Raw genomic sequence first — 72,089 nt, forward strand, 5'->3', positions numbered from 1 at the left:
GTTTAACGGCCTGAACTCAGCGCATGTGAATACAACTGAAATGTTTCTGTGTGATGCTGCAATATGTGAACATTGGGGGTCCCACTTTAAACTTTTGCCCAGAGCCCACTTTGTCTAAAACCGGCCCTGTGCGCACCACACCACTGTACAGTGAGAGGAAGGACTTTTACCTGTGATTTACACTTGCATCTGAAAACACAAACAATAGTTTAGAATTAGATTTACTGAAGGATTTAATAAAAGTCACTCAGTTGGGCGACTTATTTTTAGGCCATATTCACACGTGATTTTTTTTCTCATCTGCACAAAACCAAACAATCTAATTTTCATTAGTGTGCGGCTTCCGATTTTCATCTTTTTTTTTTGGTCCATGTATCCATTTTTACCATCAGTATGTCATCCATTTATCTTTGTATGAAAAAATAAAAAAGCTGATGGAAGTTTCCCAAGTTTTTCCTAATAGTCAGTCAATGGGTGAGTGTGATCCACAATTCACCCCAAACCTGACAGGTTACTAGCTCCATAGAATATAAGGGCCAGTGAAAAAAACTTTTCTCTCTCCTGTGACGTTCTGCCTGTGGTTGGGCGTCATAGAAGACAGTGATTTTTACTATATACCGGAATACTGCTGTATGTGGCATAAGAGATCAGACAATCGCAGATTCAAGTCCCCTAAGAGGACTAACAAATAGAGAAAGAAGTGAAGAAAAACGTGTTTAAAAAAGTAAAAAAAAGTTCAAATCACACCCCCTCTTCTCCAGTTAACATTAAAGAAAGAAAAAAAAGAAAAAATACACATATTTGGTATCAACGTGTTCAGAAAAGTCCAATCTATGAAAATATAAAATTAATTGACCCAATCTGTAAAAACTGTAAAGCAAAGAAGAAATCAAAATGGCAAAATTGCAGGTTTTTGATTGCTACAATTCCACAAAAAATTCATTAAGAAGCGATCAAAGCGTTGAAACTACCCCAAAATAGTATCAATAAAACCATCAGGTCACCATGCAAAACACAAGTCCTCACACAGCTCCATCCACAACAAATTAAAATGTTACGGGTATTCAAAAATGCAGACTCAAGCTAATTTTTGCTATTTTTTTTTCACCACTTAAATGAAAAAATACAAGTTTGGTATCGTGGTAATCGTACTGGCCTGACTGGTCCGGGCATTTGCCGTGCGTAAAGAACGGACATCAGAAAACAGAAATTCATTATTATATATACTTATAGAGACAGCATTACAATCACTGTTCTGAATTACATGACTTTTCTTATTTAGGACTTACCGGTACATAAATTGAGCTTCGATTTTTGCTCGATATTTTTCAATATTTTTCAAATCTAAATAACTGCAAAATCCTGAATTGAAGAAATAGAGAGGTTTCCTTATGAATAGCCTGATCTGAAAAACCAATTGTATCAATAGTAAATATTGCCATAACGAGCTAATTAATAAATATAAGGCTTTCTCATTAAAAATGTATGGGAAATGAGAATTGGGGGGTAGATGAAGCTTGTCATAAGAAATCAGAAACGTATATAGACAGAAAATGGGAAATAATATGGACAGACCAGGAGTAGAAGAAACACTTACTCACTCTGAACGCCTACTATAAACTCTCAGAGGAGTTCCGGGTGAGCGGTTGCTTATATATTCCTCATGATGTCATAATATCCAGGCAGAGGTGACGATGGTGAAGATCTTGTGATGTCACAACATTCTAGAATGTGCTTAGGACAAGCCCTGCAGCCAATGCTATTCAATATAATCATGTATAATAAAGTCTATGGAGGGTTTATAATTGATTTTGCTAAATATCAATATTAACATATTAATTACAATTAATATTAATCTAAAATAATTAGAACACTTAATATTGAACAGAATTAAGTATGCTTATTTCCCTCTATATACCGTGTATATATAAATATTTCCCCTTCTATATAACATATGAGCCCCCTATATACCGTAAGAGGCCACACACAGCCCCTATAAACCTTAAGAGCCCCACATAGGCTCCCTATATATAGCATGAGCCCCACATAGCCTTCCTATATACACCATGAGCCCCACATAGCCTCCACATATACAGCATGAGCCCCACATAGCTTCCCCATATACAGCATGAGCTCCACATAACCTCTATATACAGCATGAGTCCCACATAGCTTCCCCATATACAGCTTGAGCTCCACATAGCCTCCTATTTACAGCATGAGGCCCACATAGCCTGTCTATATACAGTATAAGCCCCCACATAGCCTCCCCATGTCCAGCATGAGCCCCACATAGCCTCTCCATGTCCAGCATGATGCCCACATAGCCTCCACATATACAGCATGAGCCCCACATAACCTCTATATACAGCATGAGCCCCACATAGCCTCCACATATACAGCATGAGCCCCACATAGCCTCTCTATACAGCATGAGTCCCACATAGCTTCCCCATATACAGCATGAGCTCCACATAGCCTCCACATATACAGCATGAGCCCCACATAGCCTCCACATATACAGCATGAGCCCCACATATCCTCCACATATACAGCATGAGCCCCACATATCCTCCACATATACAGCATGAGCCCCACATATCCTCCACATATACAGCATGAGCCCCACATAGCCTCCACATATACAGCATGAGCCCCACATAGCCTCTCCATGTCCAGCATGAAAAATTGTTGTCTATTTCTTGCGACTGAACATATGGGCTTCTCATTACAGTAGGGGCATATTGTTGTCCTCTCCTTGCCCCGAATTATCAGCACTGCTGCACTTTATTTGTCTAGAACGGCTTTTTGAGCTAATACTTTTACATCCTATCAACGTAATCACTTATTGGTACATTTGACTTAGTTGTCCATATCAGTGCACTATATTTATTTTTGCATTTCCCTTGTTTTTGCTTTTTTGCTTGACTGATGTATTATATACTGCTTGGAGGAGGGAGCGTCAGCAGACGCATCCACCTCCATCATTCTGTGCATGTGGTCGGCCAGGCAGTACGGGTGCTGATGGACGGAGGTGGGCAGTAACACGACTGCCGGTATCCTTCAATCTTTGATGACTTTTTTATGTATGTGTATGTCTGTTTAAGGGTAAAAAGGTTTAAGGGAGAGCCGACGTGGAGAGGGGACACCAAATCCATTCGCTAGGGTGTCAACCTCCACTGCTAAGAAGGCCACGAGTCCAATAGGGAATTCTAGGAATAGCCTGGGTTGTGTCTTTATGTATATTGATAAGGGTACTTTTAGATTTATCTATTAGGGTATGTGCACACGATGCAGAAATGCTCAGGATTTTTTCCTGAGCGTTTCTGCATCTCTCTGGCAGGAAAAAACGCATGCGGATTGTACATGCGGATTGTACATGCGGTTTCCTGCCAGGGACATGCGGAAATGAAGCGGTCTTCACTTTCATTTCCGCATGCGGGTTGACAATCGCTTCCCAGGCGATTTTAGCATCACTTGGAAAGTGCTTGTCAACTTCACACTATATAAATCCATGCAATCGGCATGGATTTATATAGTGTGTGAATGTCAAAAAATAAAAAATAAATCTATACTTTACCCTCTGATGGCCCCCGGTGTCCTGCTTCATCGGTCCCGGCTGCCGGCAGTGAAGACTGTAGGACCTTCCGACGTCAGCGTCACGTGACCCGTCACATGACTCTGACGTCAGCGAAGGTCCTTCATTCAACCGCGAAGTGCGCGGGAAGCCGGCAGGACACAGCGCGGGCCGTCAGAAGGTGAGAATATATATATTTTTTATTTTATTCTTTTTTTTTTTAATGGTACCTGGGTCTGGATGAGAGTCCTCTCATCCACACCCGGGTACCATCCGCACATTAGACCGCATGAAAAGCGCATCAACATATACAGTGATGCGGATTCCATGCGGTCTAATGCAAGTCAATGGCGGCAAAAGAGCAGCGTTTCCGCAAAATTAATTGACATGCTGCGGATTTTTGACCGCAGCGTTTACGCTGCGGAAAAATCCGCATCATGGGCACAGCACATGCGGATTTCCATTGGGGAACATTGCTGCCCTTCTACCATGCGTTTTTCATGCGTTTCCGTGGCGTTTACGCAACTGCAAAAACGCCGCAGAAACGCATGAAAAACGCATCGTGTGAACTCAGCCTTAAAAGTTATTTTAAGTTTGTTTGTTTTTTTGGCTTTGGTTACTGTTTGACTTTACACCCCACCTTCTTTATCTTTCTTTTGGCATATAGTTTTGTCCAACATGAAGCTCCAATAGCCTCCCCATGTCCAGCATGAGACCCCCATAGCCTCCCCATGTCCAGCACGAGAGCCCCATAGCCTTTTCATCTCAAGCCAAACATCCCATACACACACAGTGGCGTACCGCCAATGGAGGCAGGCCATCACTGGTATGGGGACGTGAACCGGGGAGGGGGGCGCACCACACTGGGCCTTCCCCGCACCGGGCCCCACCTCCGCCCATCAGCACCCGTACTTCCTGGCCGACCACCCACACAGAATGATGGGGGTGGAAGCGTCAACTGACACTCCCTCCTCCATCATCATTGCTCGCGCTGATGGCTGGAGGGGGGGGCCCAGTGCAAGCAATGATGATGGAGGAGGGAGGGTCAGCAGTCACTTCCACCCCATAATTCTTCCTCGTCGTCTGACGTCTTAGAGCAGCGGTTGCGATGACGCCAACACATTGCGCCCGTTGCTCTGAGATGCCCGGCGCTTCACAATGCACGCTGAGGAGACTGGAGCACTGGGTGGAACCAGGAGAGGTGAGTACTGTATTAATTTTTTTAAAATCAGGGACCAGTGGCCATAATACAGTATGGGGGGTGCATTATATTGTGTGGAGGACCATGGGGAGTGCATTATACTGTGTGGAGGACCATGGGGGTGCATTATACTGTATGCAGGATCATGGTGGGCGCATTATATTGTGTGGGGGACCATGGGGGTGCATTAAACTATATGGAGGTCTATGGGGGTACATTATTCTTGTATAGAGGACCATGGGGGGTGCATTATATTGTGTGGAGGACCATGGGGAGTGCATTATACTGTGTGGAGGACCATGGGGGTGCATTATACTGTATGCAGGATCATGGTGGGCGCATTATATTGTGTGGGGGACCATGGGGGTGCATTAAACTATATGGAGGTCTATGGGGGTACATTATTCTTGTATAGAGGACCATGGGGGGTGCATTATATTGTGTGGAGGACCATGGGGAGTGCATTATACTTGTATAGAGGACCATGGGGGGTGCATTATATTGTGTGGAGGACCATGGGGAGTGCATTATACTTGTATAGAGGACCATGGGGGGTGCATTATATTGTTTGGAGGACCATGGGGAGTGCATTATACTGGGTGGAGGATCATGGTGGGCGCATTATATTGTGTGGGGGACCATGGGGGTGCATTATACTGTATAGAGGATCTTGGGGGGCACATTATACTGGTATAGGGGACCATAAGGGGGTGCATTATATTGTGAGGAGGACCATGGAGAGGTAGGTTTTTTTGGGTGGGGCGGCTCAATTAGAACTTCTGTTATTGGGGCACATGATTTCTATTTACAGTTATATGAAAAAGTTTGGGCACCCCTATTAATCTTAAGCTTATTGTTTTATAAAAATTGGTGTTTTTGCAACAGCTATTTCAGTTTGATATATGTAATAACTGTTGGACACAGTAATGTTTCTGCCTTGAAATGAGGTTTATTGTACTAACAGAAAATGTTCAATCTGCATTCAAACAAAATTTGACAGGTGCATAAGTTTGGGCACCTCACCAGAAAAGTGACATTAATATTTAGTAGATCCTCCTTTTGCAAAAATAAGAGCCTCTAGTCGCTTCCTGTAGCTTTTAATGAGTTCCTGGATCCTGGATGAAGGTATTTTTGACCATTCCTCTTTACAAAACAATTCCAGTTCAGTTAAGTTTGATGGTCGTCGAGCATGGACAGCCCTCTTCAAATGATCCCACAGATGTTCAATGATATTCAGGTCTGGGGACTGGGATGGCCATTCCAGAACATTGTAATTGTTCCTCTGCATGAATACCTGAGTAGATTTGGAGCGGTGTTTTGGATCATTGTCTTGCTGAAAGATCCATCCCCTGCGTAACTTCAACTTTGTCACTGATTCTTGAACATTATTGTCAAGAATCTGCTGATTCTGAGTGGAATCCATGCGTCCCTCAACTTTAACAAGATTCCTGGTGCCGGCATTTGCCACACAGCCCCAAAGCATGATGGAACCTCCACCAAATTTTACTGTGGGTAGCAAGTGTTTTTCTTGAAATGCTGTGTTCTTTTGCCGCCATGCATAACGCCTTTTTGTATGACCAAACAACTCAATCTTGGTTTCATCAGTCCACAGGACCTTCTTCCAAAAAGAAATTGGCTTCTCCAAATGTGCTTTTGCATACCTCAGCCGACTCTGTTTGTGGCGTGCTTGCCGAAACGGCTTCTTTCGCATCACTCTCCCATACAGCTTCTCCTTGTGCAAAGTGCGTTGTATAGTTGACCGATGCACAGTGACACCATCTGCAGCAAGTTGATGCTGCAGCTCTCGGGAGGTGGTCTGAGGATCGTCCTTGACTGATCTCACCAGTAGTGTTGAGCGATACCTTCCGATATCAGGAAATATTGGATCGGATTGGATCGGGCCGATTCCCAAAAAGTATTGGACATCGCTGATTCCGATACCGGAAACCAATGCAAGTCAATGGGACACAAATATCGGAATGAAAATAAGCCCTTTCTTTCCTTGTAGGTTAATTCTACATGAAGGAAAACAACTAACAATAATGTAGAATGTATCGGGGGAGGTGGTTGCCCAAATCGATGGGAACAGTGCACAGTGAAACATGAAAAGCCGGCAATTCAGCAGCGGCATACACCGGTACCCGACAATTTATAACAGAAAGAATAGAGCTTCACACATAGATTAGATAGATAGAAACATGTCAGTCACATATATATGAAGTACAGTGACAGTGTTGCTTACTGTACTTGTCATTTAGTGTAAAGGATTTATTAAAAAAAATATTAGTGTTTTCATGCACCGTCTCTTTAAAAAAGCCGGCCGGCAATTCAGCAGCGGTACCCGACAATTTAGAATAGAAAGAATAGAGAATCACACATAGATTAGATAGATAGAAACATGTCAGTCACATATATATGAAGTACAGTGACAGTGTTGATTACTGTACTTGTCATTTAGTGTTAAAATAAAGGATTTATTAAAAAAAAAATTGGCGTGGGGTTCCTCCTAATTTTAGTCTCTAGCGGAGGTTAAGCAGACGGCTGGGGCAGATGTTTGAAGCCTGGGAAGGGGGTAATACCCACGGAGCTTCCCAGGCTACTAATATCAGCCCCCAGCTGAATACCTAGCCTTTACTAGCTATTAAAATGGGGGACCCCCCCAAAAAAATGGCGTGGGGTCCCCCCTATTTTAATAGCTAGCAAAGGCTAGGCAGACAGCTGGGGGCTGATATTAATAGCCCAGGAAGGGTGCCATGAATATTGGCCCCCTCCCAGGCTAGAAACACCAGCCGTCAGCCGCCCCAGAAATGGCGCATCCATAGGATGCGCCAATTCTGGCACTTAGCCTCGCTCTTCCCACTGCCCTGGTGCGGTGGCAGTGCGGTAATAGGGGGTTAGTAATGGGGGTGTCTTATAGACGCCTCTCCATTACAAACCTGGGCTTGATGTCAGCTGACATTATAAGCTGACATCAACCCCAGCCCTATTACCCCACTGCCACCGCTACAGGGCAAATACATACACTATAAAAAATCCATCGTAATGTAGGACCGACACGGTCCGTTCTGTGAGAATCACAATAGCTCAGTGGCCATGTGCACTATCATTAAGTGACCCACCTACCCATACTAGAGTCCAAGTAAATGTACGAGCATAGAAGTTAAAGTTGTCCAGGGAAATAATACTGGTCTATGGTAAACAGTTCATTGAATAGTCACCAAATAGTTAGGCATCAAACTATCCACAAGAGATAGATGTATGGACAATTAATTCATACCTGGACACAGGACCATATGGTGTGGGAGCACACAGAAGGGCCACACGTCCACCCCAACGCGCTGCCTTCTTCATGTGGCGTAAAGCATCTCAGGAGGTGTGTCTCTTTAAATGATAGGCCAGCCAATGGGTGAAGATGGGAGGACCATGGGTGACGCATGTAGCGTCGCGGTTGCCGGGTCGACCCGTGACGTCAGTGTCAAGCGGCGGATCACGCGGAAGTCACGTGGGCCCATGTGACTCCGCAGGTCCTTGCAGGTAGACGCCGAAGACCACGGGGCGCTGTGCCAGCCCGCGAAGTGCATGCGTACAGGTCCTATCAGCCCCAAACACTATCCCAGTGCTCAAAGAATGCAATGCATAACCACATAAACGGCATACCCCCCCAATGTTACATGTCACCTTTACCACAACTCATACAATGCGGTCTGAAGGTCAGTTTAGCAATACATTTAGATCTGGATAGTAATACATTATCATATACAACGCAATATATCAGATATGTTATAATTAATAGAAAAGTTTCATACATTAACCAACCCAATGACAACATGTACATACTTTATAATGTCTTCATTCACATAAATATAGATAGTTAACATATCAGTGTACAGACAATAGCTCACATATAATAAAATTGACATACATCACAACCACTACAGTCCTCACACCTAAACCATCCACACATGTAAAGCAGTCACTATGGGGTCCAAAATATATATATAGGCTTGCACTACATCCCACAAGAATGTAAGTGTCCCTATAGGGGAACGTGTGTGCACCCACCAATATAGACAAAATATCATGGACAGGAGGTGTCCACGCTGGGCACTGCAAAACCCCAAATGAGTCCGTACATGACCCGACCTGGACACCCCCTGCACTACATAAGACACATGGTCAAACTGCAATGGATAAGCTCTCATACAATGGGTACAAAAAAATCACAGTATCAACGGGTCCGGAAACCAATCGATGCACAGTAAGGCACTTGTCATTCCTGGATCAAGTGAATTTTCCTCTCCACCCATGGTCGAATATAAAGGGCATCAGAAGAGATGTAACTAGGCCACATCCATCCCAAGAAGATTTAGCAACAAATATAGATGGATACACGCTGTGAAAAATAAAATCAAAATTAAGAACAATTTAAAAACAATATAGATGTATGTTGCAGGCAAAGAGCGATCAGAGAAAAGGGAGAAAATTGAGGTTCTCGTTCAATCCATTTGGATGTACCGTACCTAAATTCCAAATCCATCGTGACTCTAATTGAGCTAAACGTTGACTAAGTTTTCCTCTACGAATTCTATACTTAAGTGAATCAATCCCTCTAATATTTAATAGGGAACTATCACAGCCATGACATAGCTTGAAGTGTCTTGGTATTGTCCTGAGTGTGGAAGTGTCCACACAGTCGGTGGCTGCCAAAATACCCAACACATTTTCCCTTATTCTCACTTTCAGTTGGTGCGTAGTTAGGCCAATATAAATTAGTCCACAAGGACAAGTGGCATAATAGATGACATAGCGTGAGGTACAGGTGATGCGGCTCCTGATTCCATATATCTTAGTGCCAGCTGCATTAGGGAAAGTATTCACTCTTTCCACATTAGGGCAGGCAACACATCGACCGCAAGGAAAACTTCCACACACAGGACTTGAGGCACCCAAAATTGTAGTCACGGATTCAGTCTGGTAATGACTATGTATTAATTGGTCCCGTAGATTTTTGGAGCGACGTACAGTGATAGATGGACGATCAGGAAGAATTTTTGACAGCGTGGGATCTGTCAATAAAATTGGCCACGACTTGGTCAAGCATTCCCTCATACGTCCAAACTGCCCATGGTAATTTGTTATAAATCTCACTTTGTCCTCCATCTTGGGGCTCTTTTTTTATATAATAATTCATGTCGACTAGAGTATTTGGCACGATGATATGCTCTTTTTACAATGCGTTTGCTGTAGCCCCTCTCGTAGAATCTATTTTTCAGGTCTTCTGACTGTCTAACAAATTCTATGTCATCAGAGCAAATCCTAAGCAAACGTAGGAATTGGCCTGCTGGTACAGCCTGAATCATATGAGGGGGATGAGAGGATGTCGCATGAAGTAGCATATTTGTGGAAGTGTCTTTCCTATAGATACTAGTCTGTAAGAAATTATTTCGATCCCTGGTAAGGGTCACATCTAAGAAATTAATTACATTTCTATCTCACGTATATGTGATAAAAATGTTCATATCATTCTTATTGAAGGATTCCATGAACTCAAATAAAGCTTCAACAGTGCCCTGCCAGATCAGCAGGATGTCATCAATGTACCGCGTCCACAGAGGGACGCAGTCCATTGATGCCCGCCGATCCAGCAGGGAGAGGTCCCTCTCCCACAGCCCCAGGAAAAGATTAGCATAAGCCGGGGAAAATGCTGCCCCGATGGCAGTACCCTGGAGCCCAGTATTGCTAAACTGACCTTCAGATCGCATTGTATGAGTTGTGGTAAAGGTGACAAGTAACATTGGGGGGTATGCCGTTTATGTGGTTATGCATTGCATTCTTTGAGCACTGGGATAGTGTTTGGGGCCGATAGGACCAGTACGCATGCGCTTCGCGGGCTGGCACAGCGCCCCGTGGTCTTTGGTGTCCACCTGCAAGGACCTGCGAAGTCACATGGGCCCACGTGACTTCCGCGTGATCCGCCGCATGACGCCGACGTCACAGGTCGACCCGGCAACCGCGACGCTACATGCGTCACCCATGGTCCTCCCATCGTCACCCATTGGCTGGGCTATCATTTAAAGAGACACACCTCCTGAGATGGTTTACGCCCCCTGAAGAACGCAGCGCCGAAACGCACGTTGGGGTGGACGCGTGGCCCTTCTGTGAGCTCTCACACCATAAGGTCCTGTGTCCAGGTATGAATTAATTGTCCATACATCTATCTCTTGTGGATAGTTTGATGCCTAACTATTTGGTGACTATTCAATGAACTGTTTACCATAGTCCAGTATTATTTTCCTGGACAACTTTAACTTCTATGCTCGTACATTTACTTGGACTCTAGTATGGCTAGGTGGGTCACTTAATGATAGTGCACATGGCCACTGAGCTGTTGTGATTCTCACAGAACGGACCGCGTCGGTCCTACATTACGATGGATTTTTTATAGTGTATGTATTTACACAATTTCTGTCAAGCATGTGTATTGCATTTTGCATTTTATATTTATACAATAAAATTTGTTTTTTATATTGAGAAACATTCTTTTGGGTGATCTTGATCGCTTTGTTCTTCTATGAGTCTACACGACCGATAAAGCAGCCACAGCCGGTGACTGGGAAGAATCTGTGACTTCTCTGTATTCAGTGGTTACTACTCACCTGGTCGGTTATATGTAGGAATCTCCTCTTTACACCGCTCATCACCCCTCACATATGTCTCTGTAGTATTAATATGGGTCAGATCTTCACCCTGAAACAAATATTGTATAAGTCACAGACAGATGGAGAAGTCCCATCTATGATCAGCTCTAATCCTGCCATCTCCACCGTTCTCATTACACAAGTATAAAACATATAATACTGGTGGATAAAACAAGACTGAGCACAAGACCTTCACAGCCGTCTACACTTCATAGGGGAGATCTCATGACTAGAGATGAGCGGTGTTCGACTAGAACTGTTCGCCAATCTCAAATTCGAGCTGTTTTGGGCGGTGTTCGAGTTGTTCGACGAACCCGAACGATTTGCAAAAAATTCGGCTGTTCGAGGTTATGTTCGATAACTGTTCGTGCACCAAAAGCGTGTCCTGCATGTCTGGCGCTATTTAGAGCACCAATCATGCAGGGATTGTCTGCCACTCACTGTAATGCCACAGCCATGGTGGTTGTGGCATTACAGTGATTGCCCAAATCGATGGGAACAGTGCCAACAGTGAAACATGAAAAGCCGGCAATTCAGCAGCGGCATACACCGGTACCCGACAATTTAGAACCGAAAGAATAGAGCTTCACACATAGATTAGATAGATATAAACATGTCAGCCACATATATACGAAGTACAGTGAAAGTGCTGCTTACTGTACTTGTCATTTAGCGTAAAGGATTTAGCAAAAAAAATAATAGTGTTTTCATGCACCGTCTCTTTAAAAAAGCCGGCCGGCAATTCAGCAGCGGTACCCGACAATTTATAACAGACAGAATAGAGCATCATACATAGATTAGATAGATAGAAACATGTCAGCCACATATATACGAAGTACAGTGACAGTGTTGCTTACTGTACTTGTCATTTAGCGTAAAGGATTTATCAAAAAAAATAATAGTGTTTTCATGCACTGTCTCTTTAAAAAAGCCGGCCGGCAATTCAGCATCTGTACCCGACAATTTATAACAGACAGAATAGAGCTTCACACATAGATTAGATAGATATAAACATGTCAGCCACATATATACGAAGTACAGTGATAGTGTTGCTTACTGTACTTGTCATTTAGCGTAAAGGATTTATCAAAAAAAATAATAGTGTTTTCATGCACCGTCTCTTTAAAAAAGCCGGCCGGCAATTCAGCATCTGTACCCGACAATTTATAACAGACAGAATAGAGCTTCACACATAGATTAGATAGATAGAAACATGTCAGTCACATATATATGAAGTACAGTGATAGTGTTGGTTACTGTACTTGTCATTTAGTATTAAAATAAAGGATTTATTATTAAAAAAATTGGCGTGGGGTTCCCCTTAATTTTAGGCTCTAGCGGAGGTTAAGCAGACGGCTGGGGCAGATGTTTGAAGCCTGGGAAGGGGGTAATACCCACGGAGCTTCCCAGGCTACTAATATCAGCCCCCAGCTGAATACATAGCCTTTACTAGCTATTAAAATGGGGGACCCCCCCAAAAAAATGACGTGGGGTCCCCCCTAATTTAATAGCTAGCAAAGGCTAGGCAGACAGCTGGGGGCTGATATTAATAGCCCAGGAAGGGAGCCATGAATATTGGCCCCCTCCCAGGCTAGAAACACCAGCCGTCAGCCGCCCCAGAAATGGCGCATTCATAGGATGCGCCAATTCTGGCACTTAGCCTCGCTCTTCCACGCTGCCCTGGTGCGGTGGCAGGGGGTAATAGGGTTGGGGTTGATGTCAGCTTATAATGCCAGCTGACATCAAGCCCAGGTTAGTAATGGAGAGGCGTCTATAAGACACCCCCATTACTAACCCCATAGTCAAAGTTAAAAAAAACACAAACACCCAGAATAAAGTCCTTTAATTGAAATAAAGACACAATCCTTTATTGTTCTAAATTAAACCATACTTACCGTCACGCCCATTCCAGCTGAAGCCAACGATCTCCTGCAATAAAAGAAAAATAATAAAGCAACCTCATCCTTACCTTTCCATGGTTCCCACGACAGCTTCAGCTCTGCTACATCGAGATGACAGGCTGGACCGCAGCAGAACGCTGCCATCCAGCCTCTCATCCCGCAGACACTGAGAAGCGCAGGCTTACTTGCGCTGCTCAGCGTCTCTCTGTGACGACATCCAGATGAGCCGAGTTCATGTCCAATGAACTCGGCTCACCTCATGCACGTCACTGACAGCGTGGGAAAATTCTCCTGCACTCAGCGCTTCAGCGTGAGAATTCTCCCGCTGAAGCGCTGAGTGCAGGAGAATTTTCCCACGCTGTCAGTGACGTGCATAAGGTGAGCTCATGTCCAATGAACTCAGCTCACCTCCTGCACGTCACTGACAGCGTGGGAGAATTCTCCTGCACTCAGCGCTTCAGTGTGAGAATTCTCCCACGCTGAAGCGGTGAGTGCAGGAGAATTTTCCCACGCTGTCAGTGACGTGCATGAGGTGAGCCGAGTTCATTGGACATTAACTCGGCTCATCTGGATGCCCTCACAGAGAGACACTGTGGAGCGCAAGCAAGCCTGCGCTTCTCAGTGTCTGCGGGATGACAGGCAGGATGGCAGCGTTCTGCTGCGGTCCAGCCTGTCATCTCGATGTAGCAGAGCTGAAGCTGTCATGGGAACCATGGAAAGGTAAGGATGATGTTGCTTTATTATTTTTCTTTTATTTCAGGAGATCGTTGGCTTCAGCTGGAATGGGCGTGATGGTAAGTATGGTTTAATTTAGAACAATAAAGAATTGTGTGTTTATTTCAATTAAAGGACTTTTTTCTGGGTGTTGTGTTTTTTTTAAATACTTTACTAGAAATTCATAGTGGTCATGTCTAATATTGGCGTGACCCCATGAATTTCGGGCTTAGGGCCAGCTGATAATGCCAAGCTGGCCCTAACCCCTTTATTACCCAGTGAGCCACCGCATCAGGGCCCTGGATGAGTTGGGTACAGCGCCAGAAGATGGCGCTTCTATGAACGCGCCATTTTCCGGGGTGGCTGCGGACTGCAATTTGCAGCGGGGGTGGCCCAGAAAGCTTGGGCCTCCCTGCGCTGCGGATTCCAGCCCCCAGCTGCCTAGTTGTACCTGGCTGGACACAAAAACAGGGCGAAGCCCCACGTCAATTTTCTTTAAATTATTTCATGAAATAATTAAGAAAAAAAGGGCTTCCCTATATTGTTGTGTCCGGCCAGGTACAAATAGGCAGCTGGTGGTTGGGGGCAGCCCGTTCCTGCCTGCTGTACCTGGCTGGACACAAATATAGTGCGAAGCCCCACGTCAATTTTTTTTAAATTATTTCATGAATTTCCTGAAATAATTTAAAAAAATTGAAGTGGGGCTTCGCACTATATTTGTGTCCAGCCAGGTACAGCAGGCAGGAACGGGCTGCCCCCATCCACCAGCTGCCTATTTGTACCTGGCCGGACACAACAATATAGGGAAGCCCTTTTTTTCTTAATTATTTCATGAATTTCATGAAATAATTAAAAAAAAAGTACGTGGGGCTTCGCCCTATTTTTGTGTCCAGCCAGGTACAACTAGGCAGCTGGGGGCTGGAATCTGCAGCGCAGGGAGGCCCAAGCTTTCTGGGCCCCCCCCCCCGCTACAAATTGCAGTCCGCAGCCACCCCGGAAAATGGCGCGTTCATAGAAGCGCCATCTTCTGGCGCTGTACCCAACTCATCCAGGGCCCTGGTGCGGTGGCTCACTGGGTAATAAAGGGGTTAGGGCCAGCTTGGTATTATCAGCTGGCCCCAAGCCCAAAATTCATGGGGTCACGCCAGTATTAGACATGACCGCCATGAATTTCTAGTAAAGTATTTAAAAAAAACACAACACCCAGAAAAAGTCCTTTAATTGAAATAAAGACACAATTCTTTATTGTTCTAAATTAAACCATACTTACCATCACACCCATTCCAGCTGAAGCCAACGATCTCCTGCAATAAAAGAAAAATAATAAACCAACCTCATCCTTACCTTTCCATGGTTCCCACGACAGCTTCAGCTCTGCTACATCGAGATGACTGGCTGGACCGCAGCAGAACGCTGCCATCCAGTCTGTCATCCCGCAGACACTGAGAAGCGCAGGCATGCTTGCGCTCCTCACTGTCTCGCTGTGACGGCATCCAGATGAGCCGAGGTCATGTCCAATGAACTCGGCTCACCTCATGCACGTCACTGACAGCGTGGGAAAATTCTCACGCTGAAGTGCTGAGTGCAGGAGAATACTCCCACGCTGTCAGTGATGTGCATGAGGTGAGCTCATGTCCAATGAACTCAGCTCACCTCCTGCACGTCACTGACAGCGTGGGAAAATTCTCCTGCAATCAGCGCTTCAGCGTGAGAATTTTCCCACGCTGTCAGTGACGTGCATGAGGTGAGCCGAGTTCATTGGACATGAACTCGGCTCATCTGGATGTCGTCACAGAGAGACGCTGAGCAGCGCAAGCAAGCCTGCGCTTCTCAGTGTCTGCGGGATGACAGGCTGGATGGCAGCGTTCTGCTGCGGTCCAGCCTGTCATCTCGATGTAGCAGAGCTGAAGCTGTCGTGGGAACCATGGAAAGGTAAGGATGAGGTTGCTTTATTATTTTTCTTTTATTGCAGGAGATCGTTGGCTTCAGCTGGAATGGGCGTGATGGTAAGTATGGTTTAATTTAGAACAATAAAGGATTGTGTCTTTATTTCAATTAAAGGACTTTATTCTGGGTGTTTGTGTTTTTTTTAACTTTGACTATGGGGTTAGTAATGGGGGTGTCTTATAGACGCCTCTCCATTACTAACCTGGGCTTGATGTCAGCTGGCATTATAAGCTGACATCAACCCCAACCCTATTACCCCCTGCCACCGCACCAGGGCAGCGTGCAAGAGCGAGGCTAAGTGCCAGAATTGGCGCATCCTATGAATGCGCCATTTCTGGGGCGGCTGACGGCTGGTGTTTCTAGCCTGGGAGGGGGCCAATATTCATGGCTCCCTTCCTGGGCTATTAATATCAGCCCCCAGCTGTCTGCCTAGCCTTTGCTAGCTATTAAATTAGGGGGGACCCCACGTCATTTTTTTGGGGGGGTCCCCCATTTTAATAGCTAGTAAAGGCTATGTATTCAGCTGGGGGCTGATATTAGTAGCCTGGGAAGCTCCGTGGGTATTACCCCCTTCCCAGGCTTCAAACATCTGCCCCAGCCGTCTGCTTAACCTCCGCTAGAGCCTAAAATTAAGGGGAACCCCACGCCAATTTTTTTAATAATAAATCCTTTATTTTAATACTAAATGACAAGTACAGTAACCAACACTATCACTGTACTTCATATATATGTGACTGACATGTTTCTATCTATCTAATCTATGTGTGATGCTCTATCTTTCTGTTCTAAATTGTCGGGTACCGCTGCTGAATTGCCGGCCGGCTTTTTTAAAGAGACAGTGCATGAAAACACTATTATTTTTTTAAATAAATCCTTTACACTAAATGACAAGTACAGTAAGCAACACTATCACTGTACTTATTATATATGTGACTGACATGTTTCTATCTATCTAATCTATGTGTGAAGCTCTATTCTTTCTGTTCTAAATTGTCGGGTACAGATGCTGAATTGCCGGCCGGCTTTTTTAAAGAGACGGTGCATGAAAACACTAATATTTTTTTTAATAAATCCTTTACACTAAATGACAAGTGCAGTAACCAACACTGTCACTGTGCTTCTTATATGTGTGACTGACATGTTTCTATCTATCTAATCTATGTGTGATGCTCTATTCCTTCTTGTCTAAATTGTCGGGTACCGGTGTATGCCGCTGCTGAATTTGCCGGCCGGCTTTTTTAAAGAGAGTGTCTTCTGAGCAGTTTGTCAGCTTTTGGACACCTTTGCAGGTGTTTTCTATGTGTTTCTATGTGTTTTTGTTTGCTTGCCATTGGTTTTAACGGTGTTCGACGGTGTTCTAAGGTGTTCGACGAACAGTTCGACGAACAGTTCCTCGAACATCCCGGTGTTCGACGAACCGAACCGAACCCGAACACTACGGGGGTGGCTCAACACTACTCATGACACCTTATCTCCATCTACCTGATGATCCTGAGGAACATTGAGATCTTCTTGTTTACAGTCCTGTGGAGGAAGAGGACGGGGACATCTCTCTGGTGTTGTCCTCTTACTGGATAGATCTGGAAGAAACACATACAGGAACTGAATTCATTCTTTACATACAGATAATTATAGGCCGTGTGTATTTAGTCCTGTCTATTACCTGATGATGTCAGGGGCTGGGGAACCTCCATGACGTCCTTGTACAGATCTTTGTGTCCTTCTAAATACTCCCACTCTTCCATGGAGAAATAGACAGCGACATCCTGACACCTTATAGGAACCTGACACATACAATGATACCGTCATCCCCCGATCCTTTCATAGCATTACTTTATAATGTCCCAGCAGTGTCACCTCTCCAGTCAGCAGCTCAATCATCTTGCAGGTAAGTTCTAGGATCTTCTGGTCATTGATGTCCTCATGTATCAGGGGGTGAGATGGAGGCCCCGTGATTGGGCTCAAAGGTCTCTCCCTTCCCTCAGACACAGGGTCCTGACAGCGCCCACTAGAGGTCTTCTTCACTACTGTGTAATCCTGGTTATGGAGAGACACATTGATAAATCGCACTACAGATATTTCCAGAGTCCTCACCTCTCCAGTTCTGTCCATCTGCTATTCCCATAGATAAGAATGATGTAATGTGACGTCATCAGAATCTCTCACCTCTCCAGCAAGCCGGAAGAGGATCTCTAGGGTGAGGTGTAATATCCTCTCCGCCATCTTGTCTCTGTCCATATCCATATTTGATGGGTAAATAAGGAAAATTCTCTTATATAGAAGATCTTCACTGAGAGGATCTGATATGGTAGAGACCTGAATGAGAAGATGATGAGCCAATGTAACATCATAAAAATCCTGTGTAATAATACAATTACTGGAGACAATGAGGGAAACATATGAAGAGATTTATTATTTTACAGTATTTAGTTTTCTTCTTTACATCTCGTCTCTTTTATGGACACTGGATTAGCAATACTGCAGGAGATATTCATTACACGACATGAGAAGTAATTACTTCATGATGAGGACGACATCTTCATCGTCTACTACGGCTCTAGAAACATAGTTAGCCAGAGTCCGTCACTGACTACATCACCACCGGTCGTCTATATGAATGTTTCCCGTCTTCACCGGACTGAAATCTTCTATCACTTTAGATCTGATGTCTGATTCACACACAGAAGTTTGAGGCATTTATAAAGCTTATTTGTTTGCACAAACACCGAGGGCAGAAATGATTTGATACTAAAGTCTCCATGTACAGTGTTTTATGGGGTTTATTTCTGGCCTTAGGCTTTCCTATATTACAAGAGAAACACCAGAAAAAAGTAGATATTATTGGCATCAACAATTCTTGTAAAAAGAAAAGAACATGCAAAAACCAAAGAACACATTTTGTTATTTTTTAACACGTTAAACATTTGTTGTAAAAAAAATGAACTCTTTTGGGCACCAGAACATAGATTTTCACTGCAGGGATGGCACAGGTGCGGCAGCAACAAAAACCCTGGTAGTTTAACCACTTGCTGCTGTCAAATGCAAACATGGCATCTAATAAGGTTTGACAGAATTCAACTAAATGCCCCTCCTCCCCCAAGTACTCGATTGTATGGGGCTACTTAGTTACTATGATACTTAAATGTCTAATAATGGTGTCTGGGCCTGCAATGTATGAAAGTCTACTATGCCGGACCAGAGACAGCTTCCAATAAGTTACCTTTTATCGCCCCCTATTCACATTAGACTAAAGTTGCATGAAAGCACTGATTTCGGGGGGGTTGGTCGACTATATCATTTATTTGGGGGCCTTCCGACCTATGATGTCAGGGCAGAGAAGGATTTGGCATCCTGAATTTCAGAGACTAATCCGTTTGCTCTTCCTGTAGAGGAGTCTGCAGCCGACTCTATTATACAGACCATAGGAAATTTGAACATTTGTGTGTATAGGGGAGTTATGAGAGATAGCCGTCTGCCAAATGACCATTCAGCAAACACTTATCTCATGTGTATGGGGTCGTTAATATTACACTGACAGGCAGTTGTTATAGCAGAAGATGAGGCGCCTCAAGTCAAAAGCCCCATCTATGCTATATAAGTCTGAAAGTTACTTTAGGTCAAAAGAAAAACACCAGCTATGAATGTTCCTTCTTGAATCAATAATGCGTCCTTGCCAGTCATCAGAATGTATCTGATTTAATGTGTCTAATTCAATGTGTCCGATTGAATGTTTCAACACAAGCACGAGAATAGAAGTTAGTCTTTGTGTGCTAAAATTATATAATCAAACCATATATGGTAAATCCGTTTCCTGCCTTCAGGGTGGATATAAAACCTATGCTTTGTAATAAAGTTTAGAGCTTGTTTGACACACATCCTGTCCTGTGTCTCACTCTCCGATATCGTAATCCAAAGGATAGAAGACTCAGAATGCAGTGACCACAGCTGGCGCCTCGAACAGGGACCTTGAATTAATCTACCCAAGGGTGCTCGACCGGTCCGAGACGTGGGACGAGTGAAGCTCTCTGTTGGGATATATACAGCGCTGAGGTAAGAATAACTGTTATATTCTACCTAATTATATCACTGCATAGAAGAGACTCCCTCACCCCCGAGCGGTCGGCTCCCAGGTAATTCAACAGATTGTTGTCTGGCTCAGGTCCCTTTGAACCAGTAGAATCTCCCTCAGATAAATTGACAGTCCTGCCTTCTATCCTTTGGAGAATTTAAGAATGAAAGTATGGATCCAATGATTGTGTTGTGGATGTGTCCCGGGATTGATGTTTTTGGTCTGTTTTTCTGGCTGGCGTATAAGTCCTAGAGAGGCTAGTAGTGGAATGGTTCAGAAACCTTTATGGCCCATTGTCTATAGACGGAGTGAGCCGTCTTTCTTTTTGACGAAGAAGAAGCCTGCTCCCGCCGGGGACGTAGATTTCCGGATAAATCCCTGGGCCAGATTCTCCTCAATATATTCAGACATGGACCGGGTCTCAGCAGCGGACAAAGGGTAAATACGCCCACGGGGAGGAGTAGCGCCGGGTATCAGGTCGATTGGGCAATCGTATGGTCTATGAGGGGGTAATGTCTCTGCTTCTCTTTTATTAAAGACATCCGCATAAGACCAATAGGGAACCTGTAGGCTGGGTAGATTGGCTGGGGTAGGAGAAGGATGGGCAGGAAGAACGGGAACTAAACAAGTCTTATGGCAGTCCTCTCCCCAGCGAAGGACTTCTCCGGTCTGCCAATCAAGCACGGGTGCATGTTTCTGGAGCCAAGGTAGGCCTTGCAAGAGGGCGTGAGAGAGTCCAGGCAGAACATGGAAGAAGATGCTCTCAGAGTGCAGCATTCCCACCTGCAGAGTTATGGATTCGGTGATGAGTTGAATGGGATGCGGTAAGAGACCCCCATCCACGGAGGCGACAGATAAGGGTACAGCCAGGGGTTTGGTGGGAATGTGGTATTTCTCTACCAGGGATAGAGAAATGAGATTTCCGGCAGCTCCAGAGTCAAGTTGAGCTAGTTCACAGAAACTGTTCTCCCCGCAGATGATAGAGACCGACAGCATCAGAGATGGAGAGGGTTTACTCTTGTCTAGGACGACCTCTCTGAGCGATCCTAGACACAGGCGTTTCCCGACCTCTCCGGGCAGGAACGGATCCGGTTCTCCTTACTGCCACAGTAGAAGCAGCTCCCCTCGGCACGGCGTAATTCTTGACGGGTTTTGACCATCTTGGCCTGGTCGACCTGCATAGGCTCGGGTGAGTGCGCCTGAGGAGTAACGGAGGAACGGAGGAAGTGACGGGTTTCTGAAAGGTAGGGGCAAGGCGTGGAAACCTCCTCTCACGGGTGACCTCTTTGGTGCGCTCCTGGAACCGGATGTCAATCCGGGTGGCGAGTGTTATTAAGTCGTCGAGAGTGGTAGGAATGTCCCAACCGGCGAGTTCATCTTTAATACGGCCGGACAGACCCTCCCAGAAGACGGACACCAGGGCGTCGTTATCCCAGGCAAGCTCCGAAGCAAGGGTACGGAACCGTATGGCATATTGGCCCACGGTGAGACTTCCTTGACGGAGGCGTAGCAGAGATGAGGCGGATGAGGTCTTCCGTCCTGGTTCGTCGAAGACTTTCCGGAAAGCCGTGAGAAAGGCTGGCAGGTTGGACACCAGGGAATCTCCTCTCTCCCATAGAGGATTTAGCCAAGCCAGCGCCTCCCCCGTGAGATGGGACATGATGAAGGCTACTTTGGCTCAGTCGGTGGAAAACTGGTGTGCCAAAAGTTCGAAGTGCAGAGTGCACTGGTTAGTGAAGCCCCGTGCCTGACCGGGATCTCCGCCAAAACGAGGCGGGGCGGAGAGACGGGGACCGGGAAGGGATGCTATGGTATTCATGGGCAGCGGCGGTGCCGGGGTGGTAAGTGTGCGAGTGGAAGCAGCTCACGATGAGACAGTCAGTGTGTCCAGGCGAGAGTTAACACTACGCAGGTGACTCAGGATGGACTCCTGTTGGGACCTCTGACGGGAAAGTTCATGACATAGGTCCGAGAGCGAGGGAGCTTGGGTGCCACCGGGTTCCATGGCCCGAGCAAACTGTAACGGGTCTGGGAGGTGGAACCTCTGAGCTACTATACAAAGGGCAGTCCTTGTAAGGAAGTGGGTGGCTCACAGGGAAGGCGGGTAGGTAGACACTGCAAGTGACAAGGACAGTCTCAGGGTAGAAGGGCAGGGCGGTCACAGCAAGTGACGGGGACAGTCTCTTGACAGGCGGGTGGTCACGGCAAGTGACGGGGACAGTCTCTTGACAGGCGGGTGGTCACGGCGAGTGACAACAGGGTAAGAGTCTCTGGGCAGGCAGGGGGTCACGGCAAGTGACGGCAGAGCCTCCAGGTAGGCTAGCAGGCAGGTAGCAGGTGAGCGCTCCCAGGTGAGCGAGTAAGAGTCTGTGGACAGGCAGGTGGTCACAGCAAGTGACGGATAAGCCTCCAGGTAGGCTAGCAGGCAGGTAGCAGGTGAGCGCTCCCAGGTGAGCGAGTAAGAGTCTCTGGACAGGCAGGTGGTCACAGCAAGTGACTGCTAAGCCTCCAGGTAGGCTAGCAGGCAGGTAGCAGGAGAGTGCTCCCAGGTGAGCGGGTGAGAGTCTCTGGACAGGCAGGTGGTCACAGCAAGTGACGGCTAAGCCTCCAGGTAGGCTAGCAGGCGGGTAGCAGGTGAGCGCTCCCAGGTGAGCGCTCCCAGGTGAGCGGGTAAGAGTCTCTGGACAGGCAGGCAGGTATCTGGCAGGTAGTTCCTGGTCCGCAGGCGGACTGATCCATAGACAGACTGGCAGGTGCTGGTAGGCAGACTGTCGGACCACAGGATTGCAAGCAGGTAGACAGAAATCAGGCAGATATCAGGCAGTTATCAGGCAACGGGACCTGAGGGCTGAAGCAGAGTTGAAAGGCTTTGCAACAACAGAGCTCGGGCACCTCCATTTTGGAGGAGGTGCCATATATATGGTGAGGTCCTCTGGCCATTGACCGGGGACTCCTTAGGACTGCGCGCGCGGCCCCTTTAAGAGAGAGGGAGCGCGCGCGCACCCTAAGCACGTTGACCAGGAAGCAGCGTGCGCTGCCAGCAGAGCGGGAGGAAGACGCCGGGCACGGAGCGGAGAGGTGAGGGGAACGGCGTCCCTGATATTTCTTTGGTCTTAGAAACATTGGCTATAAATAATTCGGGGGCTCTGCTGGGGAAAGGGCAAATTGGGAAATGTGTAGGATATTTACTGTTCTGTATCTGAGCTTCATTAAAGGGGAATTATCAGATGGAACAAGTCATCCCCTTATCCCTGGGCTCGGTGACGACTGATAGATCAGTGGGGTCCGACCGCGGGAAACTCCAGCAATCACCAAAAAAGGGCAGTGACCCCCATTAGAAGTGATCGCTGGATCCTTCCAGATGGGAGATGTGATGAGTGTGGCGCCCCCCACTGGTGTCTCAGCGTATCATGTGTTGGGGAATAATGACTTCTCCTCTGGTAAATGGGCTGATTCCTGTCAGTTGTGGTCGCTGAGTGCGTGTGATGGGATGTGGCTCCGTCCATTATATTATATCACGTCTTATACCTATAATCTCTCGCTGATCGCAGGTGTCTGTGTGGCACCCCAGGGGTCTGGTTTTCCACAGTAACAGCAATGTTATGTCTGAGAGCAGGTGGGAGGTCTCTTGGTCAGGGATCCTATGCATGCCACACCTCCTGCCCAGTCCTGGGAGGGGAAGAACTTCCCCTATATAAACCTAGGGCTGAGGCAGGGTGAGTGAGTAGAGAAGAAGCAGAGAAAAGAAGCAAATATAGGAAGAAACAACAGGAGCTCTGTGGGAGCAGTGTTACAAGGAGTCAGGGGCTGGCAGCTGCAGAGCTCGCCTTGACTGAGAAGTTATCACCGGACCCGGAGTCCGAGGCTGTGGGGACTAACTCCTATCCAGCAGCAGAAACCGACCGGCAGGGGATTGCAGGTCCTCTGGCCCAGAAACCCGAAGGCCCCGAGTCACTGGCCATACGGGTGAGCACCACACGGTACACTCAGGGACGTGGGCTACTTATACCCGCCTCTAGCAAGGTAGCCAGAAGAGTATCGTTAGTTTGGGAGGCCTACAACTCCGCCTGGCCAGGGGAGATCCCATCTGCTCAAGGACTGACCAGGCCCCAATCGCTAGCCAGTACTCCGGGAGGGTCTATCTTTGTCACCAGTAAAGACCCTGAACTACACAGTACCGTCTCCGAGTGGTTCCTGCTACCCCCATCATCCACGTCGGCTGCCCTGAGGCCATACCCCTCCCGTTGGGGGTTATACTATCACGCTGCACAATCCTACCACCGGCCTCAGCGGTCTGCCCTGCAGCAGCAGCTCCCTGGCTGCACTCAACGGGTGGCGTAGTCGTCCAACATCTACCGCTAAAACAGCGCCACTTAGTCTGACTCCCTGGGCACGGACCGGATCACCGCCACGAGACTACAACCCTCAACAGATCCGGCTCCCGCGTGCGCAACGCAGCGCGACACAGGCCCAGGGGCGCGTCAACTTTTGGCGTAGTCGGCAGGATCTCGTGCCCGCAACCACCGGGTACTGCGTGCCTGAAAAAGACTGTGAAAACTTACCCGTGGTGAAGATTCCCGCCATCCGGCGCCATCTTCCGCTTTCTTCCCGCCATCGGTGGAGTTTTCCCGCCATCCGGCGCCATCTTCGGCCTTCTTCCCGCCATCCGTGGAGTTTTCCCGCCATTGGACGCCATCTTGAGGACGCCGCGCGGGAAGAAGAGGGGCGTGGACTCCGAAAATGCGCGAGAACTGAAGCCCCGCCTCACGTCCGGACGTTGCGTAAGGTTCTGGAAGGAGCCCAGCAGACGCCGACGTCACAGGAGCGCGACGGAAGGTCCTCAACCCTGACGATCCACTGCGGAGCCGCGGCCTACGGAAGAGGATCATCGCAAGGTAGGCCACGGTCCACTAGGGGGGAGAAGGATGTCGGATACGGAGGAGAGCTTCACCGCTCCAACCCCCGCCAGCGCCACCGCTGTTGCGGTCATGCCTTTCACCATGCCCTATATCCCGGGGGCAGCCTGGCTACCCCAGTACTCAGGGGAGTCACATACCCTGCAGGACTTTAGAGAAAAACTGGATAGCCTCTTCCAGGTGTACCCCCTCACAGAAGAGCAAAAAGTAAGCATCCTGGTGGCCCAATTAACCGGGGCAGCCCAAAGGGAGGTAAAGTCCTGGCCACCTGGGGGGAGGACTGTCGCAGGGATACTAACCCGGCTGAGGGACACCTTTGATACCCGCACCTCAGCCGAGATCAAGCTTAGATTCTACGGGTGCAAACAGCGGGCACATGAGAGTATAAGGGACTATGCCCTGAACCTACAAGAGGCCCTGAGAGCCATTAAGCAGACCGACCCTGACGGCGTGGGAGACGAGGACAGGCTGTTAACTGAACAATTTATAGAGGGTTTATATTGCAATGCCCACCGAACCCAGTTGCGGGCAATGGCCTTACAGGACCCTCATCTGGGATTTGCACAGTTCAAGGACAGAGCCATCCGGGTGCTCCGAGAACCGGCACCAGGTGGCGTTGTGACCCACAGACGCCCCACTACCACCTACCACCAGGAGGCGGCGCCCTTGTCGACAGGGCCTGTGGGAGCTGATGCGCAGGCTTTGAACAATGACTCGGCTCCAGACCTGCACCATCAGGTCCAAGAGCTAGCTAAAAGCGTTGCTGCGCTAACCCGAACTGTGCAGTCTTTACAGGTTTCCACTCCAGGGAAGATCCAGCTGGCATCCGGACCGGAGGACATCCCGTGGCGTCGACCAAGGAGGACCCCACCGGCCAGAGGAAGACCCAGCGACCGATACAACGAGGACGGACGACCCATCTGCCGCCGCTGTAATCAACCCGGACATATGGCAAGGTACTGTCCTTTAAACTGGCACAACCTAGGGTAGAGGGCCAACCCCTAGGAAAAAGATCATCAGGCCCATCAAACTGGCGCGACAAATATGTGGGAGGACGTCCAGTCTTGCCTGTGGTACTGGATGGCATTCCTATGAGTGCCCTACTGGACACCGGGTCACAGATCACCACCATCCCGTACGTGCTCTTCAAGCAGTACTGGAATGACTCGGATATTACCCGCTACCCTGACGACGACTTGAGTATCATCGCCAGCAATGGTCAGCCCGTGCCACAGATCGGATTTAAAGAGGTGACCATTAAAATTGGTAGAGTTGAACTGGCAGCACAGGGACTGATCATTGTAGACACTGACAAACACGAGAGTCACCCAAAGATAACTCTAGGAACTAATGTAATTGAAAATTGTCTTGCAGAGGTGATTTTCCTTTTACAGTAGGTTGCCAAGAACGCCAGCTCCGGCGAGCAGCGAGTGCTCCAAAAAGAGATCCGGGCACTGATGCGACGGCAACAGGTGGAACTCTCCGGCGGTGAGATTGGTAGCGTGAGAATGTGTGACCCTTTCCCTATTGCCATGCCCCCAAAAAGTGAAATGATGATTTGGTGCCGGGCAGCTATTGGTCTGAGAGGTAGAGATTACCAGGCAATGGTAGAACCAGTTTACTCAGACAGTAGGCCCACCATCTTGACAACACGGGGGGTGGTTAATGTACGCCATGGGAGGGTGCCCGTTCGCATAATCAATATCGGGAAGAGGGAAGTGTACCTGCCCCGGTATGCCACGCTAGCCAAATTATATACCATTAACCAAAATGCTATACAATCTGTGGAACCCTTGCCTCCATCTCACCCGGAGGAAGGTAACGGCTCTAAGAAAACAATGGAGGACTGGTGTCAGCAACTACATTTGGGTACTGACTCCACTCCCTCACATCAGAAACAGGGAGTCTATCGGGTGGTTCAAGAGTACGAGAGAGTGTTTAGTAAACACCCGTTAGACTTCGGGCGAGTCAAGGGGGTAGAACACCACATCCCCACGGGAGACCATCCTCCCATAAAAGAGAGGTATCGACCCGTACCCCCTGCACACTACCAACACGCCAAGGGGATGCTTAGAGACATGAAGGAGGCTGGGGTGATCAGGGATAGCTGTAGCCCCTGGGCAGCTCCACTAGTCTTAGTCAAAAAGAAAGACAACACCATGAGGATGTGTGTAGATTACCGGAAAATCAACCGTATCACACACAAGGATGCGTACCCCTTACCAAGGATAGAGGAGTCTTTGGCTGCTTTAAGATCTGCTAACTTCTTCTCTACCTTGGATCTCACTAGTGGGTACTGGCAGGTTCCTGTAGCAGAGGCGGACCGGGAGAAGACCGCATTCACCACCCCGATGGGACTTAGCGAGTTTACCTGCATGCCGTTCGGACTCTGCAACGCACCAGGAACCTTCCAACGATTAATGGAGTGCTGTCTGGGCCATAGAAACTTCGAGACGGTCCTGTTGTACCTGGACGATGTCATCGTATATTCTAAGACTTATGAGGACCACCTGAAACACCTGGCGGAAGTGTTCGAAGCTCTGGCAAGCTACGGCCTAAAGGTGAAACCCTCCAAGTGTCACCTCCTGAAACCAAAGGTGCAGTACCTGGGACACGTGGTGAGCGCTGACGGAGTGGCTCCCGACCCTGATAAGATCACCGCAATTAAGGAATGGCCAAGTCCCTCCAGTGTAAAGGAAGTGCGGCAGTTCCTCGGGTTGGTAGGCTACTACCGCAGGTTCATCCCCGGTTTCACCAAAAAGGCAGCTCCTATGCAGGACCTCCTGATAGGCCAGTCCCGGAAGGCCAAGAACCAGAAGCCGCCCTTCAGATGGGAGAAGTTGGAAGAGGAGTCCTTCCGCCAGCTGAAGATGGCCCTCACGGGGGATGAAATCCTGGCGTACCCGGATTACAGCCAGCCCTTTATCCTCTACACCGACGCAAGTAACATCGGGCTAGGAGCCGTGCTGTCCCAGATCCAGCAGGGGAAAGAACGAGTAATCGCTTACGCCAGCCGAAAACTGCGACCCACCGAGAGAAACCCTGAGAATTACAGCTCATTTAAGCTAGAGTTCCTGGCAGTGGTGTGGGCAGTCACCGAACGCTTTAAGCACTACCTCGCTTCTTCCCGGTTCGTCGTGTACACGGATAACAACCCGTTGACACACCTGGACACAGCAAGACTCGGTGCCCTAGAGCAGAGATGGATGGCCCGTCTGTCCAACTACGAGTTCACAATCAAATACCGGGCAGGACGCTCCAATACCATCGCGGACGCCCTGTCCAGGATGCCAAACCTACCGGACGTAGGAGAAGATCCAGAGGGACTGGAAGAAGTCGAACTCCCTGCGTTCCACCGGCATGGGACTATCCAGTATTCCCACCGGGTAAGGAGTAAGCAAGCCGCTACGTTTAACCCCTTGCCTCACTACAACTGGGAGGAAACGCAAGACAGTGACCCTGCCGTCCGACTGGTGAAGGAGATGCTGACTCGGCCAGAGGCTCGCCTTGACCCAGACGCTCCGGAGGAAGCCAAGCAACTGTGGGCTGAGAAGGGTCGACTGTTCCTTTATAAGGGGAAGTTGTGCCGCAGAATGGTTAACTCCCGGACGCATGAACTAATCTGGCAAGTAGTGGTGCCACGAAGAGACGCAGCCATGGTGATGGAGGCATACCACGACGGGGCTGGACACTTCGGATGGAAGAAGCTGGAGTTCCTGCTGCGCGAGCGGTTCCACTGAGTAGGCATGAGGGGAACCATCGAGAGGTGGTGCAGAGACTGTGGCCCGTGCAACCTAAGAAGGAAGGACCATGCCAGCCAGAAGACTCCCCTGCAGTCCATCGTCACCCGGCAGCCGTTGGAACTGGTAGCCTTGGATCATGTAAAACTGACCCCAAGCAGAAGTGGCTACGTCTACGCACTAACCATCGTGAATCACTACTCCCGGTTCTTGGTTGTCGTCCCCGTCAAGGACTTAACAGCTCGAACAGCAGCGAGAGCCTTCCAGCAGCATTTCTGCCGTCCACACGGGTACCCGGACCAAGTGTTGACAGACCAGGGACCTGCCTTTGAAGCGGAGGTCTTCCAAGAATTCTGCACTCTGTATGGCTGCCGGAAGATAAGGACGACACCCTATCATCCGCAAACTAATGGACTTTGTGAGAAAATGAACCAGGTGGTAATGGATCTTCTGAAAACGTTGCCCCTGGAAGAACGCAGTCTGTGGCCTGAGAAGCTGCCCGATCTGGTGGACCTATACAACCACATCCCGGTAGGTTCCACCAACTGTACCCCGGCTTACCTAATGAGGGCGAGACCTGGTAAGTTACCTGTTGACCTGGAAATGGGAGTCCTGACACCTGAGGACACTTCACCAGAAGCAGACTGGGACACAGAGAGGCAGCAGCAGTACCGGAGAGTACAGGAGAGCGTGGAGCGAAGTCTCTGTCAGGCTAGGGAAAGACAAGAGAAAACTTACAACCAGTATGCTCCCGCTGTTCCCCTGGTACCCGGAGAGCAGGTCTTGAAGAGAAAAAGACGGCTCCACAAGTTGGACGACCAGTGGGAGAAGGACCCGTACACCGTACTGCCCTCAAGCCACGACAACCCAAAGGTCTGTACCATCAGTAAAGACGGAGGGGAAACCACAACCATTGTATCCCGGGATCACCTGAAGAAGTGTCCCGAACAGCTACGGAACCCTGAAGAGGAATAAGAAGACCCTCGACCCGGAGAGGAAAGGGAAGACATGGTTAATACTGTGCTCGGAGACTTCCCTCGGTCTTGGACTCAAGTCAATGGTGCAGTTGTGGTACCCATACTCACCTTCCTCCAACCAGCATCCCAAGCACCTACGGAGCAACAGGTAGAGCTGGAAGAACAGCCGGTCCAGGAGGCAGAAGACCCCACACCAGCAGACCAGGAGGATCAACCCTCTGCTTGCAGTGAGCCTGCCATATCCCTAGTGAGCCAAAGGGCCCGTAGACCGCTGCCCAGTTTACCCTTAACAGCTCCTACACCCTGTAGTTCAGGGCCAGACAGTCAGCTCCGTAGGTCCACTAGGGCCACTAGGGGCCAGTTACCCGCACGTTGGAGGATTTGAAGTGTATAAATTGTTTTATTTGTGGTTACCTGTTTATTGTTGCTTGTGTATAATTATGTGTTTCTAGTTATTTTTAGGAGTCCTTGGTGGATTTACCGGGAATCCTTTGTACATAGTTGGAGCGTAACCCAGGACGGACTAAAGACTGTTAAGGACTCGGGGCAGGACAGACCCCTACCTGGTTACGTCTCCCTGTTTTGGTGAAATGGACACCTTGCTTTCTTCAAAGACTGCACCCGGTTACGGACATGCCGTGACCACCTTTATGTGTTTCTTTATTGTTATATCTTGTTATGTTTTTCTAAAATATGTTTAGTCCCGGAGTACTAAATTTCACTAGGGGGGAATGTGGCACCCCAGGGGTCTGGTTTTCCACAGTAACAGCAATGTTATGTCTGAGAGCAGGTGGGAGGTCTCTTGGTCAGGGATCCTATGCATGCCCAGTCCTGGGAGGGGAAGAACTTCCCCTATATAAACCTAGGGCTGAGGCAGGGTGAGTGAGTAGAGAAGAAGCAGAGAAAAGAAGCAAATATAGGAAGAAACAACAGGAGCTCTGTGGGAGCAGTGTTACAAGGAGTCAGGGGCTGGCAGCTGCAGAGCTCGCCCTGACTGAGAAGTTATCACCGGACCCGGAGTCCGAGGCTGTGGGGACTAACTCCTATCCAGCAGCAGAAACCGACCGGCAGGGGATTGCAGGTCCTCTGGCCCAGAAACCGAAGGCCCCGAGTCACCGGCCATACGGGTGAGCACCACACGGTACACTCAGGGACGTGGGCTACTTATACCCGCCTCTAGCAAGGTAGCCAGAAGAGTATCGTTAGTTTGGGAGGCCTACAACTCCGCCTGGCCAGGGGAGATCCCATCTGCTCAAGGACTGACCAGGCCCCAATCTCTAGCCAGTACTCCGGGAGGGTCTATCTTTGTCACCAGTAAAGACCCTGAACTATACAGTACCGTCTCCGAGTGGTTCCTGCTACCCCCATCATCCACGTCGGCTGCCCTGAGGCCATACCCCTCCCGTTGGGGGTTATACTATCACGCTGCACAATCCTACCACCGGCCTCAGCGGTCTGCCCTGCAGCAGCAGCTCCCTGGCTGCACTCAACGGGTGGCGTAGTCGTCCAACATCTACTGCTAAAACAGCGCCACTTAGTCTGACTCCCTGGGCACGGACCGGATCACCGCCACGAGACTACAACCCTCAACAGATCCGGCTCCGGGTAAGCTCCCGCGTGCGCGACACAGGCCCAGGGGCGCGTCATCTGTCTTCACACTCAGATCAGATGGAACAAACTGACCACATAGGAGGTTTTTTTTTTTTTCAAATTCAAACCGAGCAATCCTATTGGCTGAGTATGACTGTCGTTACCATGGTGACAGAATTTTAAGGGACAGAACATTAATAATGTATAATAGTGTATTTTATGACATATTTCACATAATAGTGGCTGATATATGGACCTGTACAGATAATATGTGGGCGCACACTTCTATAACTCCTCATATTTTTCATACAGCAATTTGGTGGTGCTGCAGAGATATTTTGGGCGTAATATAACTTGTGCTGGCAATTGATCATCTATAAAGTAGTCTGGTAATGTATGTAATGGTCCTAAGATTGTGGTTTTATGTTCAATACAAATCTAAATATTAATCAGACGTCACTCGCTGCTATTTGAAGGGTTTTTGTCCCTTTCCCTATGTCAGAGTAGTATCACATATAGCTCGGATACGCTGCAGCCTTCAGAACAATGAGGTCCGTTGTGGCTTTTCCCTGCACATTCGGCCATTATATAAGTGACGGCAGCTGCGTTGTGTCCCTGCACGGCTGATAGCGTCGCTGTGCAGGGATTCAGTATGGTGGAGCTGGGGCTCTTTTCTTTTATGGGTCGATACAAGTCTTGTTCAGACATATAAATATGCCTTGATTACATTGTAGAAAAGAAGGGTGACATTACAGGAGTCCCATCCATTCTCAGTGTAAGATCAGTGGGGTCGGACCCCCGGCACCAGGGAGTATACAGAAGGAGCTTGTGAATGTCTTACTTTAGTGGTCTTGTAAGCTCCTCATCCCACACTTTTCCTGTATAGGACATATAGCTTTTCTGTATACATAACTCTTATGTAAAAACAACATCCTCCATGCACATTTCTGTAGGTTGCCTGATGGTTCAGGTGTATTTACATCATTTTTTTCTACTGCCCGACCTAACAGCGTTCGCTTGCTCTTTTAGCAATCCAATTGTATTGTTTCACATTTGGGGCGATTGTGTCAGCAGCAGGTTTCATTGTGGGGTTATATAATGGGCACTATTTTTATAGGCTTATTTGGATATTAATGCCTTTGTGAATAGATACTTTGCTGCTACCTTGCTCTTTATTATATTGTGGTGGGCAGTCTGTAGTCATATATTGAGATTTTCTGTGACTAGTTGGGCATATATATGTGAGGATTAACCATATCAGTACCTTGCAATGGTTTTGTTATTCATTGGGGCAATTGTTGCTTTTTAGTTGTTTTTTTTAACATGTCTTGTATGTTTAGTCTTTAATAAAATTCTATATTTTTGCTATTCCTTGGTGATCCCTGTCATTGCATCCTTTCTTTCTCCTTGTTTCTTTCCATCTCTATTATGTAGCTGCAGGGTTAGGGACGGCCGGTTCCTTGCAGGAATAGTTATCAGGACGGGTGCGGTTTCTGCTGTAATAACTCATTCATGTGACCCATCAGTCATCACCCGATCAGCCGGGCAATGCTCAGCACAGGCCGCCGTCATCCCACTTCTCTACATCTATTATATAGACACTCCACAACTGCTCCTTCTCTTCAGAATTCAGAAAGATTTATTTTATTATTTTATTTTTTTTTTTTATTTCCGCAGCCATGCAGTGACGCTAGGTAGGTGCAGAGCTAAAGGGAAACCCACCTCAGAAGAAAATTCTAGGGTCCTGATCACTAGAGATGAGAGCTTAAAGGGAATCTGTCACTAGGTTTTAGCCATATATTCCGAGAGCAGCATGATGTAGAGACAGAGACCCTGATTCCAGCGATATGTGACTTTCTGGGCTGCTTGCTGGTGTTTTGATAAAATCTTTGTTTTATCAGTAGGAGGTTGTGACTAGAAGACTAGTAAACCTGCAACCAGGTATCCCTCATTTTTCAGGAGTGGTCCAAATTAAATAAAAAAGCGGTCTATAGGGCGCTAAAAGAATGAACACTAGAAGTGAAAAAAATTTTAGGACTAAAAAATAAATTTAATGAGCCCTTTCCACAAAGCGTTTCGATAGTGAACTATCTTCCTCAGGTGGTACATGGCGCGCCTTTTCTCCCTTTCTCTTTTCTCATTTTTCACAAGGTCTGTATAGCAGCCTTCTGCCTATGCACAGTGTACACAGAAAGCTGCCAATCAGTGGTGCAGCCAGTTATACGGAGCTCAGCATTCAGAGCACTGCTAGATCTGCAGTAGATAAAACTAAAATTTATCAAAACTGCAGTGAAATAAGGGACACATTTCTGGAATCAGGTTTCTGCCCTTACATCATGCAGATGGGATAGCAAAACCTGGTGGCAGATTCCATTTTAGAGCCATCGGATATTACCTTGTGACCTCTCAAAGGGGAACTTGATGTCTAGGATGGTTATTATTTTATGTCATGTGTCTCTTGCTGCGGGATAACTTGTATGTAATGTGTTGTATGTTAGGTCTATGAACAGTACAAGTCCTTCAGTATAGGGTTACCTGAGACGCGTACCCAGCATGAAGCAGGACTTGTATTATGTTTTGTCAGGGATGATTAATGTCTGAGTGCTTTATGCTGCGTTCTGCAGTCATCTCTCTGCCATCCTCCGTACACCCATCGCCGTCCTGTTCTCACACTTCTTTATTTGGCTTTTTTCTTGTGGTCGTAATATGGAGCATGTTGTATCCATAAAGCGGTCAGATTTGCCGGACCTCACGCTGTTCTGCCGAATCAGACCTAGATCATTATTGGGGGCTGGGGCACCTCCAATTCAAGACGGTAGACAAATCGTGTCTTGTGAGACTGCACGCTCCAGCACCCACAATACTGGAGCATCGGTTAGGTTTACACATATCCACCTGTTGTGTTTTCTTTTGGGACACAGCAGTTTGTAGAATTGTCATCATTAATGTTTTCTTTTTTTTATCTTTCCAGTATTACTGAAATTCAGAAAGATGTGGAGTACAGACTGCCAATCACCTTTAAGAACTTCACCATCAGCATCAATATGTAAGTGACACGGGGTGCTATTGTCTTAGTTGAGAGATTACGTTGCATTTGTTGGGGTTATTAAATGTGAACCTAATGGGAATTAAAGGGATTGTCCTCTACTTTGATATTGATAACATCAGCATTGGGTATCAATATCAAATCGATGGGGTTCTGACAGCCCCCCAGAGAGGGAGCCGCATGCTCCTATTCACTTGTGAAGATGGCCCCCACTGATTCCATATTAATGACCTATCCAATGGGTAAGTGATCAATATCAAGGTAGTGGGCAACCCCTTAAAGAAAGCCGACCATATTAGGTACTTCTAGAATATCGTTGTCCCATGCTGTTGATAGACCCCACCGCGTGTAATCGGTACCCTACAATGACTTGTCATCCATAGTCATGTCTTGTAGCACTGGAGCCATTAAATGATGTTGCTTGGCGGCTCATGACGTCACTATAGATGATGTGTATTAATGCAAGTTGTTTAATTGCTACTAATAAGAAATCACTTTAAATCAATATGGAGGCTTATAGGGTCCTCTCAGCTTCCTTTTACATATGGAAGTAGTGGTAGAACAGTATCGTCGATTGTCCCTCCCCAGAAAAATTATCCTTTTTTTTTTTTGCAGAGCTCCGATGTGCCAGTCAAAAGGAAATGGAGTGTCTGCAGATTGGTGCGGGAGTGCAGAGGGGCGTGTCCGTGCACTTGAAAGGAGCAGTCTAAGTGCAGGGATACGCCCCAGTGCACTTCCAGACGGATTTGCATATGTTTTCCACACTAGATTTGTCATGATGGACTCATCAGATCTCTTATAACACCATTACGATCATATGTCAAGGTGCTGACGTCCCTTTATGCCTTACGCTACGTGCCACCTAAATGGATTTTCCATTGAGATGAGATGAGGGTGTTGGGTATTTTCCCCGGACCTGTCACGTTTCTGTAGGCTGCAGTCATGTATCCCGCGTCTTGCTCTAATACTTTGTTTTTATTGCAGTTTACTTCCGCCACAGTTTCCTCAAGACAAACCTCTCATCACAGTCTTTCCACCGATAAGACATCACCTGGTGGACAAGCAAGGCCCCAATGTCACCTGTCCTTTACTACATAATGTAAGGAGACTTGGGAGATTTTGAGCGCTGGACTTAGGAATGTTGTCATTTAACCTTTCAATGACTGAGGTGTTTTTGTTTTTTATAAAGTGGATCTGTGTGGTCTCCTGACACATCTGTTTTAGTAATCTTATAAACCCTATAAAATCACAAATGTGCAGAATTTGTGTTTCAGACCACTGTGCAGTGCCTTTGAAGGCTATGTTCACACATTGCATTTTTTTCAGCGTTTTTTTAATGCAAATTTTCAGCTGTGTTTTACAATACAAGCAAAGTCTATGAGATTTCAGAAATCTCATGCTCACCCCCTGGTCTTTGTATGATCAGTATTTTGTGATTTGCATTGTTTTTTGCTGAATAGAGCACGTCACTTCTTTCAGTGTATTTCACCCATTGAAAGTAATGTGTAGTGAAAAAACGCCTAGTGTGAACATAGCCTTACATCTAATTGACAATGGGGTGTTACCTTACTCCTTGTCCATGTCTAATCAGTTTGGACAGTAGGCATAATCACTACGACCAGGGGCCTGGCAGTGGCCAGTTGTCAATGTATCCACACATTTCCAGAAGATTGGCACAACGCAGAGGACCTGGGAAGAAGAGATGCCACGGTATTGTTAGTTCATAGGGAATACACCTCTTTATTTTGGTAGATGAGGTCTTTGTCAAACACATCTTCAGCAAAGGAGAATGAAATGAAAGGATTAATGTATGTGTTAATGACCCGGTTCTGCGTGTGCTCTACGTAAAATGTGGCTGCAGATGGCTGTGCTGCATCGACACGTGAGGTTTGGGAGCCCCCTTACATCTAATGGGTGGGGGTCTTACATTGAGGTCCCCACTTCAGACATTTCTGATATTTCCAGTGAATTTTCCAAGGAAGTTTCAGATAAAAATACCATAAGAAAATGTGGTCAACCTTGTTTTAGCTTTTTTTTTTAATATATAAGATTTTTAGTTATAGTCTTTGTTATGTTCACATAGAAGACCGGTGGGTTTTTTCTTTTTTAGTAACAAAGTATATACAGTGGGGAAAATAAGTATTGGATACACTGACGATTTTGCAAGTTTTCCCACCTACAAAGAATGGAGAGGGCTGTAATTTTTATCGTAGGTACACTTCACCTGTGAGAGACAGAATCTAAAAATAAAAAACAGAAAATAACATTTTATAATTTTTACATACTTATTTCATGCAATTATGCAAATTAATTATTTGATACAATAGAAAAACAGATCTTAATATTTGGTACGGAAACCTTTGTTTGCAATTACAGAGGTCAGACGTTTCCTGTAGTTCTTGACCAAGTTTGCAGACACTGCAGCAGGAATTTTGGACCACTCCTCCATACAGATCTTCTCCAGATCTTTCAAGTTTCGGGACTGTTGCTGGGTGCAGTTGTCCTGTCCCCTTTGCAGAAAAGCACCCCCAAAGTATAAGGTTTCCCCCAGCATGCTTCTCAGTTGGGACGGTGTTCTTGGGGTTGTACTCATCCTTCTTCTTTCTCCAAACACGGCAAGTGGAGTTGATACCAAAAAGTCCTATTTTGGTCTCATCTGACCACATGACCCTCTCCCATGCCTCCTCTGGATCACCCAGATGGTCATTGGCGAACTTCAAACGGGCCTGGACATGTGCTGGCGTGAGCAGGGAACCTTGCGTGCCCTGCAGGAGTTTAATCCATTACGGCATAGTGTGTTACTAATGGTAATGTTTGAGACTGTAGTCTCGGCTCTCTTCAGGTCATTGACCAGGTCCTCCTGTGTAGTTCTGGGCTGATTCCTGACCTTTCTCAGAATCATCCTTATCCCACGGGTCGAGATCTTGCATGGAGCCCCAGACCGAGGAAGATTGACAGTCATCTTGTGTTTCTTCCGTTTTCTAATAATTGTGCCAACAGTTGTTGCCTTCTCACCAAGCTGCTTGCATATTGTCCTGTAGCCAATCCCAGCCTGGAGCAGATCTACAATTTTGTCCCTGGTGTCCTTAGATAGCTCTTTGGTCTTAACCATGGTGGATAGGTTGGAGTGTGATTGATTGAGTGTGTGGACAGGTGTCTTTTATACAGGTAACGAGTTCAAACAGGTACAATAAATACAGGTGAGGAGTGCAGAGTAGGAGGGCTTCTGAAAGAAAAACTAACAGGTCTGTGAGAGCCAGATTTCTTGCTGGTTGGTAGGTGATCAAATACTTATTTCATGCAATGAAATGCGATTTAATTATTTAAAAATCATACAATGTGATTTTTTTGGGGATTTTATTTTTAGATTCTGTCTCTCACAGTTGAAGTGTACCTATGATAAAAATGACAGACCTCTCCATTCTTTGTAGGTGGGAAAACTTGCAAAATCGGCAGTGTATCAAATACTTATTTTCCCTACTGCGTGCGTGTATGTATATATATATATGTGTGTGTGTGTGTGTGTGTATGTACAGTACAGACCAAAAGTTTGGACACACCTTCTCATTTAAAGACTTTTTATATATTTTCGTGACTATGAAAATTGTACATTCACACTGAAGGCATCAAAACTATGAATTAACACATATGGAATTATATACTTAACAAAAAAGTGTGAAACACCTGAAAATATGTCTTATATTCTAGGTTCTTCAAAGTAGCCACCTTTTGCTTTGATGACTGCTTTGCACACTCTTGGCATTCTCTTGATGCGCTTCAAGTGGTAGTCACCGGAAATGGTCTTCCAACAATCTTGAAGGAGTTCCCGGAGATGCTTAGCACTTGTTGGCCCTTTTGCCTTCACTCGGCGGTCCAGCTCACCCCAAACCATCTCGATTGGGTTCAGGTCTGGTGACTGTGGAGGCCAGGTCATCTGGCGTAGCACCCCATCACTCGCCTTCTTGGTCAAATAGCCCTTACACAGCCTCGAGGTGTGTTTGGGGTCATTGTCCTTTTGAAAAATAAATGATGGTCCAACTAAACGCAAACCGGATGGAATAGCATGCCGCTGCAAGATGCTGTGGTAGCCATGCTGGTTCAGTATGCCTTCAATTTTGAATAAATCTCCAACAGTGTCACCAGCAAAGCACCCCCACACCATCACTCCTCCTCCTCCATGCTTCACTGTGTGAACCAGGCATGTAGAGTCCATCCGTTCACCTTTTCTGCGTCGCACAAAGACACGGTGGTTGGAACCAAAGATCTCAAATTTGGACTCATCAGACCAAAGCACAGATTTCCACTGGTCTAATATCCATTCCTTGTGTTCTTTAGCCCAAACAAGTCTCTTCTGCTTGTTGCCTGTCCTTAGCAGTGGTTTCCTAGCAGCTATTTTACCATGAAGGCCTGCTGCACAAAGTCTCCTCTTAACAGTTGTTGAAGAGATGTTTCTGCTGCTAGAACTCTGTGTGGCATTGACCTGGTCTCTAATCTGAGCTGCTGTTAACCTGCGATTTCTGAGGCTGGTGACTCGGATAAACTTCTCCTCAGAAGCAGAGGTGACTCTTGGTCTTCCTTTCCTGGGGCAGTCCTCATGTGAGACAGTTTCTTTGTAGCGCTTGATGGTTTTTGCAACTGCACTTGGGGACAAATTCAAAGTTTTCACAATTTTTCGGACTGACTGACCTTCATTTCTTAAAGTAATGATGGCCACTCGTTTTTCTTTACTTAGCTGCTTTTTTCTTGCCATAATACAAATTCTAACAGTCTATTCAGTAGGACTATCAGCTGTGTATCCACCAGACTTCTGCACAACACAACTGATGGTCCCAACCCCATTTATAAGGCAAGAAATCCCACTTATTAAACCTGACTAGACACACCTGTGAAGTGAAAACCATTTCCGGTGACTACCTCTTGAAGCTCATCAAGAGAATGCCAAGAGTGTGCAAAGCAGCCATCAAAGCAAAAGGTGGCTACTTTGAAGAACCTAGAATATAAGACATATTTTCAGTTGTTTCACACTTTTTTGTTAAGTATATAATTCCACACGTGTTAATTCATAGTTTTGATGCCTTCAGTGTGAATGTACAATTTTCTTAGTCATGAAAATACAGATAAACCTTTAAATGAGAAGGTGTGTCCACCTTTTGGTCTGTACTGTATGTATACACTGCTCAAAAAAATAAAGGGAACACTTAAACAACAGAATATAACTCCAAGTAGATCAAACTGTCCACTTAGGAAACGACACTGATTGACAATCAATTTCACATGCTGTTGTGCAAATGGAATAGACAATAGATGGAAATTATTGGCAATTATCAAGACACCCTCAAAGGAGTGATTCTGCAGGTGGGGACCACAGACCACATCTCGGTACCAATGCTTTCTGGCAGATGTTTTGGTCACTTTTGAATGTTGGTTATGCTTTCACACTCGTGGTAGCATGAGACGGACTCTACAACCCACAGAAGTTGCTCAGGTAGTGCAGCTCATCCAGGATGGCACATCAGTGCGAGCTGTGGCAAGAAGGTTTGCTGTGTCTGTTAGCGTAGTGTCCAGAGGCTGGAGGTGCTACCAGGAGACAGGCCAGTACACCAGGAGACAAGGAGGGGGCCGTAGGAGGGCAGCAACCCAGCAGCAGTACCGCTACCTCCGCCTTTGTGCAAGGAGGAAAAGGGGGAGCACTGACAGAGCCCTGCAAAATGACCTCCAGCAGGCCACAAATGTTCATGTGTCTGCACAAACGGTTAGAAACCGACTCCATGAGGGTGGTATGAAGGCCCGACGTCCACAGATGGGGGTTGTGATCACATCCCAACATTGTGCAGGACGCTTGGCATTTGCCACAGAACACCAGGATTGGCAAAGTCGCCACTGGCGCCCTGTGCTCTTCACAGATGAAAGCAGGTTCACACTGAGTACCTGTGACAAACATGACAGAGTCTGGAGACGCCGCGGAGAGCGATCTGCTGCCTGCAACATCCTTCAGCATGACCGGTTTGGCAGTGGGTCAGTAATGGTGTGGAGTGGCATTTCTTTGGAGGGCCGCACAGCCCTCCATGTGCTCGCCAGAGGTAGCCTGACTGCCATTAGGTACCGAGATGAGATCCTCAGACCCCTTGTGAGACCATATGCTGGTGAGGTTTGCCCTGGGTTCCTCCTAATGCAGGACAATGCCAGACCTCATGTGGCTGGAGTGTGTCAGCAGTTCCTGCAAGATGAAGGTGACGCGCCCCCTGGGACATATTCCTTTTTGAGGGGAATACCCGGCACCGGATCAGATGGGGGGGTTGTAGTCTCCGAGCGGCTGTGACCCGGCCCCGTGCCCAGGGCGTCAAGCTCAGTGTTATGTGGCAGTCCTACAGATGTTATTAAGAGTTCTTTTGTGTCGACTACGCCACCCGTTGTGATGCGGTCACTGTGGCCGCCGCTGCAGCAGGGTCCGCTGAGGCTGATGGTGGGTGCGCAGCTTGGTGGGATAACCCCCAACGGGAGGGGTATAGCCTCAGAGGGGACAGGCGCAGAGGATGGGGGTTGTGGTGGTGTAGTGCAGACGGCAGTGAAGACAGGGTCGGGTTGTGCAGTTAAGGGTGTTTACTTACTGCAGATGTTGTACTGGTCACTCCAGCTGCTAGTGACCACCCGAGCCGTGCTGCGTCCACCAGGTCCTGGATCCAGCCAACCCCCAAACAAGTCCGGAGCGTGGCCCTGAGCTCTCTTTCTGTCCCGTTCTCTGGCCGTCCCCACCAGTAATCCACCTAGGTCCAGCTCCCTCGGGCCTTCTGTTGGGACACCCTTGGCCCTGGGTTCCCTGACCCTTCATGTGGTGTGCCTTCGGGGTGGATGTGATGGGTGACCGTGGCAGACGCTGCCCACGGTCTCCGGTCTCTGGCTGGGGAATGTTTTTACCCCCACCAGCTTGGGTTCCGGTACCCTGATGCCGACTCTTCACCCGGTGCTTTGAGTTGGGATCTCAGAGTCCTTCTCTTCTGTGCTCTGGGTCTCTCTCTTTTCTCCTCTCTCACTCTGGGTCTTTGTCTTTCTTCTCTCCTCTGCTCCTGACTTGTTCTCTGCAGCTGACTGACTCTCTGCATCTGATCCTCTGCATCTGACCCTGATCTTAGTTGGTGCCCACCTTATATACACCCTCTATGTGTGAGCTCAGGTGACCAGCACCCAATGAGCTCCTATCTTTACCCAGGCTGCTCCCCCTATCTGCCCCTACACTACATGGGATGTACCACCCCCCCTCCCACTCCAGCCAGGAACAGACTCGGTCGTACCTGCACATTTCTAAGTGGGAGTACCGTCGGTCTGCTCCTCGGAAATGGGATGTGTGTAGTGCATGCAGCCTACCGAGCTCAGATCCACACTCCATCCTTACCCGGGAGTGGAATATCACACCTCTGGGTTGAGGTGCAATACTCCTGTAGCAGCCGAATCCTCAGGGTGCTACATTCCCCCCTGGTAAATCACAGCACGTCCTCGGGCTGTAAGACATAAACACCAAAACATACAAATTTTTATAAACATATAAAACATATAAAACATTATATAAATAACATATCTTAGCAGATAAAACTTTCTCGTCGTCTCTTGTTTCAGGTTCCTCCTCCGGACACTGTGCAACGTGTGTCCGGGAAAAGTGCGACAGTCTCTTAGAAAAACTGGTTTTCCTATAAAACCGGTAGGGGGCGCTTTAGGAAGCGCAACTATATACAGGGGAAGTTGGCCACTCTCAGTCCTCGGCCAGGTAGAGGGAAGGGAATGGCTGCTCACAGTCCTCAGCCTGTGGGATTAAGGGGTTAACGGGTAAACAGTTCACTCAGCTGGTCCCAACGGGGACTATTTTTAGCAACAGTTACAGTTTCAGTTTATGGTGCCCCGACGGGCAACTATATACAGCTCCTGCTTCGCTGTACTTAACGACGGCGTCCTCCTGCTCTTTCTTTATTGTTACCTTTGGCTCTAGTTTCAGACCCGTTCGGGCACGTATGCTGGGCAAACAGATCTTCTCCCAGATGCGGCTCTCTTGGTCTTATGGGCGCGGTGGTGTTGGCGCCCGGGTTGCCCAGGCCTTGCGGCCAGGCCTGGGGCACCTGGAAGGTGAAGGGCACCGTTAGGACGGCGGCGCCCTGGGCTACCTGGCCTTGCGGCCAGGCCGGAGGCTCCGCGGAGGTAGGGGGCGCTGTTGGTGATTCGGCGCCCGGGGGTACTAGGCCTTGCGACCAGGCTGGTGGTATTTCCTGCTTTGTCACGCCCCGGGTCGAGGCGCATGACGTCACAGGGGTGGCGGCGGCGGCTTCCGGTTGGGGCCTAGTCTGCGTCGGTGACATGGCGTTTTCGGGCACAGCAGGGGGACTTTCGGGCTCTGCGACGGGGAGCTGGGGCAGGTAAGCGGTGTCACGGCTTGGGGTATAGGCGTCCCCTTTACCTGCCTCCATGCGTTCGGCTCCCTTCTCGGCGCCGTCTCCGGCCTTGGGTCCTCCCGCGCCATCCTCAGAGGCGGTCTCCTTCCTCATCTCGGCTGGCGTGCTCCGGGTCTTGGTTTCAGCTTGCGTCTTGGTTTCAGCTTGCTGGGCCATCTCCCGGCTCCATTCCGCCAATATCTCGCGCTGTACCCGGGCCATCCTCCGTGCGAGGCCCTCCAGGGCAGTCTGCGCACACTCCCGGTCTCGGGGGAGCTGTGCAAGGACCTCCACTAGGCCTAGTGGGGTCGTGGTGTCCAGCAGGCTCCTGACCAACGGGTCGGTGCTGCTCTGCTCTTCTTCCAGCAGGCTCCTGGCCAGCGGGCCGGTGCTGCTCTGCTCTCTGGACATCTCCGGGTGAGCTTTTCTGCTGCTCCTCTCCAGGCTTCCTGCCTCCGGGTGCGCTCGCTCCAGACTGCTCCAGGCGGCACCCATCTTTGCTCTTTTCTTTCGTCTCCTCCCACTTCGAGGGCGGTCCCGGGGCAACTCGGTGACTGTCAGCTCCAGGGGTAGTTCTTTCACGCTGACAGACACCTCTAGCATCACAGTCTCTGTTGGTGGGGGCGGTTTCCACTTTTGGCGCCATTTTCGGTCCTGGCCCACGATGGGAGGTGGCCTCTTGCCACCCTCTGGCACGCCCATAATGGCGTCCGCTGCTCTTCCAAGGCGGGAAATCTGCGGTTTTGGCGGGAAGCGTCGCCCAGTGGCGGGAAACTCTGCAGATGGCGGGAACAAGTTGGAAATGGCGGACAATCGGCGGGAAACGACTGGTGATGGAGTCCGATGGCGTGGACCCTCCGGAACCGGCGGGAGACTTCTTTCTGAGGTAAACTTGCACTTTTCTTCAGGCACGCAGTACCCGGGTGTTGCGGGCACGTAATCCTGCCGACTACGCCAAAGTCGACGCGCCCCCTGGGACATATTCCTTTTTGAGGGGAATACCCGGCACCGGATCAGATGGGGGGGTTGTAGTCTCCGAGCGGCTGTGACCCGGCCCCGTGCCCAGGGCGTCAAGCTCAGTGTTATGTGGCAGTCCTACAGATGTTATTAAGAGTTCTTTTGTGTCGACTACGCCACCCGTTGTGATGCGGTCACTGTGGCCGCCGCTGCAGCAGGGTCCGCTGAGGCTGATGGTGGGTGCGCAGCTTGGTGGGATAACCCCCAACGGGAGGGGTATAGCCTCAGAGGGGACAGGCGCAGAGGATGGGGGTTGTGGTGGTGTAGTGCAGACGGCAGTGAAGACAGGGTCGGGTTGTGCAGTTAAGGGTGTTTACTTACTGCAGATGTTGTACTGGTCACTCCAGCTGCTAGTGACCACCCGAGCCGTGCTGCGTCCACCAGGTCCTGGATCCAGCCAACCCCCAAACAAGTCCGGAGCGTGGCCCTGAGCTCTCTTTCTGTCCCGTTCTCTGGCCGTCCCCACCAGTAATCCACCTAGGTCCAGCTCCCTCGGGCCTTCTGTTGGGACACCCTTGGCCCTGGGTTCCCTGACCCTTCATGTGGTGTGCCTTCGGGGTGGATGTGATGGGTGACCGTGGCAGACGCTGCCCACGGTCTCCGGTCTCTGGCTGGGGAATGTTTTTACCCCCACCAGCTTGGGTTCCGGTACCCTGATGCCGACTCTTCACCCGGTGCTTTGAGTTGGGATCTCAGAGTCCTTCTCTTCTGTGCTCTGGGTCTCTCTCTTTTCTCCTCTCTCACTCTGGGTCTTTGTCTTTCTTCTCTCCTCTGCTCCTGACTTGTTCTCTGCAGCTGACTGACTCTCTGCATCTGATCCTCTGCATCTGACCCTGATCTTAGTTGGTGCCCACCTTATATACACCCTCTATGTGTGAGCTCAGGTGACCAGCACCCAATGAGCTCCTATCTTTACCCAGGCTGCTCCTCCTATCTGCCCCTACACTACATGGGATGTACCACCCCCCCTCCCACTCCAGCCAGGAACAGACTCGGTCGTACCTGCACATTTCTAAGTGGGAGTACCGTCGGTCTGCTCCTCGGAAATGGGATGTGTGTAGTGCATGCAGCCTACCGAGCTCAGATCCACACTCCATCCTTACCCGGGAGTGGAATATCACACCTCTGGGTTGAGGTGCAATACTCCTGTAGCAGCCGAATCCTCAGGGTGCTACAAAGGCATTGAAGCTATGGACTGTCCCGCCCGTTCCCCAGACCTGAATCCGATTGAGCACATCTGGGACATCATGTCTCGCTCCATCCACCAACGTCACGTTGCACCACAGACTGTCCAGGAGTTGGCGAATGCTTTAGTCCAGGTCTGGGAGGAGATCGCACAGGAGACCATCCGCAACCTCATCAGGAGCATGCCCAGGCATTGTAGGGAGGTCATACAGGCACGTGGAGGCCGCACACAATACTGAACCTCATTTTGACTTGTTTTAAGGACATTACATCAAAGTTGGATCAGCCTGTAGTGTGTTTTTCCACTTTAATTTTGGGGGTGACTCCAAATCCAGGCCTCCATTAGTTAATAAATTTGATTTCCATTGATGATTTTTATGTGATTTTGTTGTCAGCACATTCAGCTTTGTACAGAACAAAGTATTCAATGAGAATATTTCATTCATTCAGATCTAGGATGTGTTATTTGAGTGTTCCCTTTATTTTTTTGAGCAGTGTATGTATATGTGTGTGTATATATATAATTTTTTTTAATTTTTTTCAATACATATTTCACTTTGGAGCTGACATAAGTCATGGACATGGGTTCTGTATCATGATATGTCTCCAATTTAGCAAATCTAGATCATGAAAGTAACTCTGTGACCTGCCATGTTGTCACCCTGAGTAATATGCTATAGGTATCATTACTGAGTCAAATAGTGAGGAAGTGATTGACAGTTGCTCCTGCTTTCTATCGAGCGTCTCTCCTGCTCTCTCTCTCGAGCGTCTCTCCTGCTTTCTCTCTAGCATCTCTCCTGCTCTCTCTCTAGCTTCTCTCCTGCTCTTTCTCTCGAGCGTCTCTCCTGCTCTCTCTCTCTCGAGCGTCTCTCCTGCTCTCTCTCTCTCGAGCGTCTCTCCTGCTCTCTCTCTCTCGAGCGTCTCTCCTGCTCTCTCTCGAGCGTCTCTCCTGCTCTCTCTCGAGCGTCTCTCCTGCTCTCTCTCTCGAGCGTCTCTCCTGCTCTCTCTCTCGAGCATCTCTCCTGCTCTCTCTCTCTCCTGCTCTCTCTCGAGCGTCTCTCCTGCTCTCTCTCTCGAGCGTCTCTCCTGCTCTCTCTCTCGAGCCTCTCTCCTGCTCTCTCTCTCGAGCGTCTCTCCTGCTCTCTCTCTCGAGCGTCTCTCCTGCTCTCTCTCTCGAGCGTCTCTCCTGCTCTCTCTCGAGCGTCTCTCCTGCTCTCTCTCTCGAGCTTCTCTCCTGCTCTCTCTCGAGCATCTCTCCTGCTCTCTCTCTTGAGCGTCTCTCTCTCTAGCGTCTCTCCTGCTCTCTCTCTCGAGTGTCTCTCCTGCTCTCTCTCTCCAGCGTCTCTCCTGCTCTCTCTCTCGAGCGTCTCTCCTGCTCTCTCTCTCGAGCGTCTCTCCTGCTCTCTCTCTCGAGCGTCTCTCTCTCTCTCTCGCGTCTCTCCTGCTCTCTCTCTCTCGAGCGTCTCTCCTGCTCTCTCTCTCGAGCATCTCTCCTGCTCTCTCTCTCTCTCGAGCGTCTCTCCTGCTATCTCTCGAGCGTCTCTCCTGCTCTCTCTCTCGAGCGTCTCTCCTGCTCTCTCTCTCGAGCGTCTCTCCTGCTCTCTCTCTCGAGCGTCTCTCTCTCTCTAGCGTCTCTCCTGCTCTCTCTCGAGCGTCTCTCCTGCTCTCTCTCTCTCGAGCGTCTCTCCTGCTCTCTCTCTCTCGAGCGTCTCTCCTGCTCTCTCTCTCTCGAGCGTCTCTCCTGCTCTCTCTCTCTCGAGCGTCTCTCCTGCTCTCTCTCTCGAGCATCTCTCCTGGTCTCTCTCTCTCGAGCGTCTCTCCTGCTATCTCTCGAGCGTCTCTCCTGCTCTCTCTCTCGAGCGTCTCTCCTGCTCTCTCTCTCGAGCGTCTCTCCTGCTCTCTCTCTCTCGAGCGTCTCTCCTGCTCTCTCTCTCTCGAGCGTCTCTCCTGCTCTCTCTCTCTCGAGCGTCTCTCCTGCTCTCTCTCGAGCGTCTCTCCTGCTCTCTCTCTCTCGAGCGTCTCTCCTGCTCTCTCTCTCTCGAGCGTCTCTCCTGCTCTCTCGAGCGTCTCTCCTGCTCTCTCTCTCGAGCGTCTCTCCTGCTCTCTCTCTCTCTCGAGCGTCTCTCCTGATCTTGAGCGTCTCTCCTGCTCTCTCTCTCTCGAGCGTCTCTCCTGCTCTCTCTCGAGCGTCTCTCCTGCTCTCTCTCTCGAGCGTCTCTCCTGCTCTCTCTCTCTCGAGCGTCTCTCCTGATCTTGAGCGTCTCTCCTGCTCTCTCTCTCTCGAGCGTCTCTCCTGCTCTCTCTCTCGAGCGTCTCTCCTGCTCTCTCTCTCTCGAGCGTCTCTCCTGCTCTCTCTCTCGAGCGTCTCTCCTGCTCTCTCTCTCTCGAGCGTCTCTCCTGCTCTCTCTCTCTCGAGCGTCTCTCCTGCTCTCTCTCTCGAGCGTCTCTCCTGCTCTCTCTCTCTCGAGCGTCTCTCCTGCTCTCTCTCGAGCGTCTCTCCTGCTCTCTCTCTCTCTCGAGCGTCTCTCCTGATCTTGAGCGTCTCTCCTGCTCTCTCTCTCTCTCGAGCGTCTTTCTAGCGTCTCTCCTGCTCTCTCCAGCCCTTGTCTGCTTGATCGCTGATACTGCCATACTTTGTGGTCTGTATACACTGTGTTCCAAATTATTATGCAAATAATATTTTCTCAGATTTTCCCAAATTACCTATATGAATTGCAGTCATTGTAATTTTCCAGTCAAATAACTATTAGAGTACAATTGAAAGGTTTTTGTACAAGCTGCCTATGATAACAGTATATTTTTAAAAAAATAAAAAACTCAAACTGCACTCAAAATGCATGTTCCAAATTATTATGCAAAGCAGAGTTTTCAACCTTTTCGTTTTAATAAAGAACAAAAAAATGGTCATTTTTGAAATTATAAGCATCAGCAGGTTATTACAAACTGAAATCAAACAGTTTTCAACTCAAAACTTTATTCTAGGTGATGTTACATTTGCACATAGGACCCCTTGTTCGAAAGGAGCTTCTGAACTCTCTCGTCCATTGAATTTGTCAGGTTTTGGATGGTTTCTGCTTCAATTGTTTTGCATGAGGACAGAATACCCTCCCAGAGCTGTTGCTTAGATGTGAGCTGCCTCCCGCCATCATAGACACTCCTTTTGATGATGCTCCAGAGGTTCTCAATGGGGTTGAGGTCAGGGGAGCATGGGGGCCACACCATAAGTTTGTCCCCTTTTATGCCCATAGCAGCCAGAGATGCAGATGTGTTATGTGCAGCATGAGACGGGGCATTATCATGCATGAATATGATCTTGCTGCGGAATGCACGGTTCTTCTTCTTGAACCATGGAAGGAAGTGCTGTTTGAGAAACTCAACATACATTATGGAGTTCATCTTTACCCCTTCAGGGATCCTAAAAGGGCCGACAATCCCTCTCCCCATGATTCCAGCCCAAAACATTACTCCACCTCCTCCTTGTTAGCGCCGTAGCCGTGTTTGCATGGGGTGTCCATCAACCAGCCATCCTCCACTCCATCCATCTGGACCATCGAGATCATTTCATGCAGGAGACGAATGCCAAGAGTGTTCAAAGCAGTCATCAAAGCAAAAGGTGGCTACTTTGAAGAACCTAGAATATAAGACATATTTTCAGTTGTTTCACACTTTTTTGTTAAGTATATAATTCCACATGTGTTAACTCATAGTTTGATGCCTTCAGTGTGAATGTACAATTTTCAAAGTCATGAAGATACAGAAAAATCTTTAAATGAGAAGGTGTGTCCAAACTTTTGGTCTGTACTGTATATATATATATATATACATATATATATATGTGCGTCTCATAAAATTAGAATATCATCAAAAAGTTTATTAATTTCAGTTCTTTAATACAAAAAGTGAAACTCATATATTATATAGAGTCATTACAAACAGAGTGATCTATTTCATGTGGTTGTTTCTGCTAATGTTGATGATTATGACTTACAGCCAATGAAAACACAACAGTCATTGTCTCAGTAAATTAGAATAATTAAGAAAAAAACACCTGCAAAGGCTTCCTACGTGTTTAAAAAGGCCCCTTAATCTGTTTCAGTAGGCTCCACAGTCATGGGGAAGACTGCTGACTTGACAGATGTCCAGAAGGCAGTCACTGACACACTCCACAAGGTCCCAAAGTTCCAATTTTAATTTGGGAATCAAGGTCCCAGAGTCTGGAGGAAGAGTGCAGAGGCACATAATCCAAGCTGCTTGAGGTCTAGAGTGAAGTTTCCACAATCAGTGATGGTTTGGGGGAGCCATGTCATCTGCTGGTGTAGGTCCACTGTGTTTTATCAAGACCAAAGTCAGCGCAGCCGTCTACCAGGACATTTTAGAGCACTTCATGCTTCCCTCTGACGACAAGCTTTTTGGAGATGGAAATGTCATTCTCCAGCAGGACTTGGCCCCTGTCCACACGGCCAAAAGTACCAATACCTGGTTTAAAAACAATAGTATCACTGTGCTTGATTGGCAGCAAACTCGCCTGACCTTAACCCCATAGAGAATCTATTATAGAGAATCTATGGGGTATTGTCAAGAGGAAGATGAGAGACACCAGACCCAACAATGCAGAAGAGCTGAAGGCTGCTATCAAAGCAACCTGGGCTTCCATAACCCCTCAGCAGAGCCACAGGCTGATTGCCTCCATGCCACATTGCCGCATTGATGCAGTAATTGATGCAAAAGGAGCCCCGACCAAGTATTGAGTGCATTTACTGAACATACATTTCAGTAGCCCAACATTTCGGATTTTAAAATAATTTTTTAAGCTGTTATAAAATATTCTAATTTACTGAGATAATGACTTTTGTGTTTTCATTGGCTGTAAGCCATAATCATCAACATTAACAGAAATAGACACTTGAAATAGATCACTGTGTTTGTAATGACTCTATGTAATATATGAGTTTCACTTTTTGTATTGAAGAACTGAAATAAATTAACTTTTTGATGATATTCTAATTTTGTGAGAAGCACCTGTATATCTACACTGACCACAAAAAGTTAGGGATATGTGGCTTTCTGGTGAAATGTATGGAAAATGTAAAAAGTTCCCTCTACAGTAATATATTATAATACAAGTAGTGCGTTTAAGTAGGAGCATGTAACGGTGATTTCCTCATCTCAAACCATTTATTGAAACAAATGCCAACAACAGTGGTGGGTATACCCCAACAAAAAATGTCAATGTCTCAATAACTTGTCATGTGGCCTTGAGCAGCATCAATTACAGCTCGACAATGAATCCTCCTGCTGTTCACAAGTGGAGTTATTGTCTGCTGAGGCATGGCATCCCACTCTTCTTGGAGGGTGCAGGGCTGTGGAGTCTGAGTCGGTGTCTATTTTGGTGGAGTCGGTATAAAATGGACCCACTCCGACTCCTAAAATATATAATAAATTGGGTACAGCAGTACAATACAGGATGTGCTGTAAATGTTTCCAGAAGAATTTGTGAAAGTTCTGAAATGTCCTATAAATGTCTGTTCTGTTCCTGATCTAAGGATCTCGGCTTTTAGTTCAGATGAATCTGTGCTGCACTTTATGTACACGCTCAGTAGTGACCAGGGCTGTGGAGTCAGAGTCGGGAGTCGGAAGTTTGGCTTACTGACACCACAGCCCTGGAAAGGGCGGTTCTCAGGTCATTGAGGTTCTGGGGTACAGAGTTACGAGCCTCTACACAGCGACTCAGCTGATCCCATAGGTTTTCTATGGGATTCAGGTCTGGAGAAAATGCAGGCCACTCCATTTGAGGTTCCCCTGTCTCCAGCAGCCATTCCCTAATGATGCAACCTCAATGAGCTGGAGCCTTGTGATCCATGAAGATGAAATTAGGCCTGTGTTGTGAATGCAGAGGGACAATGACAGGATTAATGTTGTTATTCAAGTAGTAGGGGCTGTTTAATACCAATTCTAATTGAACCCCAAATTTTATTGGGCGATACATGGATCAAACACCTGATGTGAATTTTGCCATTAAGCTCCTTGTTAGAGAACAGCAAGTTGTGCAAAAAGTACTGAAACATTGAACAGTTGGACATGTGCATTCAAAAGTTTAGAGAAGGTCACATTAAGCTCACCTGAAAAGGTTAGAGGGCATTTTAGGTTCATCCTGAAATTTCACCCAAAAGCCAAATATTCCTAACTTTTTGTGGGTAGTGTATATACACACACATACATATACATGGTGGTAAAAATAGTATTTGATACACTGACGATTTTGCAAGTTTTCCCACCTACATAGAATGGAGAGGTCTGTAATTTTTATCGTATATCCACTTCAACTGTGAGATACAGAATCTAAAAATAAAAACCAGAAAACCACATTGTTTGATTTTCAAATCATTAAATTGCATTTTATTGAATGGAATTAGTATTTGATTTCCTACCAACCAGCAAGAATTCTGGCTCTTACAGACCTGTTAGTGTTTCTTTAAGAAGCCCTCCTACTCTGCACTCATTACCTTTTATTAATTGCACCATATAAACCTGTATAAAAGACACCTGTCCACATGCTCAATCAATCACACTCCAACCTCTCCACCAAGGCCAAGATCAAAGAGCTGTCTAAGGACACCAGGGACAAAATTGTAGACCAGCACAAGGCTGGCATGGGCTACAAGGCAGTAGACACGGAGCTTGGTGAGAAGTCAACAACTGTTGGCACAATTATTAGAAAATGGAAGAAACACAAGATGACTGTCAATTCTCCTCGGTGTAAGGCTCCATGCAAGATCTCGCCTTGTGGGGTAAGCATGATTGTGAGAAAGGTCAAGAATCAGCCCCCCATCACTACACAGGAAGACCTGGTCAATAACCTGAAGAGAGCTGGGACCACAGTCTCAAACAACAGCACATGTCCAGGCCCATTTCAAGTTTGCCAATGACCATCTGGCATGGGAGAAGGTCTTGTGGTCAGATGAGACCAAAATAGAACTTTTTCGTATCAACTCCACTCGCCGTGAGAAAGAAGGAGGATGAATACAACCCCAAGAACACTGTCCCAACCGTGAAGCATGGTGAGGAAAATGTCATACTTTGGGGGTGCTTTTCTGCAAAGGGGACAGGATGACTGCACCATATTGAAGGGAGGATGGATGGGGTCATGTATCGCGAGATTTTGTCCAACAACTTCTATCCCTCAGTAAGAGCATTGAAGATGGGACGTGCCTGGGTCTTCCACCATGACAATGACCCGAAACACATAGCCAAGGAAACTAAGGAGTGTCTCTGTTAGAAGCATTTCAAGGTCCTGGAGTAGCCTAACCAGTCTCCAGACCTGAACCCAGTAGAAAATCTTTAGAGGGAGCTGAAACTCCAATGTTGCCCAGCGACAGCCCCGAAACCTGAAAGATCTGGAGAAGATCTGTATGGAGGAGTGGGCCAAAGTCCCTGCTGCGGTGTGTGCAAACTTGGTCAAGAACTACAGGAAACTTCTGACCTCTGTAATTACAAACAAAGGTTTCTGTACCAAATATTACGTTCTGTTTTTCTATTGTATCACATACTTATTTCAATCAATAAAATGCTAATTAATTATGTAAAAATCATACAATGTGATTTTCTGGATTCTTCTTCTGTCTCTCACAGTTGAAGTATACCTACGATAAAAAAAAAAATACAGACCTCTCCATTCTTTGTAGGTGGGAAAACTTGCAAAATCGGCAGTGTATCAAATACTTACACTTCACCAATTTTCTAAGTAACTATGTTACTAAAGGTGCTATAGGCATGAAATTCTCCCCAGATATCAGTAACAGACCATCCAATCCACATAGGCAAAGAAATCAAACAATAGATGTCCATAAATTAAGTTATGTGTAATAATGAGAAATTACACGGGGAAAAAGTATTGACTATTGTAGCGTCGGCGTCCCTGCCCCCTGCCCCCCCTCACCTCTCCGCTCCGTGCCCGGCGGCTCCCTCCCGCTCTGCTGGCAGCGCGCGCTGCTTCCCGGCCTCTGTGCTTAGGGCGCACGTGCGCGCGCTCCCCCTCTCTTAAAGGGGCCGCGCGCGCCGTCCTAAGGAGTCCCCGGCCAATGGCCGGAGGACCTCTCCATATATAAGGCACCTCCTCCAAAATGGAGGTGCCCGAGCAATGTTGTTGCAAAGCCTTCACTCTGCTTCAGCCCTCAGGTCCCGTTACCAGTTACCTGCCAGTCACCTGCCAGATTCCTGCCTGTTACCTGCCAGTCAACTGCCAGATTCCTGCTTGATACCTGCCTGATATCCGCTTACCTGCTTGCAAGCCTGCGGTCCGACGGTCTGCCTTCCGACACCTGTCAGTCTGTCTATGGACCAGCCTGCTCGCTCACCTGGGAGCGCTCACCTGCTACCTGCCTGCTAGCCTACCTGGAGGCTCTGCCGTCACTTGCCGTGAAAATCTGCCTGTCCAGAGACTCTTGCCCGCTCTCCTGGGAGCGCTCACCTGCTACCTGCCTGCTAGCCTACCTGGAGGCTCTGCCGTCACTTGCCGTGACCACCTGCCTGTCCAGAGACTCTTGCCCGCTTACCTGGGAGCACTCACCTGCTACCTGCCTGCTAGCCTACCTGGAGGCTCTGCCGTCACTTGCCGTGACCACCTGCCTGTCCAGAGACTCTCGCCTGCTCACCTGGGAGCGCTCACCAGCCACCTGCCTGCTGTCCCTCTACCCAGAGACTGTGCCTGTCACTTGCCGTGACTACCTGCCCTTCTACCCAGAGACTGTCCCTGTCACTTGCCGTGACTACCTGCCCTTCTACCCAGAGACTGTCCCTGTCACTTGCCGTGACTGCCTGCCCTTCTACCCAGAGACTGTCCCTGTCACTTGCCGTGACTACCTGCCCGTCTTCCCTGGGAGCCACCCGCTTCCTTACAAGGACCGCCCCCTTGTATAGTTGCTCAGAGGTTCCATCTCCCAGACCCGTTACAACTATGCTTACTGAAATGTATTTAATACTTCGTACACAAGCCTTTGTTGGTGATGACAGCTTCAAGATTCATCCTGTATGGAGAAACTAGTCGCATGCATTGCTCAGGTGTGATTTTGTCCCATTCTTCCACACAAACACGCTACAAATCCTGAAGATCCCTTGGGCTCCTTCTATGAACTCTGAGCTTCAGTTCCTTCTATAAATATTCTGTTGGATTCAGGTCAGGTGATTGGGTGGGCCATTTTAGCAGCTTTAATTATCTCTCTCTGAAAACAATTGAGCGTTTCCTTGGCTGTGTGTTTGGGATCATTGTCTTGCTGAAATGTCCACCCTTGTTTCATCATCATCCTGGTAGATTGCAGCCGATTTTTATCAAGAATGTCTCGTACATTTATCCATTCCTCCTTCCTTCATTAATATGAAGATTGCCGTATGCTGAAAAACAGCCCAACACCATGATGTTCCCACCTCCAAATTTCACTGTTAGTATGGTGTTTTGGGGGTGATATGCAGTGTCTTTTGGCCTCCAAACATGGTGTGTATTATGACATCCAAAGAGTTCAATTTTGGTCTCATCTGACCAGACTATATTCTCCCAGTATTTCACAGCCTTGTCTAAATATTGTTGAGCAAACGTTAAACACGCGTCAACATGCTTTTTGTTCAGCAATGGAGTCTTGCGTGCTAAGCGTGCATACAGACCATGGAGGTTGAGTGCATCACTTATAGTTTTCTTTGAAACAATTGCTGATTCCTGGTCTTTCTGTAACTCTCCACAGGTGGTCCTTGGTCATGGACAACTCTTTTGATAATTAATTTCACTCCTCTGTTTGAAATCTTGCGGGGAGCACCTGGTCGTGGCCGGTTTATTATGAAATTATGTTCTTTACATTTCTGGATTATGGCGCCAGCAGTGCTCACTGGAGCCTTCAGTAATTTAGAAATTCTTCTGTAACCAATACTGTCAGTATGTTTTGCAACAATTAGGTTGTGGAGGTCTTGAGACCGCTCACTGGTTTTACCCATCATGAGATGTTTCTTGTGTGGCATCTTGCTAACGAGACACCTTTTTATAGGCCATCAGCTGAACCACCTAATATTATTTTTCACTAAGTGGCAGGATGGGTTTCTAATTACTGATAGATTTCAGCTGGTGTCATGACTTTCCATGGCTTTTTGCCTCTCTCTCTCTTCATGTGTTCAGTACCTTTTTCCTGTGTCATTTTTCATTATTACACATAATTCATGGACATCTATGATTTGATTTCTTTGCCTGTGTGGACTGGATGGGTTGTTACCGACATCTGGTGAGAATTTCATGTCATTAGCACCTTTAGTAATATATTTACTTAGACAATTGGTGACATGTTCAATACTTATTTCATCCTCTGTATGTGTATATTAATATAGAATTTTTTTTTTATTTTTTTAATCCAGAAAAGAATCTTCAAATTGAGCCAATTCTGGAGTCAAAGCGACAAGCATTATTAGATAAGGTAAGCCACTGTGGATGGGGCTGACATGGCAGGCGCAGTCTTTACGGCAGGTTTGGTTCATTTGTGGATTGTGCTAAGGAATTCTGACGATCTCACCCTTGCTATATTGAAGTTGGTGAAATTCAGATTGATAATCTGCTGTATTTTCACCCCACAATGACATGCCGGGATTTGGAACATCTTTGGCGTTCTCATTTTTCTATATGGGCAATCTTTACAGTTTGCGGATGAGATTTGTAAAGTCTCATCCACTTACCTTATAAACCTGCTCTGATCTGGCCGTAAAAGCTGCAGCAAATGCGGCCCGCGTGAATTCATCCTCATTTCCTTGTGTTTTTCTTCTCTTCCAGTATGAGCTTCTGACTCAAATGAAAATCAGCAAAGACAGCATGAGCTGAGCGAGGTAATGTGTCGGATACGGGGCTAGAGAAGATGGCGCCTGCGGGACAGTGATATCACCTCTTGTGAATGGTGGATTCTATTCTATATTGATTGTTACCTTTCATTATTATCCTGTCTGTGATGATCATGAGACTGATGCAAAGCCTTGTGAACAGAATAAGAAGTTTGAGTCTAGTATTAGGATTAATGGCCAGTTTGCATTTTTTTTTTATCTAGATTGTGTTATGGAAAATCGAAAAAAAACTCAGTAGTTAAAAATAACATGTAAAGAGAAGCTGTCAGCTTTCTCATGCCTCCCGAAGCGCCACCATGGATTTATTCATCTTTTTGTACCCTGTGTAAAGAGCCCATTAATAGTGGCTTACTGATTTCTAACATTTTTATAACTGCGGCCGTGATAATAAGTAGGTGAATATTTGTGGGGGCATTGCAACGCGCCCCACCACTAGTCACCCTCTAATTAGCAAATTGCCACCACAATTATAAAATAGATTTTCGCCAAATGCAGAAATCAGAAAGCCACTAAAAGGGGTTTGTTAGGACGGGTATAAAGTGAGAAATAAATACATGGTGACGGTTTGTGATCTCGGGGAGCTGACAGGTTACCTTTAACATAAAGTCCTGGTCATTTTCTGATGACACATTCCCTTTAATTGCAGAACTGTGCTGTCAGTAGATCTCTTTGATAAGTTAAAGGGTAATAAAAGCCCTTTATGTGTCCTGTGGAAACTGGACTTCTAATCTGCAGAAAGCCGCTGAAGCCACAAATGACATTATTGTTCAGTAGAACAAAGGGAACGTTCTGAAAGGTTTACAGTGCGGGGGGATATGGACGGCGTGCACTGTAAGGGGGCCATGCAAGAATTGGCTGAATATTGAAATATTACTATATGTATGATGTCGCTACTAGTGATGAGCGAGCGTGCTCGTTTAACCCTTTAAACGAGCACGCTCGGGTACTCGCCAAGTAGTTTCGGCGTGCTGTGCATATCGGTTGCAGCCGCAGCAGCTGCATGTGTCGCGGCTGTTACACAGCTGTGACACATGCAGAGACTGGCTAACAAACAGGCAATCCCGGCATGTGTCACAGCTGTGTAACAGCCGCGATACATGCAGCCGCCCCGGCTGCAACGGAAATGCTGAACACGACAAAACTACTCAGCGAGTACCCGAGTGTGCTCGTTTAAAGGGTTAAACGAGCACGCTCGCTCATCACTAGTCGCTACATGTTCCCAGATTGCCACTATAGTCCTATACAATGTTTTCAGCATCATCTCGCCCAGTTTTCCATATAATACACATTTTTACATCAGCTGATCTTTTCTACTAGACAGACGATAGGTCCAATCGTCCAGACTTGTATTTAATCCTGATGATTAGTACTGTGAGGTTATAGCATGTGAATGGTACATGACCAGATGCTTTCACAGCAGCCAACCAGAGCTTGGCTTTCATTTTTTAGGAACAGTTTGAGGAATGAAAGCTGCATTATGATTGGCTGCAATGGACGATCTGTAAATGAGCCCCATTTGCTGGGGAAACCTACTGCCGCTAGTAAAATAGGTGAGTCCCTGTGCCATATGGGATGAGGTGTAACGTCCTGCTCCTTCCCCCCTCGCAGAGCTGCAGTCTCAGCGCACTACAGGCCAGGTTAAAAGTCGCTGCCCACCAAGCTGAAGAGGACTCTGACAATTTTGCCCAAAATTTCCTTGAGGGAAAAACAGAAATAGATGATTTTTTAACTCTGTTCATGGAAAAGAGAAGAGTAAGTGCTGTGGTATTGGTTTAATAGTGGTGCACCTTATACTGGGGAATTGCATGAATAGCAGTTCCCTAAGATATGTCTGTATACAGGGAATTGCTGCCATTAATGCTTCAGTATCTGGGCTGGTCAGCCTTGGATCCATAGAGCGAATGTTATCTGCGGTCTGGATCTGGTGGAGCAGCGGACACGGCTTGTACCGATGAGCGGGAAGCCATGGCCTCCACATTGTATGTCCTCCTAGAGAGGAAAGAAGAGGTTAATCCAGCTCCCCTGCTGATTGTGCATACTCCCCCCAGCAGGGCAAAATGGCTACAAGAGGGGTGCACCCAGCACCAGGCCCGAAGAAAATCATTGTAAAAACCATTTATTGAAAAAAATGTTACCAAGAATTCATCTAATAAAAAAAGCATTTCTCCGAGGCATGCACGACTGCCGCGCTTCACACCATGTGTTCTCCTAGTATGTTCTAGCTCTCCAGCGCTAGGTGGGGGGAAATAATGAAGGTATAGGGTATCCGGTGCCTCCACATCAGCACAATGGTGATGTCAGAAGCCTCGGGGTTAATGCGGCTGAGAAAGTTCCTCCACCCAAGAGAGGAGGCGATGGATCACGTAGTAGAAAACATAGAGGCTTCATGGCTCCTCACATTAAAGATCAGAGAACCAGATGGCATGCATGCTGGAACTGATTTAATGGATATTAACTAAATAAATAATTGATTGGAGAAACAAATGTCTATATATTCAGTTCAGAGAACTAATGATCTGTCTACATCATATCCTATACCTTCATTATTTAACCACGACCTAGCGCTGGAGAACTACACCATACTAGGATTAAGAGCGCAGAGTCTGAAGTGCGTCAGTTTTAAAAACTTTTCAATAAATCGTTTCTCTGCATGTTCATATACACCATCCATACCATGCACCGCTATAGGTACGATAATATACCGCCATCTTGTCTGCATGTTTATATACACCATCCATACCATGCACGGCTATAGGTATGATAATATACCGCTGTCTTGTCTGCATGTTTATATACACCATCCATACCATACCATGCACCGCTATATGTACGATAATATACCGCCATCTTGTCTGCATGTTTATATACACCATCCATACCATGCACCGCTATAGGTACGATAATATACCGCCATCTTGTCTGCATGTTTATATACACCATCCATACTATGCACCGCTATAGGTACGATAATATACCGCCATCTTGTCTGCATGTTTATATACACCATCCATACTATGCACCGCTATAGGTACGATAATATACCGCCATCTTGTCTGCATGTTCATATACACCATCCATACCATGCACCGCTATAGGTACGATAATATACCGCCATCTTGTCTGCATGTTTATATACACCATCCATGTCATGCACCCCTATAGGTACGATATTATACCGCCATCTTGTCTGCATGTTTATATACACCATCCATATCATGCACCCGCTATAGGTACGATAATATACCGCCATCTTGTCTGCATGTTTATATACACCATCCATATCATGCACCGCTATAGGTACTATAATATACCGCCATCTTGTCTGCATGTTTATATACACCATCCATACCATAACATGCACCGCTATAGCTACGATAATATACCGCCATCTTGTCTGCATGTTTATATACACCATCCATACCATACACCACTATAGGTACGATAATATACCGCCATCTTATCTGCATGTTTATATACACCATCCATACCATACCATGCACCGCTATAGGTACGATAATATACCGCCATTTTGTCTGCATATACATATACACCATCCATACCATACCATGCACCGCTATAGGTACGATAATATACCGCCATCTTGTTTGCATGTTTATATACACCATCCATATCATGCACCGCTATAGGTACGATAATATACCGCCATCTTGTCTGCATGTTTATATACACCATCCATACCATACCATGCACCGCTATAGCTACGATAATATACCGCCATCTTGTCTGCATGTTTATATACACCATCCATACCATACCATGCACCGCTATAGGTACGATAATATACCGCCATCTTGTCTGCATGTTTATATACACCATCCATACTATACACCGCTATAGGTACGATAATATACCGCCATTTTGTCTGCATATACATATACACCATCCATACCATACCATGCACCGCTATAGGTACGATAATATACCGCCATATTGTCTGCATGTTTATATACACCATCCATATCATGCACCGCTATAGGTACGATAATATACCGCCATCTTGTCTGCATGTTTATATACACCATCCATATCATGCACCGCTATAGGTACGATAGTATACCACCATTTTGTCTGCATATACATATACACCATCCATACAATACCATGCACTGCTATAGGTACGATAATATACCGCCATCTTGTGTGCATGTTTATATACACCATCCATATCATGCACCGCTATAGGTACGATAATATACCGCCATCTTGTCTGCATGTTTATATACACCATCCATACCATACCATGCACCGCTATAGGTACGATAATATACCGCCATCTTGTCTGCATGTTTATATACACCATCCATACCATATCATGCACCGCTATAGGTACTATAATATACCGCCATCTTGTCTGCATGTTTATATACACCATACATACCATACCATGCACCGCTATAGCTACGATAATATACCGCCATCTTGTCTGCATGTTTATATACACCATCCATACCATACCATGCACCGCTATAGGTACGATAATATACCGCCATCTTGTCTGCATGTTTATATACACCATCCATACCATACCATGCACTGCTATAGGTACGATAATATACCGCCATTTTGTCTGCATATACATATACACCATCCATACCATACCATGCACCGCTATAGGTACGATAATATACCGCCATCTTGTGTGCATGTTTATATACACCATCCATATCATGCACCGCTATAGGTACGATAATATACCGCCATCTTGTCTGCATGTTTATATACACCATCCATATCATGCACCGCTATAGGTACGATAATATACCGCCATGTTGTCTGCATGTTTATATACACCATCCATACCATACCATGCACCGCTATAGGTACGATAATATACCGCCATCTTGTCTGCATGTTTATATACACCATCCATATCATGCACCGCTATAGGTACGATAATATACCGCCATGTTGTCTGCATGTTTATATACACCATCCATACCCTACCATGCACCGCTATAGGTACGATAATATACCGCCATCTTGTCTGCATGTTTATATACACCATCCATACCATACCATGCACCGCTATAGGTACGATAATATACCGCCATCTTGTCTGCATGTTTATATACACCATCCATACCATACCATGCACCGCTATAGGTACGATAATATACCGCCATCTTGTCTGCATGTTTATATACACCATCTATACCATACCATGCACCGCTATAGGTACGATAATATACCGCCATCTTGTCTGCATATACATATACACCATCCATATCATGCACCACTATAGGTACGATAATATACCGCCATCTTGTCTGCATGTTTATATACACCATCCATACCATGCACCTCTATAGGTACGATAATATACCGCCATCTTGTCTGCATGTTTATATACACCATCCATACCATACCATGCACCGCTATAGCTACGATAATATACCGCCATCTTGTCTGCATGTTTATATACACCATCCATACCATACCATGCACCGCTATAGGTACGATAATATACCGCCATCTTGTCTGCATGTTCATATACACCATCCATACCATGCACCGCTATAGGTACGATAATATACTGCCATCTTGTCTGCATGTTTATATACACCATCCATACCATGCACCGCTATAGGTACGATAATATACCGCCATCTTGTCTGCATGTTTATATACACCATCCATACCATACACCACTATAGGTACGATAATATACCGCCATCTTGTCTGCATGTTTATATACACCATCCATACCATACCATGCACCGCTATAGGTACGATAATATACCGCCATCTTGTCTGCATGTTCATATACACCATCCATACCATGCACCGCTATAGGTACGATACTATACCGCCATCTTGTCTGCATATACATATACACCATCCATACCATACCATGCACCGCTATAGGTACGATAATATACCGCCATCTTGTCTGCATGTTTATATACACCATCCATACCATGCACCGCTATAGGTACGATAATATACCGCCATCTTCTCTGCATATACATATACACCATCCATACCATACCATGCACCGCTATAGGTACGATAATATACCGCCATCTTGTCTGCATGTTTATATACACCATCCATATCATGCACCGCTATAGGTACAATAGTATACCACCATTTTGTCTGCATATACATATACACCATCCATACAATACCATGCACCGCTATAGGTACGATAATATACCGCCATCTTGCTGCATGTTTATATACACCATCCATATCATGCACCGCTATAGGTATGATAATATACCGCCATGTTGTCTGCATGTTTATATACACCATCCATACCATACCATGCACCGCTATAGGTACGATAATATACCGCCATCTTGTCTGCATGTTTATATACACCATCCATACCATACCATGCACCGCTATAGGTACGATAATATACCGCCATCTTGTCTGCATGTTTATATACACCATCCATGTCATGCACCCGCTATAGGTACGATAATATACCGCCATCTTGTCTGCATGTTTAGAAGGGCATGACATGCCTATATCTGTGTCTCCCCCTCCTTTTACTCCTCCACCTCTTTTATTTTCGCATGACTATATGTACTTGTCACTTTTCCACGTGTTAGTTAAGTCTTCTGAGCAGTTTGTCAGCTTTTGGACACCTTTGAAGGTGTTTTCTATGTGTTTCTATGTGTTTTTGTTTGCCTGCCATTGGTTTTAACGGTGTTCGAAGGTGTTCGACGAACCGAACTGAACTCGAACACTATGGGGGTGGCTCAACACTAATCACGACCTCCGGTCTTTGGCTGAGGGCTGTTTCTCCTCCACCAACTTGGGATCCGGTACCCTTAATCTGCCTGACCCTTCACCCTGTATTCTCGTGGGTTCTTAGGGTCCCTTCTGCCGTCTTGTTCCTGAGCCCTTCTGTTTCTCTCTTTCTCTTCTATTCCTTTCTGTTCTTGTTCCTTTCTGTTCTTGTTCCTTTCTGTTCCTGGCCTTCACCCTAGGCCTGCCTCGTGGAGCTGGGCCCAGACTGAGCCACAGCTCCCTGTCAGCCCTCTCTGGCTGAACTCCTTCTCTTACTCCACTCACTGAACTTCTCTTCTTCTCTTCTCTCTGTGCTGGCTGGGCCTCAGAGGCTAGGCCTGCCTACGGAGCAGAGCCCCTTGCAGAGGCCCCCACTCTGTCACTTCTTCTCTCTGACTGAACACTGTTCTAAGATGGTGCCCACCTTTTATACCTCCCTCTAGAACATGAGCCCAGGTGACCAGCAAACAATGGGCTCCTATCTACGCTCAGGAACCAACCCCTATCTGCTCCTACATCACTGGGTATTCCTACCCCCTCCCCACTCCAGCCAGGGACATGGTCTGTCGTGCCTGCATTTCTGTCTAATGGGAGCACCGTTGAGCTGTCCCTCGGAAATGGGGTGAGTGTGCTGTATGCAGCTAACTGAACCCTGGTCCATACTCCATCCTTACCCGGGAGTGGAATATCACACCTCTGGCAGAGGTGCAATACCCCTGTAGCGGCCGAGCCCTCGGGGCGCTACATTTTTATGATGCCCGTAAAAAAATTTTTTTATACAGTATGTTCATGTATAACCCCCAGGAGTAAATGTTTGTCAGCCCATACACTTAGTGCATGGCATTACAAGTATAGGAGGCCCGCTCCTTTCTAATGGTAAAAAATTTTTATGATGCGCTCCTCCACGTCTCTTCCAAGGGCCATTGAAGTGCCTCCAAATTTTTGGCAGCCCTTGCAGTCACTGCATAGTCCAACACTATGGGAGACTCTCTCCTTTCTAATGGGAATTTGTCATTACTGTGGCCTGGTCTATGTGTCTTTAAATTCTTAGTGGGCTTTTTCCTAAACTTGGTCAGCCGTTGGACTCACTGCATACCCTATAACTGTATAGCAGACCCTCTCCTTTCTAATGGGAACATGTCGTACCTTGTTACTGTGGCCCTGCTCTGTGTGTCCTTAAATTCTTAGTGGGGTTTTTCCTAAAATTTGTCAGCCGTTGGACTCACTGCATACCCTATAACTGTATAGCAGACCCTCTCCTTTCAAATGGGAGCATGTCGTACCTTGTTACTGTGGCCATGCTCTTTGTGTCTTTAAATTGTTAGTGTTTTTTTTTTCAAAAATTTTGGCCACCCTTGCAGTCACAGCATGGGCATTACCACTATAGAAGACCCGCTCCTTTATAATGGGAACATTTTTTTTACTGAGAACCTCCTCTATGTCTCTTCAAAGGGGTATTAGGTTGCGTCCAAATTTTTGACAACCCTTGCAGTCACTGGATGCGCAATAACAGTATAGGAGACCCACTTGTTAATAATGGGAACAACAAAGCATAGCCCTCTGATGGCTCTCTAACAATAGCTAGGGCCGACTGCTGGCCTTTTAAGAATAGTAATCGCCGTCTGATGTTCCTATAAAAATAGGCTCTATGACTTTCAGAGTCCCTCCATCATAAATAAAACAGGATGTGTCTGATGACACCACATTGCCAGATGAGGTTGTAAAATGTTAAAATGACATGACGGAGAAATGACAACCGGGGTAGATAAGGTTTCCCTATATGCCAGTCCTTTCACAGAGCTAAAGAATATGGCTGTGGTCAAATACAACTCCCACTGAGAAGCTGTTTCAGATTGAAAAACATTGTGCCCACCAGAGGATTTGTTTCTGAGGGCTAACCTTTCTCACCCGCTCAAGAGCCCCATAGCAGCTGCAAAGTTAGCGCTATCATGAACTCTCCTGAGGTAGAAGCCAAGGCACACCACAGAATTCTCTGGTGGGACTGTCCAACCCTGCCGAGAAGCAGTCCTGGCTAAGAAAAGTGTGTGGGAAGATTCCAGGACACTCTATTTTTACTGAGGAGGAAACACATGCAAACATGGGGAGAATATACAAATTTCTTGCAGATGTTGTCCTTGCTGGGATTTGAACCCAGGATCCCAGTGCTGCAAGACTTCAGTGCTAACCACTAGAGATGAGCGTTGTTCTACTCGAACTGTTCGCCAATCTCAAATTCAAGCTGTTTTGGGCGCTGTTCGAGCCGGTCGGCGAACACGAACAATTTGAGAAAAATTCGGCTGTTCGAGGTTATGTTCGATAACTGTTCGTGCACCAAAATCATAACTGGATTTTTTCTCAGTAATGATGAAAATTAATGTTAATACGCAGTTTGAGTGTACAGCGGGGTGGGGGGAGGGGCAGGGGATGGATCTCTGCAGGAACAATGAAGATCTCCATTTTTTTTTCTCTTTCCCGCATTTACAGTGGGGAGGTGCAATCTGTCAGCCTATCAGCAGCGCACACACGGAGCGAAGTGCTTTTTTTCACACAAGCAAGGGCATGTGTGATTGGCAGTGTATGTCACATGTCCTTGCCCTATAAGACCAAGCCATTTTCCCCGTCGCCACCATTTTCTCACTGCTGCAGCTGCGTGTTAGACGGCACCGCTGTTGCTGTGTGCGCTACACCTTGTTAATTTCAAGCCAATTTTCGCACAAATATACAGATAGCTTGGGAGTAGGGAATAGTTGTGATTGCAGTCCTTTTAAGGACTAGGTTACAGCATTTCCTACGACTTTTATCAAGCAGGTCTGTGCTCTTAAATAGATAGATTGTGGGAGTAAAGACTAATTGTAATTGGAGTCCTTTTCAGGACTAGGTTACATCAGTTCCTATCAGTTTTTGCCAGGCAGGTCTGTGCCAGTGCTGTGCAAGTTTTTTTCACAGCATTTGGCTGAATCTAGCAAAGCTAATCCTTTTTGGCCTATTGCAGAGTGTGTTAGTCAGTGGAGTAGCCTATCTGTGTTGCAAGATATACCACCTGTGTATAGAATACCAATTTTTTTACTGCACCTAGTGAAGTAAAATCTTTTGGGCATAGCATCATTCTATTAGTCCATCTATACTGACCTCCATCAGGTTGCAAACTGAATATAATTTTTTTCTGCATCTAGCTCTGAAAAAATATTTGGGCTTCTAGCTGTGTGTGGGACTTGGTCTATTAGTCCATCTATACTGACCTCCATCAGGTTGCAAATTAAAAATAATTTTTTTCTGCATCTAGCTCTGAAAAAATATTTGGGCTTCTAGCAGTGTGTGGGACTTGGTCTATTAGTCCATCTATACTGACCTCCATCAGGTTGCAAATTGAATAAAAAAATTTTCTGCATCTAGCTCTGAAAAAATATTTGGGCTTCTAGCGGTGTGTGGGACTTGGTCTATTAGTCCATCTATACTGACCTCCATCAGGTTGCAAATTAAAAATAATTTTTTTCTGCATCTAGCTCTGAAAAAATATTTGGGCTTCTAGCAGTGTGTGGGACTTGGTCTATTAGTCCATCTATACTGACCTCCATCAGGTTGCAAATTGAATAAAAAAATTTTCTGCATCTAGCTCTGAAAAAATATTTGGGCTTCTAGCGGTGTGTGGGACTTGGTCTATTAGTCCATCTATACTGACCTCCATCAGGTTGCAAATTAAAAATAATTTTTTTCTGCATCTAACCCAGCCAATAGTTTTGGCCTAATACCACAGTTTGGCCACTCAGCTCTGCTCGGTTACCATCCATTGTTTTTTTGTGCAAACAACTCCAGAGTTGTGAATTAGTTAACCACCAAAATGAGTGGAAAAAGGCCTGCTGCTGGTGGAAAGGGGAATAGGCGTGTTGGGAAGGGGAAAAAAGGTTGTGTCCGTGGGGTAGGTGCAGAAGAAAGACCATCTTCCAGCCAAACTAAAATGTCTACTTCTTTTAGCGGACAATGTGATAAGATCCCTTTCTTACGGCCACGCCAATCGCTACAAATTCCAGATGAGGCACAAAAACAGCAGGTGCTTCAACGGATATCAAGTGCTCCTTTAAGTGGGCTCTCCTCCACATCAACTTCAACATCACAAATACTCCAGTCCTCAAAGGTGTCACCCAAATCGCACTTGCTTCCTCACAGCTCCCAAATCTCCAGCTGTCCGTCTGAGTATGAGGTAGAACAGATGGTTGAGTCTGCAGAGCTGTTTACTCATACTATAGCCTGGGAATCAGAGGTCGACTCCAGCGCTTCTGTGAATCCAGACGAGGAAATGATCTGCACTGATGCCCAGAATCTTTATGAGTCGGATCCAGGACCAGACGCAGAAGGTTCTGACCATAATGTAGACCCTCATTCCCAAACTGTAACTCCTGTTGGTGGAGACAATGAGGAAGACGATGATAAGACTCAAATACCTGATTGGAGCGACAACTTTAGTTTTTTGTCAGGGCAGGAACAGGTTGGCTCTGAGGACGACGGGTGTGATAACGCACAGGGTGATGATGATGAGGTCGGAGATCCCACTTACTGTCAACCCACAGTCAGCCAAGAGATGAGGTCAGCAGAGGAGGTGGAGGAAGATGCTAGTGACGACGAGGTCAGGTTGCGCCTTCCTGGACAGAGACGTAGTACTGGAAGCACGTCAACAACTGCATCCTCAAACACAACTCTGCCTCTCACCACAAGTCGTGGTGGCTCTTCAGGTCGCATGGGTGCTAAGCCTTGCATAGCCTGGGCATTTTTTCAGATCGATAAAGATGACCCAACTCGTGTTATCTGTAACATTTGTCAGCAAAAGCTAAGTAGAGGCCAAAAAATACATAGTTTGAGTACTTCATGCATGAACCGGCACATGGACATGAAGCATAAGTTGCAGTGGGAAGCTCAGTGTGCTACAATGCGGCCTAGCCGGCCGGGCCAACCACCGTCTGCCATATCTTGTGCATCCGCGGCCTCTTCATCCTCTGTGACTGGGGGGACAGCAGTCACACCTGTTTTGGGGCGCAGACCTGCCACCTCTTTACCCGCAACAGCCAGCGTGATTGGCAGGTCATCATTTTCTTTGGAGGTGGTAACACCAGCTGGTCTTGAGCGCTGTCCGACATCGATAGCACCACCTTTGGATCAAGGCAACCTAACATGTCCGCCTGCATCTTCCTCACAGACCGGCAGTTTGCCGGGGACACCCTTATCAACCCCGTCTAAGCACAATAGCCAGCCCTCGGTCCCTCAGATGTGGACAAGTAAAAGACCATTTCCTCCTAGCCATGAGAAAGCTAAGAGGTTGAATTTCACCATCTGCAAGCTCTTGGCTACAGAAATGCTGCCTTTCCGCCTGGTGGACACAGAGGATTTTCGAGACCTTATGTCCGTCGCAGTGCCCCAGTACCAGATGCCCAGTCGGCACTACTTCTCAAAGAAAGATGTGCCTGCGCTCCACCAGCATGTCGCACACAACATCACCGCTTCTTTGAGAAACTCTGTGTGTGACAGGGTGCATTTCACCACAGACACTTGGACGAGTAGGCATGGACAGGGGCGTTACATGTCGCTGACTGGGCACTGGGTAACTATGGTGACAGCAGGACAAGGGGCTGCTGTCCAAGTCTTGCCGTCCCCACGAGTTGTGCGTCTATCCTCTTTATGTCAAAGTTCCTCCACTGCTTCTGCCTCCTCAACCTCCTCTCGGTCTTCCACCTGCACCCAAAGCCTGTCTGGTCATGCCACAAGCTTTCTAACTGCGCAGAAGGGATCCTGCACACCTCCTTACTATGCTGGCAGTAGGGCTCAACGTCATCAGGCGGTTTTTACATTGAAATGTCTGGGAAATGTGAGTCACACAGCTGAGGAGTTGTGGTCAGCTCTGGAGAACCAATTTCATGAATGGTTGTCTCCACTGGACCTGAAACCAGGGAAGGCCGTGTGCGACAATGCTGCAAACCTGGGTGCGGCCCTTCGCCGGGGCAATGTCACACACGTGCCTTGTATGGCTCACGTGTTGAACCTGGTTGTCCAGCAATTTTTAGCCCACTATCCCAGACTAGATGGCCTTCTGCAGAGGGCACGGTCGCTGTGTGCTCACTTCCGCCGTTCGCATCCCGCAGCTCAGCGACTTACATCTCTACAGAAGTCGTTGGGCCTGCCACTTCACCGGCTAAAATGCGATGTGCCTACCCGGTGGAATTCAACTCTGCACATGTTGCAGCGACTGTGGCAGCACCGACAAGCCCTGGTGCAATACGTTCTGACGTATAGCCTGGGCCAACGAGATTCAGAGGTGGGGCAAATCACGCTTTAGGAGTGGTCTCAGATCAGGGACCTATGCACCCTTCTGCACAGTTTTGAAATGGCGACGAAGATGTTTAGTGCTGACGATGCCATTATCAGCATGACTATTCCGGTGATTTACATGCTGGAGCACATGTTAAACAGAATTCGGAGTCAGGTGGTGGCACAAGAGGAGGTGGAGGAAGTAGAGGAGGAGGAGTTGTATGCGGAAGGGCTAACATCTGCAAGGTCCAGACGGTCGGCAGCACCAAGGCGGCAGGCATGTGAGGGTGGGGGAGATGATTTTACCAGGGCGCATGGTAGCAGCCAAACTAGTGAGGAAGGTGCAGGAGCCCAGGAAGAAGTGGAGGACGAACTGATGGAAGACTCATCAGATGAGGGAGACCTTGATCACATTTCTGTTGTGCGAGGTTGGGGGGAGAGGACAGAGGAAGGAAGCATGATTGTTACCTCGCTACCAACACAACAGGGACTTGGTGCTCCTGGATGCGCAACACACATGAGTGCCTTCTTGCTGCACTACCTGCAACATGACCCTCGAATTGTGAGAATTAGAAATAATCCTGACTACTGGGTTGCCACACTGTTAGATCCCCGGTACAAAAGTAAATTTGCAGAAATTATTCCTGCCATAGAAAGGGATGGATGCACGCATGCAGGAGTATCAGCAGAGACTGTTGCAGAATCTTACATGTGCTTTTCCACAAAATACCAGTGGTGCACGTAGTGAATCTCACAGTTCCAACTTGCCAACCGTGGGACCGTCAAGTGTTCAGCACTCAAACCGTAACAGAACCACAGTATCTGCTGGTAACATCAATTTTGCGGAATCATTTCACCACTTTTTTAGCCCATCCTTTGCAAGGCCACAGGAGACAAGAAGTCTGACACATAGTCAACGCCTAGAGACGATGGTACAGGAGTATCTCCAAGTAAACATTGAAGCCACGACTGTGTCACTGGACCCTTGCTCTTTTTGGGCTTCCAATCTGGATAAATGGCCGGAGCTAGCCACTTACGCCTTGGAGATCTTGTCATGCCCCGCAGCCAGCGTTCTGTCTGAACGTGTGTTCAGCGCTGCTGGTGGTGTGCTGACAGATAAGCGCACGCGGCTCTCCACTGATAATGTAGACAGACTCACGTTCATAAAGATGAACAAATCATGGATCCGAAACGACTTTTCTACCCCTGTGTCATCCTGGGGAGAGTAAAAGCTTGATGATTGGTTAAAATCACCCTACCAACCGTTTTAAGCTTTCAAATTACTAATCATGTTTATCTGTATCTTGACTGGAAAATAATTTGGGCTTTGTAGCAGTGTGCAGCACTGATCCTATTAGGCCATCTATAATAAGCTTCACCAGATTTAAAATTAAAAATAATTTTTAGCTGCATCTAGCCCGGAAAATAATTTTGGGGCTCCGAGATGCGCAAGACACATAAGTGCCTTCTTGCTGCACTACCTGCAGCATGACCCTCATATTGTCAGAATTCGAAGTAATCATGACTACTGGGTTGCCACACTCTTAGATCCCCCAAACTTTTCGATCAACCTTTTCATTTTAATAAAGACCAAAAAAATGGTCATTTTTGAAATTATAAGCATTAGCAGGTTGTTAGAAACTGAAATCAAACAGTTTTCAACTCAAAACTTTATTCTAGGTGATGTTACATTTTCACATAGGACCCCTTGTTCGAAAGGAGCTTCTGAACTCTCTCGTCCATTGAATTTGTCAGGTTTTGGATGGTTTCTGCTTCAATTGTTTTGCATGAGGACAGAATACCCTCCCAGAGCTGTTGCTTAGATGTGAACTGCCTCCCGCCATCATAGACACTCCTTTTAATGATGCTCCAAAGGTTCTGAATGGGGTAGAGGTCAGGGGAGCATGGGGGTCACACCATAAGTTTGTCCCCTTTTATGCCCATATCAGCCAGAGATGCAGATGTTTTATGTGCAGCATGAGATGGTGCATTATCATGCAGAAAAATGATCTTGCTGTGAAATACACGGTTCTTCTTCTTGAACCATGGCAGAAAGTGCTGTTTGAGAAAATCCACATACATTATGGAGTTCATCTTTAGCGCCTTCAGGGATCCTAAAGGGGCCGACAATCTCTCTCCCCATGATTCCAGCCCAAAACATTACTCCACCTCCTCCTTGTTGGCGCTGTAGCCGTGTTTGCGTGGGGTGTCCATCAACCAGCCATCCTCCACTCCATTCATCTGGACCATCGAGCGCTGCACGGCACTCATCCGTGAACAAAACAGTTTTGAAATCAGTCTTCATGTAATGTTTGGCCCACTGGAGCCGTTTCTGCTTGTGTGAAGTGGATAGAGGAGGTCGACAGGATGGCGTATGCACAGCTGCAAACCTCTGAAGGACCCTGCATCTTGTTGTTCGGGGGACGTTGGAGGCACAAGCAGCTTCAAAAACTTGTCTGCTGCTATGACAAGGCTTTTTTGCCGCTGCTCTTTCAACCTGACGTAATTGCCTGTAGGAAAGAGTCCTCAATTTGCCCTTATCAGCACGCACACGTGTGTACTGTGAATCAGCTACATACTTCTTGATTGCCAAGACACTTCATCCTGATCATCGCACAATGTTGATTGTAGTCATGCCTTGACCTAAACACTCCACAATTTGTTGCTTCTCAGCAGCCGACACATCCTTTTTCTTTCCCATTTTGGCAGAAAATGTAGGCTGCTTAATAATGTGAGAGAGCCTTCTTAAGTAGTCTTGCCTTTCATTGGACACACCTGCCAAACTAATTAGCACAGGTGTCTGCAATTGCTTACAGTGATATAAAGAGCCCTGACACACATCACCATCAATGAGTTTAACTGACAAACAAACAAATTCTTCCCTTATCACTCCTAAACACTTTTTGCATAATAATTTGGAACGCGGTGTACATGTGCTTTTCCACAAAACACCAGTGGTTCACGTAGTGAATCTTACAGTTCTAACTTGCCAACCGTGGTCTGTATGGAATTGTTCAATAAAGGGCCCAAAATTAAGATAACATAGATGGGAGAGGTCTCTATGAATAGGAATTCCTAAGTATTTGATACCCTGTGAGGGCCAGGCAAAGGGAAAGTTGGACTGGATGGAATCCTATATGGATTTGGGGAGGGAGACATCGAGGGCCTCAGACTTCGC

This window comes from Phyllobates terribilis, unplaced genomic scaffold (genome assembly GCF_046119375.1).
Source record: "Phyllobates terribilis strain yellow unplaced genomic scaffold, ASM4611937v1 Scaffold_61__1_contigs__length_8056638, whole genome shotgun sequence".
NCBI lineage: Eukaryota > Metazoa > Chordata > Amphibia > Anura > Dendrobatidae > Phyllobates > Phyllobates terribilis.